This window comes from Diadema antillarum, unplaced genomic scaffold, assembly GCF_040938485.1.
Source record: "Diadema antillarum isolate AM-2024a unplaced genomic scaffold, OU_Dant_1.0 scf00000190, whole genome shotgun sequence".
Lineage (NCBI taxonomy): Eukaryota > Metazoa > Echinodermata > Echinoidea > Diadematoida > Diadematidae > Diadema > Diadema antillarum.
Genome location: NW_027271079.1, coordinates 8481 through 72865, shown reverse-complemented (window position 1 = coordinate 72865; position 64385 = coordinate 8481). Strand labels below are relative to the sequence as shown.

The 64385-nt window shown below is 39.7% G+C and overlaps 1 protein-coding gene across 1 annotated transcript; it reads right to left on the bottom strand.

The window, feature by feature from the left end:
• Positions 1 to 28795: 28795 nt before the first annotated feature.
• On the bottom strand, positions 28796 to 61980 carry LOC139723427 (sister chromatid cohesion protein PDS5 homolog A-like). Its single transcript, XM_071634672.1, is given in 30 exon segments — positions 28796 to 29492; positions 30273 to 30351; positions 30805 to 30957; positions 31647 to 32216; positions 32606 to 33043; positions 33465 to 33688; positions 34261 to 34449; positions 35039 to 35131; positions 35133 to 35166; positions 35836 to 35950; positions 36629 to 36833; positions 37370 to 37493; positions 38800 to 38936; positions 39339 to 39563; positions 40312 to 40435; positions 41481 to 41641; positions 42706 to 42921; positions 44088 to 44227; positions 44853 to 44983; positions 45386 to 45499; positions 46899 to 47050; positions 47306 to 47451; positions 48077 to 48174; positions 48705 to 48820; positions 49991 to 50131; positions 51443 to 51650; positions 52714 to 52898; positions 53642 to 53839; positions 54371 to 54568; positions 61941 to 61980. Coding segments are annotated over 29 exon segments (4854 nt in total). The 5' UTR covers positions 54479 to 54568; positions 61941 to 61980; the 3' UTR covers positions 28796 to 29462.
• Positions 61981 to 64385: the final 2405 nt, after the last annotated feature.

Here is a 64385-nt window from a genome sequence, read left to right as displayed (position 1 = left end):
TTTCTTTGGGGTTATCTCAAGAGCAAAGTGTTCATTACCCTCCACCTGACATTGCAACTTTGAGACAAAGACTCGCTGATGAGTTTGAAGCTTTACGCCACCAAGCACCAATGATTCGCAGGCTGTGTGTGAGATGGAGAAAAGAGCTAATCTCTGTGTGGAAAGGAATGGTGGCCATGTTGAGGGGCATGGAATGTAATGTTAAAAAGAAATACTAGTATCCGAAAGAAGACAATGGTAAGTTGTGATCATTAATTTACATCAATTTCATTAATAGCGATCATTGATTTCATTTAAATTAATTTCATTATTCCATTTGTTTAGTTAATTTCTAATAAGGTGGCAGTGCCTAAACTTGGTCCCAAGTCCCAATTTGACCCATTGTACAAAAGAGTGATTACTCAGCCATCCATGACCGCGTAAGAATAAATAAGATATCATTGGAAAGAAGAGATATGTGACTTTAAGATGATGCTACTCACTTTGGTGTTAAGTTAACACAATCTTCACAAATTTGAAATCAAATCTTGTTGCGTTTTTTTTTGATACGCACTGAATAATGAGGTTCGCATAATTCCGAAGGTTCGTTAGTGCGCACCATTTCTATATTTTTCGAATAATTTTCTAAAATCAAGTGTGATCGATCATATTTAGTTAAGTTATTGATTGTTATTAATGGATTGCACGTCAGATTGATTTTTGCACGTATGATACAATCATATCTTCACACTGAATGCGCAGGGAGGAATTATATGAAATCCTTAGAATTGTAGAAGAATGTTGTAAGAAGAAGCTGCCTTGACATTCCTTCCCTCGGCTGACCGTACTTCGGTTCATTTCCTCTTATTTCTATAGCAGCATGATTAGCGACACCCTCCCTCCCCCTCCCCCTATTGAAGCTTTCGAGTTAAGTGAACGGAAGCAGATATCAGCAAATACTTACCCCATTCACTACGGCCATGACGGTGGAAGAAGGTTCGACTCGTTTGCCAAAGAGCTAAGTCTGTGAATGAGCGTCTTCGAGCATTCCTTTCCTGATTATACACTCGGACTTGGCTTCTATAATATACTGTCAGTGTTTCTGGTGAAATCAGTTGTCCTTCCAGAAAAAAAAATCACAACAAATCAAATAAAAGGTTTCATATCACGCTATTCCCTAATTTCCTCTAGACGTATCTGCCTGCCGATCGCAATTTTCTGGATGAAATAATATGAGACAATAGGTTGGCTACATCGCATGAGATTACAATTACGCTGTCTAAGAGCCTGAAGGTTTAATATCTTCTTTTCTACGATATCATTGTGAGGTGCAGCCATGTAATGTGACTGCTTCTAATTTATTTTTATTAATCCGTTTCAGCTCGGGAGTAGAAAAAAAAAACTAAAAAACTAACTTGTTTTGTCTTAAATGACTTTTTGTAAGATGACAGGGTATACTTTGGTCTGAGATTCATTAGTGTGTACAGTGTTATTATCATAATAAAAGATACTAATGATTGATGTTGACTAGGTTCACAAAGTATGCATGAGAATTATAAAGATGATTTTTGTTGTTTGGAAAACACAAAAGTCATGCCAAATTGATTACTTCGCCGGGGAGGATATATAGTGGGGGCCAGTCAGCGAAAGGAAGGGAAGAAAAACAAACAAAATTTTCTCTCACATCCTTTGTAGTTCAGGTTTTTGAGCGGTATGATTAGACCGGTTTTTAGATAAATCTATTTCTATTTTACGTATATAGTTTTCATGACAATATTCATTTACTCAGTAAGGTGCAAAGCAGGCGCTACTACTGCTTCCGAAGTGCACACCATGTATGATATCATTTCATAGGGATCAAGGAGATAGACTGACTTGGTCAGATTTTTGTTTTTGTACATGTATCTCTCATTCTTGTATTCATAGTTTCCACTATACAATCTGGAAACATTTTTTGTAATCATGTGAAAACTGCTCTATCTTATCTTGTAAATATTTTGATTTTGTACGATTGATTTGTTGATTTGATCAATAAAGACTTAAAGAAAAAAACAACATTCGTATAAATCCATTATAAGATTTGTTGTTTGTCTTTTTTTTTTTCAATCAGGCTACCTACCATATACATATGTCTTATCCGGACTTGATAATAATCTACAATACTAAAGTGCAATTCCATTTTTGACGATTAATTTGGACAGGTGTGGAGTGTTACATTGGCCGTAAAGAGACCAATACGTCTTCCCATGTAATCATGAAGTCACCTGATGAGAGTTGAAGCGTGTTTAAAGCCCATATTCAGCTGCACGGTCAGCTGATCTTCCATGGGGTCCAACTGGATGTGAGGCGGGACCACTTCACCGGGTAATGCTCCCTGCTTTTTGCGATGAATGAATGAATGAAGATGGATAATTTACGTGCATGAGTTGTGACTTTCTCACACACTGCACAGAACCGCCATTTCATGTACTATCTGAATGACTGCTATCCAAGGGACTTCTAGAATTATTCTCACCAGTACCAGTTATTTCTCTTACTATGAAACCACTATATACTATTTCGCCTATATAATAACAAATAATATGTAAATATAAAAACTATAAACCACAATGCAGTATACCTGACAACCTGTAAATTTGCATAATCAGTATTGTGACATTAATCACACCCTTCCCCGATTTCAAATTATGAGGTGATACGATCTGATATCATCGTTACTTTTGCAAGTCTGAGGCGAATACGATGGTATAGCCTATATCAGGGCTCGACACTAACGGTGGCCCGGTGGCCCGGGGCCACCAAAAATGAAAGTCGGGCCACCAAATTTAAAAAAAGGGGAAATTAGGTGGCCCGCCTCGGGCCACCAAAATTTTTTGAAAAGTATGGAAATTAGCAGTTAAATTTGTTCAAAGGATGATGAAAAGGACTGAATGAATGCCTGAGAGTGAGTGTTGCAAGTTTGTTGAAGTTTATTTATGAGTAGATATGTCCAACTTCTAATTCTTACTATCATAATCTTAAATATTTGACTCATTAAATAAAGGACTTATAATGTTTTTATTGATTTTTTTCGGGACACCAAAAATTTCTCTCGGGCCACCAAAAATTTGAAATTTAGGATTTTGGTGGTCCCATCGGGCCACCAAACAATAAAGTTAGTGTCGAGCCATGCCTATATATTTACAAATGTCATAATCTGAAAGGCCAATTAGTTTATGCAAATTAGCTGGTTTTAATCTTCAGAATTTCGCTTGTGAACAGGGTTTATGGGAATCTTGAATGCAAGTTACAATGATCAATGTCAAGCAATTCTGCCCTCCGGAATAGAGATTTCATTATTTTCAACTTTACCACACTGTATTTAGTGCGTGTGACTGATAATGCCTGAGTATGCAAATTATTATTTATACAGAAAACCAGCCCAAACCAAGAACAGCTTGAACCATGACAGGAAACAGGGATGCAACTAGAGAGGTAACCATGTACAGCAAACACGGAACTATTGACTAAATGCAACGAAGTATGTCTCGCAGCAGACACACACCAGGGATTTTCAATGCAGCTGTGCTTGTACACCCGTACTGCCACAATTAAAATGTTGTTGGCATTGTTTCCATATTATTAAAGGGGCATTCCAGACGATTTTCATAATTTCACATCGTGTATGAATCGACAGCTCCATGTATATATATAATTATGGAATTTATCGTGGTTATTGAGCAGAGGAACCAATACTCCGAAAAACCTGAAACAAATTACACTGAACAATGCTGATGACATAAAAGCTCACATATTTTAATGTAGCAGTGCAATTCCATGAAAATACCACTTGCCTAACAAGTTCATCCGTGTAGAATCTATGCGTGCCTTCGTCTTCTTTTTTTTTCTGCTTCTCTGAGCCCCAACTCATGCATTCTTATTATGACTCTGCCATGTCATCATCCTTGTTCATTGCAATTTGTATTAAATTTTGAAAACATTCTTATTCCTCGTCACAATCGCTATATATTTTGAAACTCTATTCTGAGTATAACTGATTTATAATGTTAAAATCTGAAAATCATCTGAAAGTCTCCTTAAATCAATATCATTAGCGTATTGATTTTTGCAAACCCCTCGTCTGTCACCCGGATTTCAAATCATAGTAATAGGGTAATCGTTTACATGTCTATTGAGGATATCATTCGAAGAGTTCAACAAATTGATGATCCGGTAGACAGTTCGAATTTTGTGCGTCAAATTTAATGGTCTACTGACTTCCCGCTTTAGATCCGGGTTTGTGTGATTTCAACATACTTGAATTGTATAAGTGAAAGTTTGGTTCCCAGCTTTAATTCTTCTTGCGTTTACATTTTCTAAAATCACACCAGATTATTATGTACAGGTATAGGCCTACATTTGCACATTTTGCAAGCTATTTTTGAAATCACATGAATCGTCTAGCAGCCAACGCAAAAAGACAGGCAATGTTACAACACCTCTGGTTACAATAATCAGTGTAAAATTTAGATATTCTGGCCTCCCGGTTAGGCATTATTTCCCACTTAATGGTGCGAATGCCTGATAATGCCTGACTACTCAAAGCAGTGTAATGTGTTTGGGTTTTTCTGCATCTTGGTGTTTCTTGTTTCTATTTCCTCTTCTTCTCTCGGTACTAAGTACCTGTGTGTTGTGCAGGAAACAGATACCCATCAGAGAGGTTGTTGATCAAACCAAGTGTTAGACCTGAATGAATTGAATGAATGCAACCAAGCACACACACACCCACCCACACGCGCACACACGCACACACACGCACACACACGCACACACACACACACACACACGCACACACACATTATAGACATAGAGACGCGGAACATGCATTTCAGATTGCAAATTTCAAAAAATTGTCGTTGTTAAGGCAGATGCTATAGTTTTGAGAAAAGACACTAACTGCTCATCTTGGACACTAGGAAACAATCAAACAAACAAACAAACAAACAAACAATCTGCGTTTGAATGGCACATAAAGAGTTAAATACATGTATGCATTATATATTGTTTCGGTGAGAAATCCCCGTTGTTGCAATACCATCTGCTTTACCGAACCCAACTATTCCTGTTGGCGATTTACGTGCTATTTCCTCATTTGCTGAGACCATTAACCCCTAAAAAGTTATAATTTGATATGTTATTTCATGTTCGGTGTAGTTAGAGTAATGCATATAGCATCAGCAAAGTATATTTTGTCCCTATACTCACCACAAGTACCTATATATGATAGCCTAAGCCAATGTAGTAGTTGCCCTTAGATAGTACATGACTGTAACACTCCTATACAGTCACGGCTACATATAAGATCTCAGAAAGTTTGGAAAAGTGAAGACATGTTTGGCATTTTATGGAGACTAAAATCCAAATATGGTATGTGAAATAAGAGAATACAACAAGTTTGAAGAAAAAACGGAAAATCCGTTCAAAAAACATCGGCGAAGTTTTAGGAAAATCACACTCCTCAATCCGTTGAAAAGTAGACTTATATGATTTTTTTAAAAGCCATCGTTTGTGGATGAAAAGACTGCAACACTTTGTGACGTCATGTATAAAGTGTACGGAAAATTCAACATAATTATGTTCACTTTTTTAGCATATAATAGAGCACTTGACTTAAAGGCCTAAAAACAAAGCTCTTTCAAAAGTATAAGGTATAGTCATAGATGGGGAATGATACTATACCCATATGCCAGTAACGTAACGTAGGTTGGGTCAGTCAATAGTGAGTGTGTCTACCTTTATTCAAAAAGAGGACGATTTAGTGGTAATTTCTTCACATTATCCTTAGGCTTATATCGTTGCATATATATTTGACGTCACGAACTGAAGTAGTCCTCTAATCCATTAGCAGCGATAGCTGCGAAAAAAAAAAATCATAACCTTTCAACGCATTGTGTGATTTTCCTAAAATTTCGCTGATGTTTTCTACTAAACATTGCTGCATTCACTCAATCGACGTGTATATTTGGGCTTCGTTCCCTTTGAGGCCGCGGGCTTTTTTGCCCCCCCCCCCCACACACACACACACAATCATGTCGGCCGTCGATCGCGCAATCGTAGCCATGAAAATTGGCACATACATCACCTGTGGCGTAATCTACCAAACTATTTAAAAAAAAAAAGGAAATGGAAATATACGTGAACTCATACATTTTCCTTTAAATTAGAAAATAAAGCTCACAGAATCCTAAATTTGGTGATTCTAAATGTAGCATTTTTAACAATACTTGAAAAAAATCTGGTATCAGAATTAATTTCTTTTGTATTGTATATTGGTTTATGAATTTCTTATGTATTTCTTTGTTTTTGTTTGTTTTGTTTCTTTTTTCCGCATAATTTATGACGGAACTTATTTCAAGATTTCAGCCAATGAAAGTGAAAATTATCATAATATATCGTTTTAAATAAGGTGAGAAAATTCCATTTGCAAAGACTTTGTACATAATCACGTTCTTGAGCCATTTTCGGTCTACAAGCATAAACGGTTGTGCAGTGTCGTAACGATATAGGGTCCTACCCGATTTTCGCGAAAATAGTGTCATAAGATGTGCAATACTTGAAAGTGAAAGTCAGAGAGCGGTGTGGTAAAAAAAATCGAAATGATTGTGGAAAATGTCTAGGGGTTGAATCAATTCCCTCCTCCCCAGCCATTTAAGGGTTAAACATCATTTTCGTCTTGCGATGGCACTGCACTCAGTGGCGTAGGAGGGGGGTGGGGGGCAAGGGGGGCACGTGCCCTGGGCGCCACTCCCCGGGGGCGCCAAAAACGAAAGAAAAAAAAAACAAAGAAAAAACGAAGAAGAAAAAAAAAAGAACAAGAAAGAAGAAGAAGAAGAAGAAGAAGAAGAAGAGGAAGAAGAAGAAGAAGAAGAAGAAGAAACTCGCCCGGGGGGGGGGGAGGACAAGAATGACAATGTTTATTGTGTTCACACAAGAATTACACGTTTTGTAAGCTGAAATACAAACATTTTCGGCTCGCTTGCTGCGCTCGCTCGCCAAAATTTATATTAAAAAGAAGATCAGAACAAAACGTGTTGATGACACGGAAAAATGACAATGTCTATTGTGTTCACACATGTCATTTTCTATTTAGCAGGCAAAATGTTACACGGAGCAGCGACTGCAATCAAACAAGATAAAAACAAAACGTAATGATGACGCAGAAATGTACAAATTTCGGCTAAATCGCTCGTCCTAATTTAGAGTACGAAATTTATCAAGTCCACAATTTGTTGGTATAAATTGTTATCTATAAGGCCGTCACTATATCTTGATTTGAAGAAATGACAAGAATTTCATGTTTTGTATAAGGTGAAATACAAAAATTTTCGGCTCGCTCACTGCGCTCGCTCGCCAAAATTTATATCAAAGAAAAAGAAGATTAGAACAAAACGCGATGATGACGCGGACCAAATGACAACGTCTATTGTGTTCACACATGTCATTTTATATTTAGCAGGCAAAATGTTACACAGAGCAGCGACTGCAATTTCTTTCGTTCTGAAGCGATCGCCGAATGGATAAAAAGAGGACGCCAACGGTTTCGAACATAAGGGGGAGGGGGGGGGGGCGCAAAAAAATAACCAGATCCAACAAGATAAGAACAAAACGTTATGATAATATACAAATTTCGGCTCACTTGCTCGTACTAGTTTAGAGTATTTTTTCAAGTCCTCAGTATGTTGGTATAAATCGTTGTCTATAAGGCCGTCATTATGATAATCTTGATTAGAATTGTAAGATTTAATAACCAAAAAAAAAAAAATGACAAAAAAATCCAGTTTTTGCAAGCTGAATTACAAAAAATTTATCAAAATGTATTATATTTAAATCACCCTTAAATGGCTCCTTTTAAGTGCTTGAAAAAGCATATCATGTGGACTTCTAAAAGACCTTACCAGGATTGGGTTGGGGTTGAACACTTTTTCAGAAATTACGGGCGCAATTTTCGCCCTTGCCCCGGGAGCCGTTTTCCCTAGATACGCCACTGCACTCCTCTCCCACCCCACCCCTCGCTCCCTCGCTAGCTCGGGTTCGGTCGCGTTTATGATATTCAGTGTATTCAAATGATACAATTTTACAGGCAAAATTGTTCAATAATAATCTACGTCAAAATGTACTGCTACCTTAAACATGTTGGACTGTTTCAAGTCGATAAAACACGCAAAAAAATGAATCAAATTGCACCGTGTATACAACATCAAAATGCAAAAAATTCTCACCGTGGTAGGGGGAAACTCCACTCCCACGCCCTCCCCTTTCGCTCGCTTCTCTCCCTCGCATCTAAAGCCCCCGTCACACTAGAGCGGATCGAGCCAACGAATGCCCAGCGGATCCGAAAATTTGGAGATACGCTCACATCCGTCGCTCGTCGTTCGTGACCCGCTTGACGTTCGCTGTATCCGCTGGCTGTTCGCAGAGATTCGCAGAGATCCGCCGGAGCCAAATTTTGATTTTGGACATGTCCAAAATCTTGAGCGGATGACGAACGGAATGACTATCCGCTCTGTGTTCGCTTAGCATCCGCTGATCGAAAGTTTTGGTCGCTCTGCGTTCGTTTCTTATTCGTCCGCCGTTCGTCCAAATTCGTCCAGCAAATCTGCACAGTAACACACGTTAATTAAACGTAGTAGGAAATATATATATATATATATATATATATATATATATATATATATATTCATAGCACACATAATAGTAATAAGGATAATAATAACAATGATAATAAGAAAAAGGTCTTATTTACCCAGGGTATAGCCTCTTCAGTGTTGCCACTGGCTGCTCTACCAGAGGGCCCTGCTGTTATCATTACCCTAGCGTTGCCAGGTATACCCATCATTAATACACCTGCATGGGTCGAGAAGGATATCGTGGATAAAAAATCTTGCCCAAGGATGTAAGCACTGGGCGGTATTCGAACCCGGGTCCTCGGTTCGGGAGTCGGGAGTCTTATCCACTATACCACAGCCCCCTACATGACATTTCATTAAACATGTACGTATTCTGGCATGATGTAATAACTGGTAGATAATAACCGCACTTGCAGTGCTTATATCGAGAACATTATTGTAAACCGCTGCTATAAAAGTCAACCTGCAGTAAATGGGAATCTCTGCATGGAAATTTGGAATTGTGAAAGTTCGACTCCAGTTGGAGGCACCAGACGCAATAGAGGATGTTGGACTATACCAACATCATCGTCAACGTAGGGCGGTGAGTTGGCTCAGTCGGTAGCGCGTCTGCCTCACGATCACGCGGCCCGGGTTCGAACCCGAGTCTGGACTGAGCAATGTTGTGTGTAAACATACCGTCCCCTTTAGCAAGAGGCAAAACACTCTGTCCCTCGGATAGGACATAAAATGGAGGTCCCGTGTATGAGAGAGTCACAGCTCATGCACGTAAAAGATCCCGCTTCATTCATTCATCGCAAAGAGCAGGGTGTCTAACCCGGTGAAGTGGTCCCACCCCACATCCAACTGGACCCCATGGAAGACCAGCTTAGTGTAGCTGAATATGGGCTATCCAGCCATCTTCACAGATGGATCATGAACAACAACAACAACGTGATCATCAGAAGGAAGTGCACTTTAATAGGGGAATCTTGAGGACTGTCGAGGGTAGTGACATCAGGAGTACTTGGTGTTGACTTCTGCTTCCTTCTTTTTGGGGCCATTTTCACAGTCACAACATTACTTGATACTGTCACTGCTCAAAATGATTTGGTGAAGTGTGCGTCGGCCGAGATCCGTCATGTGATCGCCACAGTATCGCTCTGCATATGCTGGGCATTCGCTGCTCATTCGCTTTGTCCGCTCAGCATCCGTTGGATGGACTGTACGCATTCGCTTTCATTCGTTACTTTATCCGCTCGTAACATGGTTAGCATATGCTCATCATTCGTTAGGCGAACGTTCGAAAACCACATTTTGCTTGCGAATTCGAGCGAATTTGAGCGTATCTGGACTTTGCCAAATTTTGCCCATCCGCTAGGCATTCGCTGATTTATACGCTGTAGTGTGACGGGGCCTTTAATACATAACCGCTCCCCCAAGATCAAATCCTGGCTACGCCGGTGATACTGTAGGCCCCATTATTTAGTAGGGCTTCTCAGTGATGTCGCACAGGCGGAGCAAGAGCTGAGATACCACGATTTAGTCATTCAATTATCTATGAATCTTTCTCTTTCTTACCTGTTTTTCAATAGGAAAAAAAATCCAAAATTTCATCAAAAGTATGCACCATGCAGGTCGCTGAATTTCAGGTCTGAAAATGCAAAATCTTCCTCGTGTGGCCGGAGAGAAAGTCGAAAGTCGGCTGACAAGCAAAAAAACAAAAACAGAACAAAAACAAAAACAAACAAACAACAAGAAAAAAATCTTCATATTTTTGCTGTCACTTTCCTCCCACTTGATATTTCGTGCAAAAGAGTGGGACATTCGATACCTGTAAAGTGTGTGTGTGTGTGTGTGTGTAGGGGGCACCAAGCTCCTCGCCCCCCCCCCCCCCCCCCCCCCCCCCCCATTAGGGTTAGGGTCAGGGTCGGGGGAAGGTTCAGTAATTGCCCAGTTGGTAATTGCCCCAGACCCAACCGCTGACTACTAGTACTTTGTATGAAATATTTTTTATTGTTGTTTGGTTTTTTTCAGTGTACACTGACATTTTATGGATAACCAGTAGGTTCACTTTCTTCTCCAACTTTTTATAGCGTTTTAATGGTCACACATCCATTGGTCACACACAGAGAACTCACTGACAGCGAGGGAGCTCGGAGTCCTCGTGTCCTGTATTAGGTCGTCTTGTGGCCCATGCACATCATCACACGGTACGGTACCACACACGCTCGCTCCTGGAAGTCGAGTCCTCATAATCATCAACGCGAGCGCGTTGACGCTACTCCCAACGCAGCATGATTTGTATTGCACAACTGCACAGCACAGAGTACTCGCAGGAGGAAACTCCATGTAAGCACTACAAATTTGAGATTTTCTGCTGCTTTTGTCAGTTTTTAAGTAATTTCCATCGTGTTGTTATCTTGTGAAGTTTTATTTTCTATGTTGGTAAAGGTTAAATGCTGAATACCAGTTAACAAAGCGGAAACCTTACGCAGGGCAGGGGCGGTAGATCCGTGCCTCACCACCACGCTGGTCTCTCATTACAGTCCCATGTAACAGTATTTGTGTAAGTTAGATCTATAAACATTGATTGGAGACATTCTGTTAAATTTACTAGTCTAGATCTTAAAAAACCTAAACGTAGGTAGAATCTCGGTAGTATCTCGACAGTGCTCGAGTCGTAGATCGTTTCTATCTAGATTCTAGATCTGGAAAGAAGAAAAAAAAACCCTCTTATGGCTCTAGATCTAGAGTAACTGCGTCAGTAAGCGGCCGTGCAGCCGTTCGCGGCAGGTACAACATACACGGTAATATACAGCTAAACACAGCATTGCACTGTTACATGCACACTACACATATACTAACACACTAGCAATCAACAAAAACCAACCGATAAAATGGGCACGATCTCTGACGAAAGTGAAATTTTCTCACCTAAATGACAACATATCACATCCAAAATGAAATTTTCAGTACTTCTTAACAAAACAGTGGAATAAGAAACAATGGTCCAAGAAACTGGATTTTTTGTCGTTTTCTCGATGTTCATGGATTTTGAAAACATATCCTCACGTAAAATAGAATTTTCGCGAGCCGATGTGGGCCACCATTTTTTTCAGAAAGTGGATGTTACCATCGAAAAAACATGAGAAAAACACGAGAAAGACATCAACAACACCGCCAGAAGTGCGATCTTGTTTGCGGCCAATGCATGTGCGCACGCTATTTTCACGTGCTTTCGCAATGTGAATTGGCACTTACGCAATGTTCGCGAGACATGTGAAGGCGTTCAGCCAAAAATCGCGGAGCACGCGCGTATTGCATAGGGATTGTACATCGTGCCGCAAGCAGAAATACTACGTCGCATATCGCCCTTATCAGCGAAAATTGTGCCGGGTTTTGCCCTGGTAAATCATGAAAACTGCGTTGGTCAATGGTAAATTTCTTTCATGAAAACAATTGCGTTAATGAATAATCTTGTCTATGATATATGAAATGGTTGAAAATAATTTGCCTGATTTGTTTACAAGTTGGAAAAACTCTTAACAATGCTTAAACTGCCGCAAACGGGATATTTTACTCTAGTCTAGATCTAGGTGGGGAGGTCTGAGGTTCTTGTGGTCAGAGCTTTCGATCGCCTAGTCTATTCACTTTCATTCTCTTTTTGGACTTCATTAAATTTAGCGTTAGACTAGAATAGGTAGGACTCCGTTTACAGTGCGGGGCTGGGCCGAGCCGCGGCCGAGCCTGGCCTCAATTGCGGGGCCGAGCCCCACAATTCTGTCCGTTTGCAGTGCCGGGCTCAGCCCACGATTTTAATTCAAACTGATATACAGTTGAACATCTCGTATCCGGACAAGTCGGGACCGGGGCTCATCCGGATAAGGGATTTGGCCGGATACGGGAGACTCAATGCTTTATACATGTACATATACATACACATGTACTGATGTAGCCCATTGTATGTAGTACCACATGTAGTAATGTGTATACTGCAACCTTTTCATTGTTACATTTGGGGATGTTTCGGGATGTTGAAATGTCTGAAGGTAAGCAATTTGGAAGGAAATTTGATGCAATGTATGTTAATCATATTAGAAGTATGTAATTCATGTGTGTTTGGGTAGGAGTTCTCAAGGAGTTGGGAATCCCCCTTTCTTCCCGTAATTATAAAAAAAAAATCACGGCGACATTGCGTCCGGATAATAGAGAGATCCGGATAAAGGGAGGCCGGATAATAGAGGTTCAACTGTAGTTTGGTTTCCAGACCCTTTGCCAACTAGAGTAAAATATCCCGTTTGCGGCAGTTTAAGCATTGTTAAGGGTTTTTCCAACTTGTAAACAAATCAGGCAAATTATTTTCAACCATTTCCTATATCATAGACAAGATTATTCACTGACGCAATTGTTTTCATAAAAGAAATTTACCATTGACCAACGCAGTTTTCGTGATTTACCAGGGCAAAACCCGGCACAATTTTTGCCGGTAAGGGCGATATGCGACGTAGTATTTCTGCTTGCGGCACGATGTACAATCCCTATGCAATACGCGCGTGCTCCGCGATCTTTAGCTGAATGCCTTCACATGTCTCGCGAACATTGCGTAAGCCCCAATTCCCATTGCGAAAACACATGAAAATAGCGGGCGCACATGCATTGGCCGCAAACAAGATCGCAATTCTGGTGGTGTTGTTGATGTCTTTCTCTTGTTTTTCTAAATTTTTTCGATGGTAACATCCACTTTCCAAACAAAAATGGCGGCCCACATAGGCTCGCGAAAGTTCTATTTTATGTGAGGATATGTTTTCAAAATCCATGAGCATCAGGAAAACGACAAAAAATCAAGTTTCTTAGACCATTATTTCTTAATTATGTTAAGAAGTACGGAAAATTTTATTTTGGATGCAATATGTTGTCATTTAGGTGAGAAAATTTCACTTTCATCAGAGATCGTGCCCATTTTATCGGTTGGTTTTTGTTGATTGCTAGTGTGTTAGTATATGTGTAGTGTGCATGTAACAGTGCAATGCTGTGTTTAGCGGTATATTACCGTGTATGTTGTACCTGCCGCGAACGGCTGCACGGCCGCTTACTGCCGCAGTTACTCTAGTCTACATCATTCATGAACTAGACTCCGCGGCCACGAAGTCGCCTTTTTGCCAAAGGCAAAGGCGTCTGCAGGACAAACCCACCTTAAACTATACTAGTTTTTGGCGTTGAGGGCGTTTATATAATAGCAAAATAGTACGGGCAGAGGGTCTGGAAGCCAGACTAAATTTGGTACCGCATTTGGCCCAGTTTGCGTTTACAGTGAGAAAAGGTTGATCTCGGCCGCGGCCGATTTTGGTACCGCATTTGGCCTTTTGCGCGTTTGCAGTGAAATGAAGGCCGAGCTCGGCTGTGGCCGAGCCCAACCTTTTCACTCACTGTAAACGGGGTCCTAGGCCTGTTTTCATTACATGTACATGGCATGATTGGATGGGGCATGCGAACGAGGCGGGGATGATGAGCAATTTGCAAAGCCATGACATGACATGATGGGAATGCTGACAACATGGCAAAGTCAGCTTGGTCAAGGCTCATGACATTGAGCTGCAAAAGACTGCCAAACTAGCCAATGCCTACAGTAGATTTTTAAGCGTTGTCAAATTTGTCTTGTTTTTAGTTTGGTGGGAATTATTTAAAAAAAATAAAAAGAATTTTTCGTAGTGTTTCCACTTCTGTAAAAGTGGATATTTTCATATGGAACATACATGTATGGCAAGCAAAAATACTTGTGTGCTTTTATTTTCATGATGGTCTGTGGTTGTGCAAAATGTGTGAAAATTTCAAAACCCCCCAAATTGACACTTTTACAGTATCCTGGGCAGGTAATTATTTGCTTGATGTGATTTGTTCTGTAAAAATGTAAATTTATAGAAAACTTCATCATAATTAATAGTCACATGCGCATGACCCACTCAAGATATGCATGATGTTAACGAATCTTCATGAAACCCCAAACTGATCCAGACATTTTGTTTGGAGAATGTGTACCGTATGTCTTTATGAAAGCACTGAAGTTTGTCCGATCATTTCTCAACCTGCCCTATAGTATCTAGGCCTAGTTATACTTATAGTAGCTGTACTAGGTTACAAGTAAGTTATGAGTCTGTGAACTGTTTGCATACTTCTGGAGACATTCTCACAAATATTTGGTCAATGCTTGTGGGTACATCTTCACCACACAAGGACTAAACCTGATGTATTATGCACATGAACAGGTTGTGTGAATGGTTTAAGCCTTCATTGTTGGGACACATTCAGTGATAAAAATTAAAAAAAACTTGAACAGCCTGAATGTTGACCTCTGCCATTTTTTTTTTTTTTTTGACATTTGCATACTTTGCAAATAATTGTAATGCAGCATGCAGTCAGTATGACATAAATACATGTAGACCTTGCTCAGGTGATAAATCCAGCAATCTCTCAACTTATCATATGTGACCCGCTACAGCAAAAAGGTCCTAAAGTCGCGCACGGTCGAAGCCGTGAAAATCGAGTTTGAAGTCAGAGCATTAAAATTGGTCAAAACTTACGATTTTCTGATTTTGATATATTATTGGAGTCTAACATGTCTTCTATCATCTGTTGAAATTTTGAAGCAAAATGATCAAAGGAAAGATTAAAAATTTATTTAGATTTTCTGAGCCATGTTTTTTGGCGTTTCAACGAAGCAGAAACTGGTTTGAAAATTTGGATTGAGCACCACAGATAGGCTCCGCCCCTAACAACGACCAGAGTGATCTTATTGGTCAGTTTGCTGCTTGCTGCTAACCGAAGCGTGAAGCTCGCACACTGCCCAGTCAACTGGTGCGTGCGGGCGGGGTGCGCTATGCTCAGCCGCTTCTCACATCCTGGTCACTGATTGGTTGGTGAGGAGACCGCTGATGCTGATGTGCTTGAATGAACTCTTTGGGGGTTGCTAGGGCTTACCTTCTGTTGTCCAGAGTTAAAAACTGGCTTGCGTGTCCCTTGATCGCGATTGCGTCGAAAGGAAGACTTTTAGAGCGCTTTTCTCGAAACATTGATTTTCCAGACGTCTCGACATGCTCTCTTTTAATCATCGATATCTCCGCAGCCGATTATTTTTATAAAATGTGTTATATATCAATTTAAAGCAGAAAGATTAGGGGATTATATCATGCAATTTTCAAATAATCAACCTCGCCCGACTTTAGGATCATTTTGTGGTAGCGGGTCACATATATATTATGCAAAGTTATATTTACGGAATTATACTTACTTTTATTATTATTATTATTTTTTTTTTTGTCATTTTGTGTGCAGATTGTACCATAAGCAAGCATCCTTATCATCATCATGATCATACCAGTGAGATGTTTCACATGTGGCAAGGTTGTTGGCAATAAGTGGGAAGCTTATCTTGGACTACTACAAGCAGAATACTCAGAAGGGTAAGTACGGTATTAGTAGAAATTTGCTCACCTGTCAAAAAGGAGCTGTGTACATCATCATCATAACAATAATAAAACTAAGAAAGCCCTCTGAGAGTGCAGACCTCCACCAAGCTGCTACTTTCCACCAGGGAGGTCTTGCTCTTCCATAGAGATCAGTGATTTCCACCCATTCGTATGCATGCTGAAAACTTGCCTGATTTCCCTATATACAGTAGAAGCCTTTGTTACGTCATAAATGCTCAGCTGTGTGGCACGCCTCGCCCTAGCAGAAAATAGAGCATGCACTTTAGTGTGCGTATGAAAACTCAAAAATGCGCAACTTGAGCTCCCAAGTTCATTGACCCTGCTTGCCAAAATATCAAAAATCCTTCATAAAATCCATAAAAATTTCTTGATCAGTACCAAAATGTAATCGTCTTTCCTTGTGTCATTTTCAACCTTTCTTGCAAGTTTCATCCAAATCCATTCACACAACTTGAGTTATTTTGCACATGGATAAACAAACCAACGGTAATGAAAACATAGAAACCTCCCTTGGCGGAGGCAATGATAGTGGCTGTATAATTTTTAGAGCATGCAGGTCCACCTTTCGGTGTTCATGGCGCTTCAAATAATTAAATGATCATAATGTAATTGGCGGCTTGTCTTAAAAGGTATAATTTACCAATTGCAGATGAACCCAAAACCCTGCATTAGTGCTTTAAAATAGTTCTAAAATGTGAGTTTGGGATAGAAACAACCACTGTAAAATTTGAATCCATGTAATCAATGTTAAGTATTGTTAAATAGACAAAATGTGACTGTAACAAAATAGTTATAATGTAAATGTTGCCAGATTAAACTGTCTACAGTTATGGTTTGATGAGAAAAATACTGATATTGTATCTCCTTATGTTTTAGGCTTTATTGCAAAAATTTTATACAGAGACTCCAACTCTCCTGCTTTTGACGGGAGATCTTCCGCCGAAAGCCCATTTTGCAAAATCTCCCGTTCTCCCACTTGAGTCACAATTTCTCCCGCCCTGGCTCTGTGTCTCCTGCTTGAAATGATTTCTTACTTATTGTCATCGTATGTTGAAAAATAAGCCTTAGATAGCACAAGAGAGCATCTAGAACCCTAGAGCTTCCAGGGCCCGCTTAAGGGCCCCGGTCCCAAGGAACTTCGCGCTTGTGATGTGTGCTTTGTGCACATCAAGTCGGAGTCTCCCGTTTGCTAGGGGTTTCAGGCGGGAGAATCTCCAGGTCAGCAGGTTGGGGTTGGAATCTCTGTTTTATATGGTAGGATCTTTAATGATACAACAGACCTACACATATGCATCAAATGTGATATCTTGAACATTTTTTAAATCACTCTGTTCTGAAAAGTTTGACATGCCTTTTCAAAAGAAATATATTATGAGTGTGTATTAACCCCAGAATGAATGTTTTGGTGTAGTTATGGCAGGATGTATGATAAGCTGTAATTTGCCTAACTTTAACCTTTTTAGTTCAACAAATGAGGGAGTTTGCCCTGTCTAATTTTTATGCCTCCGCCACGAAGTGGTGCCGGAGGCATTATGTTTTCGGGTTGTCCGTCCGTCCGTCCGTCCTTCCGTCCGTCCGTAATGAATTTTGTGGACAAGGTAACTATCAAAACCTGTTGAGGTATCCTAATGAAACTTGGCATGTATGTGTATTAGGGGGTGAAGTTGTGCCTATCAATTATTGGGTGCACATGGTCAAGGTCAAAGGTCAAAAGGTCAAGGTCAAATACATAAAATTTCACCATTTCCACCATATCTATTGAATGCCTGAAGATATTTTCTTGAAACTTAGTGTATACATGTATTACCCAATTAAGATTCTCTGGTGAAAGTTTGGGTCATGAGGTCAAACGTCAAAGGTCAAAAGGTCAGGGTCAAATACATAAAATTTCACTATTTCCACCATATCTCTTGAATGCCTGAAGATATTTTCTTGAAACTTAGTGTATACATGTATTACCCAATTAAGATTCTCTGGTGAAAGTTTGGGTCATGAGGTCAAAGGTCAAAGGTCAAAAGGTCAAGTAAAAATATTAAAACTTCTTTTTTTTTCTCCGTACCTTGGAAAATTGTTCAAGGTATCTTCATGGAACATAGTATATACATGTACTGACTGGAAGTGATTATCTAGAGAATGTAGGGTTCATGGGGTCAAATGTTAGGGGTCAAAGGTCAAGTGCAACACTTCAAAATTTTACTATTTCCCTCATATTTATGCAATGCCAGCAGGGTTATTTTTTTTTTACACTTGGTGTATGCATGTGTAACCTAATACAAATTCTCTGGAAAGTTTTTTTTAACTTCTTTTATTGCCTCAAAGGTCAAAAGGTCAAAGATCAAGTGAAAGTGCTGAACTAACTTTTTCCTTCATATCTCGGAAGTGGCTCAAGTTATCTTGAAACTTAGTACATGTTATGCATGTTCTACCTGAAAGTGATTATCTTATGAATTTTAGGGTCAAGGGCCAGATGAAAATGGTAACAATTTACTATTCAATTCAGAAATTGCACTTTTTCTCCACACATGTACCTTGAAAATTACTCAATGCCTAAATGTATGAATGGGTCAAAGTCAAGTTAAAGTCCTTAAATCCCTAGATACATGCTCTCCTATTCATCCAATTAAACCTAAGTCAAGGAAGGTGAACATTCAACACATTTGTGACAAACTTGTCATTTCAGTATTTTGCCAATTTTGTGAAAATGTAATCACACATTGTCCACATGTACTATCTAGACCTATTGGGCAAATCATGCATTATGGCGGAGGCATACCAGTCGCCAAAGCGACATTTCTAGTTTCATTTATACTTGTATTTCAATTACCGGTAGTTATTTGTATGTAGAAAGTCTAAGTACAACAAGCATAATTAATATTGTTGTGATATGCGGGTTATATGAAAGCTATCCTATTTTCACTCACTTTCCAAGACAAAGAAAGTACAAGAACGCATGCTGTCTGATTTGTGAAATTTGTATTTTTTTAAGGACTTGATTTACTAAACAGGGGTTCTGTGCACACGGTATCACAGCTATGTGTCTTAAGACTGATCATTTGCAGGTTGACTGTCTTAGTGAATGAATAAATCGCCAATCAATGGTCGTAATTGTACCTATATGTTCAATTAAAAGATATTTTCACTCAATCAGTGCTCATGTTACACAAGAAAATGACGAGAGAAAGAAAAGACAGAAACACAGTTATCAATGGATGAAACCTTCCTGCAAATGTCACCTTCTTATCCTCTCCTACTTGTTTGACAAAGGGATGCCCTCGATGCTCTTGGACTAAAAAGATACTGCTGCCGGAGGATGCTGCTTGCTCACGTGGACCTCATCGAGAAACTTCTCAACTATGCGCCCCTGGAGAAGTGATGGCGTCTGTGGAGGATGAGGAGACTGGTATGTGAGAGACAATGGCTCTGTGGCCCGCTTGCGACACATCATTCCAATGTGCCATCACGGAAGACTGAGATCAATGGAGATGGACACCTTTGGAAAGGTTTCAGAGAGGTTAAAGGGAGGACATTCACAAGTGTCCCATCAGTGAGCTGACACAAATTTGTCTCAGCAAGCTTTCTGGATTGTCATGCAAAGTGATGTACTCTCTGCATTTGTAAAATCTGCATTATTTGTCATGGCTTGTAGTCATTTCCAGCTGTCAATGTTTTTGTTGTTGTTTTTTTCTAAATGTTAGTATCATCCAGATAAAATGTACCCCTTCCTGGTCTGTCAAGTGCATAATTTTCTTCACTTGAAACAAAATGAGGTTGCTTCCTGCAGTAAAGTGAGACATCATCCATGCATACAAAGGATTTTGAAAGTGAAGATATGAAAATTGTATAACCCAAGCTTTCAGCATCATCTGTATGGTTGTTAAATCAAGTGTTGTCCTCCATTTTTCTTTTAGCAAGTGTAATGGCAGAGAGAGATAGTGCAGGTTAGATGGCATTGTAAGGTGATGCTTCCAGACAAATGCAAATCTTGTGATAAAACCACCACACCCAAGTTTGTGCCAGCATGATTTTTCCAGGGGTAAGATCTTTTGATTATGCATATCTAGGCACCCCTCCCCCCCCCCCCCCCCCCCCACACACACACACTTAATAAGTAGTGGCAATTTTGTTTCGGAGAGATGATGACATCCCTATACTACAGCAGGATTTGAATGGCAAGACACTCACTATCTACCATACCTATAACACGATATATCTGTTACACAAGATTAAAGGAAAACAATATAGAGAGAAAAGCGAAGTTACAACGTACTTGATTTCTCAATACCAGTTACAAAGATTCAACACAAGGCACCCATTTTGTACACAGTACAAGAAAAAACAACAGTTTGTTTGTATTTGTTTGTACGTGCATGTGAAGGTAATATTTCTGTGCACTTCCTGAACAGACGTTACGTTGATCTGAAAAGTACTGTTATCATTGTCAATATATTCCAATCCCTGTTGATTGTAAAGTTGTTACATAATGTCAAGAATATCCAGCAACAGTGGTGTGAGTAGATTAAATGTAAATACATGTATGCTATTCTCATATTCCTGTGTCTGTTGTTGCGTTTTTGTTTTTTTTTTTGGGGGGGGGGGGGGAGGGTTGGTAACATTATGTACTTGCAAACCTCCCAACCATTCTGAATTTGGAGGAAAGAATCTGAATTTTGACCATTCCCATCTCTTGCTTTAATAGAAGTTTCCTATTTTCTGGATAATTTCACTACACATTCCTATGGGAACTGCTCTGTCTTTCCTACTTCTGAGCCGTATTATCCATATTTTTCATTCAGAAAGGTTGGGGTGTCTGCACTCACATAAGGTGTTCATACATTATCAGAGAGACTTTCGTATCATCATAGCCAACTCCTTGGGAGTTGAATCAACCAGAATACAAATACACAAACTGTATGTATAATTAAATTTGTGGAAATTGAATTTGGCCATGTGTGTGATGAGAAAAAAAAAGCAACTTGTGTGCTTTCATTTAGTGTGTTGTGTGTGTGTGTGTGTGTGTGTGTGTGTATGTGTGCCATAGTATAATGTTTGAGTGCATGTGTGTATGCTAGTAGCTTTCTGTTTAGACCATACATGTACATTCAAGTGGATTGTTTGTGTGTATACTGTAATGAAATGTGTGCTTGTGTACTGTGTAATGTACAGTGCTTGTCTAGAGCGAGTCACGATGGGCACAAATCAACGTGCATGTTGCTTAGCATGAATTTAGGAACCTACAAATAACGTTTTAGGCCATTCAGCATGAAAATATAATCACGCAAAGATATTTACAGTATCACTATGACACTACCACTTTAGATAAGGCAACTTTCATCAGCACTTTGTTACTCTCATAATAGATAGAATTTTGAAAGAATACAAAGTATCAGGTCCCAAAATCATAAATGAAGTCTATTCGGGGAAATTTGCTGATAACGAATGGCTGTAGGGAAATTCCTGTTAAACTGAAGCTATATCCCAGTCAGATAAAGAGACACAAAAATGCTGATCCCTCGGATTTGTTTAGCGTATTCAGTGTAGGAAAATGTTTATACATATGTAGTGAGAGGATGGTCTGTTTTTAAAAGCTTTTATATCGGGTGTATCAAAAAAAAGTTACACTTTTTAAAAAATTGTCTAAATTCCATTTCAAAATATTTGGAAGATTTTTTCATATTGGTGGATGCCCAATAGTCTAATCTATCAAGTGCAATCAACAAAACAAATTTTTGTTCACGCGTGGCTGAACACTGACGCTCTTTGTCCAGAGTGTGAAAAATGACTTGCGCCAAATTGAAAGAAGATGGGAAATTCAGCCAGAAACCCAAATAGGTGTTCTCATTCAAACAAATTGCTCTTTTGCTCACAGTTTTAATTATGTTATGATAGTTTAGGAATTTTCTGGCAATTTCTGTCACGTTTTAAATGATTCCATTGTGTTACGGAAGGTTGATTAACAACATCAAGATCTTTTAAGCACGGTTATCACAAATCATGCACAGGCATATCGAACCCACATGCCAGTCACTCAGTCAAGAAGAAAAGTACAAAATTAATGCATCCTCAGATCATTCAATCAATGCAATCAATTAATTTATCAATCAATAAATCCATCAATCAATCATTCATTTAATCAATCAATCAAACAGTCACAATTGTATGTATGTTTTATAAAAAGTAGCAGATCGACATAGGGAATATCACACCCCCCCCCCCCTAATTATTTCAATGATTGAAAAGTGATTCATTGATTATTAAGTTGATTCACTAATTGAACAACTCAATGACTGACATATATCGGTTGGTGTATTGATGGGTTGATTGACTGATTGATTGGTCAATCAATTGATTGATTAATAGGATGAATGATTTGAATGTTGATGAATTTGGTACCATTACCACATTAATGAATAACTGGCATATGGTATTGATGTGTCCGTGTATTGTGAAAACTGTGCTTTAAAGGGGATGGCTAGTAACTGATCAGTGGGAATCAGTGGGAATGCTGGAGGATGATTGTTCCAATCCTTGTGGGATTCATTTAAGAGTACACTATATATCTATTCTTGTGTGAAAATTATTTGCTTCAGAATGGTCTCGTATTCAAGTAATGTGCAGTTTAATGTTTCCAGGTAAGTGTCCCTGGTCAGTGACGGGGCATTAATCTGCACATTACTTGAATATGAGACCGTTCTGAAGCAAACAATTTTCACACAACAGTAGATATATAATGTACTCTTAAATAAATCCCACAAGGATTGGAACAATCATCCCTCAGCATTCCCACTGATCGGTTACTAGCCATCCCCTTTAAAGATCTTGAAGTAATTACACACTCTAATTCTCACCAATTGATTTAGACATGAAATCATTAACATTATGATAAAACTGACAAAAACATCTCAGACTATCATAACATAATCAAAGCTTTAAGCAAAAAAGCAATTTGTTTGAATAGGTGCACTTATTTGGACCGCTGACTGAATTTTCCATCTTCTTTCAATTTGGCGCGTCATTTCTCACACTCTGGACAAAGAGCGTCAGTGTTCACCCAAGCGTGATTAAAAGTTTGTTTTGTTGATTGCACTTGATAGATGAGACTATTGGGCATCCATATGTGAAAAAATCTTCAAAATATTTTGAAATGTAATTTAGACATTTTTTCAAAAGTGTAACTTTTTTTTGTATACACCCTGTATATGCATGTTTCCACATGCACAGAAACATGACACACATAAACACTTGGAAAAAAACCCTATGATGTTGGCTTGACCAATGCGTCAATGTATCGAGCATTCTCCATCTAATGGTGGACACTGCAAATAATCAACTTGTACCCTTCAGAATGGAGGTAAATGTCATGCATCTATATGTGTTCTGGACTATGGGTACATGTACTTCATTGATTTATTGACGGAGGATATGCTGAAATGGTGTGTCGGTGGAGTTAGCTGGTGTATATTGATGGATTAGTCCACATTTGTAGGCATTTGCATATGCAAACAGCACATTTATACAAACACAAGTACACACTAGGACACTAGTACACTCACCATTGCTCGGTATATCTAGATACAATGTATGTTCTGGAGGGGGGGGGGGGGAAGTATCAAGATAAGCGAAATTACCTATCTAATCTCCATAGCCATTTTCATTTTTGTACTACATGTACTTGTGCAAAAGAGTAAAAATACATTCATGTACACCAAGTGCAAAATATTGCATGGACATGTGCAATTGTAATTAAAAGTAGTTTTAATTAGTTACAAAACGGGGGCTGAAACAGGGTGGTACAGAGGCAACACAGGCAGTTTGGTGAAAGTGTAAGCCACAAAGTCCTACTGCCCAACTCCTGATGAAAAGGTGAACATGTTTATTCTAAAATCTATGAACAATGATGCAATATTTACAAAACTTCTGTCTTTCACTAGGGCGAATACAAATGAAACATGCTGGATGCTAATCCTTTGCAGGGGTACTGTACCACTCCTACATGTATTTCATCAATACATACTGATGGGTATGGAGGTGCATTCCAGGCATAATTCTTCAACATGGGTTCATAATTCATTGCTTTCAAGATCTATTGGCATGAAATGGTGTTGCTCTGGGCAAGTCAAAGCAATATCCCACATTTTTGTACATAAAGCTGTCCGCTGTCTAATCGCAACAAATTCTGGCAGTGGACAAGACACTGTCATAGTGCCGAGGTACCATGTGTCTGCTCAGCTTTACTATTGTATGTGCCGCTACAATTCCATCCCTAGATCTTGCTAAATATATCTGTTGAATCAAGGTATATCACATGCACTGCAGGTATTTGTATCACACTTGCTGATCAAGACGTTTGCTTCATGTATGTACTCTACAACAGATCCATAGTCACTAAAGAGCCACTCTTGGTCTGGACCAAACCATGGTGTACATCTGTCCCATCCCGTGATTTACTATTCATTTCATTTCTGACCTGTCGTCATTTTGATCAATGTAGTTTTGACATAAACAGGGATGAAAACCCACACACCAACTGTTGTGTGGTACTGAAGTCAACTATGTGCACTTGAAATTGACCGGATTGTACAGTGTAAGGTTTCTACTGATCTCTTCTAGAATTAACTACACCCTCGTATGAGAAACCAAAAATATTTATGGGAAAGGTTGGTGGAACAGAGCAGTCAGTCCAAAAACATATGGCTGAAAAATAAAATTGGCCTTATTGGTTGCCAAGAATTGAAATTCACCATTTGGCTTCATCTCGACTAAAAAAAAAATACACATACAAAAAAGTTGATAATACATGTATGTTTATCTACAACCTTCCCACAGATATAAAAACAAATGTCCTATATCGTCTATATACATTCTTATCTACATCCCGAGACAGACTTATCTAATTAGATTTGCACACAAAGAGCTATATCCAGACAAACTATACCACATTGAAAACAAAAGCAAGAGTGATCTACGAGAGGCAGAAATGAATGCCAGAGCACAATGTAAACTAACCGAAAGGGCATTGAAGTCCATTAAAAATTGGATGGATATTCTCTGGCCTATAATGCTGAATCGTGTGCACTTCATTTCAGCAGTTTCTTTCACTTCAATATGTATGGATGGAATTTGAATTGCATACTTTAATATTTGTTGCAATGTTAGGCAAGGCGTGAGTGGACTTTGTGTGCCGCCACTGGGGTTGTCACAGGTATCACTGTAGGTGGGAGTATGCATAGGATTTAAACACACTGGTGTGAAGGGATCCAAAAGCCATGTAACCAACACTGGCAGATTACATTCATGCTGACGCTCAAACAAAGGTGTCATTCACATCAAGAGAAAAACCCACAGTTATGTTGCACATGTTCCATTCCATATTCAGTTAAAAAGGTAGAAGTGACAAAATTAGTTGTCACACGGAGAAATGTTGAATAGCCCACCATATATTTCATATGTGTAACACAGTACGCATTCAAAACAATCGTTTACCATGTACATACACTTTACAGGCTAACCTGTCTTATACAAACCTGTATTTCAAAATGATCTAAAGACAACACAGAAATCTGCCTTTACAATGAGTTCATCCAAGTCTAAGAAAGATATCAGAAGTAATTTGAGACAAATTGCAAAATGTTTTGAAAAACAACAATTATTCATCTTGTATGGAACTTCAGTTAACTTTGCTTAAGTTGATTCTAAAGAGACAAAAGGAAATCCTTCCAACTTGTATGAATTTCAATCTACACAACAGAATTAACATACATTTATATCCATCCAGGAAAGAGTTATTTTCTTCAAATCAACCAATTTTTCGACTTAAGCTATGTCGACTTTAGCGAGGTTGACTGTATAACATCCTGTAAGCTGCTGGGTCTTTGCTTCTTCTGTTCTCCATTCTAATTACATTGTACATGCTTCATTCACAATATCACACATTGTGCAGGAATCACACATGTGTATTTGTCCTGCACATGTTTACCAACATGTCTTTTTTATTTCCATATCAAGCATGCAAATCTTTACCAATGTATGTATACAATATTGTTCTCTTAAACACTTAACGAAAGAGTCATATACATTATTTACACAATGACATTGCATCCTGATGTTTTCAATCTCATAGAGCAAAATACCATATACACATATCTCACACCTTCAAAAATTCTCATTCGAGATTTCAACAAGATGTCTTGGAATGGGACAGACTGGGCACTAAAAAACCTATTCAAAGGTACATGTAAACCACCTTTTTTTCAATCCATGTTTAGTACATGTATTACATATACCTTAAATTCATTTTCACAGGTTATGATATCTTGATATTGAGAGGGTATGAATTCCAAGTGATGAACCAATGTAAAGACCCTAATATGTAACACAGTGATTTTCTCTTCACATCTGGAAAAATGGGGAAGAACCTATTGGATTTCTTTTTTGTATCCTGCTGCAATTTCCTCATGCAATGTACAGACCACACCAGATGGTTCAAATGACTTTCATACCTATTCTCTCCCACATCATTCCACAAATCTTCAACAACTCTTGATGGAAAATTGGTACAGTAACAGATACACATGTACTTCAATCCAAGAAATATTACAACCTTACCTAATGCTAAAGCCAAGACTTGCAGGTTTGAGATCATGATCATTAGAAAGGGCTTAGCTTTGAAATTTTTTCTTTAAGAGCATTCGAGAAAAACGTAGATTTTCAATAATCTCCAGATTTAAGGCCAAATTTTGCTTGGAGCACCTAGTAATGGGCCACACAGAGGACCTTTTCCTTTTGAATACAGTTCAGTACTTGGGATTCAGTTTGTATGCATTCTTCCGGCAAGCTTCATGGTTGTAAGGAACAACGATAGTCATCAATTTGTGACGATGGTATTAGTCTGCATAGATAAAAAGCAAGCATTTTAATAATTAGTAGAGCAAAAGTTTTCTCCCCCTGAGCGCCAGCCAGTGTGGCATGGTCAAAATACAAGAAGGGATGTTTTCCAGATAATCGGCCATAAATCGCACAAGATGGATCAGTGACGAACACAGCACTTTGTGTGACCTGGATCATGCCATGTAATGAAGATATCTGTATCAATGCAAGACTGCAAATCTTAGAGAGATTTCACACATCATGGACACCATACCAACAGGAGAATAACCTTAATGTCAAACCTTCTTTTTCAAATAACAAGGGGCACAAGTCTTTTAGACTTTTTAAAGGTCAGTTTCACTCATTCAAGAAACATTTTCCTTGTGTTTCCCGGTACACTGGATTCCACTAGCTGCTGTAATTACAAAGATACACACACACTCACATTAAACAATCTCATATTTACAGTACATATAATTGTATAGGCGCCATCAATATTCAAGACAGCGTTGTGACCATCTTATACTTCCTTGAGTCAGCTTCAACATAAGTGGAAAATATTGTCCACAAATTGGCACTTAAAATCAATCACAAAAATTTACAGCTTCATACAGCAGAAGAAGATGTGGGTTTGGGGAAATGGGTAGCCCCATTGCAGACTGACTAAATGCATGATAAATTCTCTCTTTTAAATTTGATCCTCTTTTCTGAAAAGTGTACAGGGGTACTGGGAATCTCGGTTGAACTTGTATATTTTTCTGACAAAGATGTACAACACAGTGATGCAAGTAAGTACATATAATATGTACACCATATATTTAGCAAGCATGTTTGTGAATGTGGACTGAAACACAATTTCTAAGAGTGGTTACATTCATGATAGATAACCACAGAAGCTGAATGAAAAAATAAGTGTCATCTCATTTCAAATCACAAAGTTAGCAACATCTCACTGTGAAGATGACATACAATGCATCAGTTGCCTTTTGAAATGTGTAAATATCATAAGACTGCAAAATGAACGGTATATGCCGTACTTGCAACAGGACCAACCAGGACTTATCTCCACCTTTAAATCTACAGGTACATGTGGCAATAAGAAATTTTAAAGGGTGAGAGTACATATGTGCGAACGTACCAAGGAAGCCAGTATTGAACGTGTAAAAACCAATCATACATGTGTTGGGTTAACAGAGTATGCAAACAATGAACTACAATTTTGTTTGTAATGAAGAGGACAGTGCAATGGTGATGCTATGTTTCCAGTAGACATCTCCTGTAAAAGATAAGCACACAGTTTTGTTTCATGACACAATACAGACTGGCATTCATAGACCTATAAATACCTCCTCATTCAGCATCTTCAGTTTACGAACCGAATCGTAAGGAATGTTCACATGGAAACCAGGGGTGGGAGCATACCAAGGAAGAGTTCATTTCAAACTAGAAATGATGACCATGAGTGAAAGCACTGGAAAGAAAGAAGTGGGTCACAGTAAATGTGACTGAAATCCACACCACTAACACAGGCTGCATGACAACATTGAATATGGGTCATTACAAGGGGCATTACAAAGGTATCACAAAGTAGTAGTCTTGGTCATATGGCCATGGAGTAGCCTACATGGTACTAGAAAACACCACTGCTTTCTATAACAGAAAAGTTTCCAGATTTCTGTGCCTGAGACATGTCAGTGACCCTTCCCCATCCCCACCCCCCGGCACACAAAATAAATTTCTTCATACAAAGTATAGACAAGTCACATTTGATCTTTTATTAAGCTAACAACAAGGAGTTCCGTCCTCCACCAGTGACTATAACCTGATGCTTGATGAATGCCATGTTAGAAAATTTAGTTGAATTTACATAGTGATAACTTTCCTATGATTTTCTGTGTATTAATTTGTTTGTGTGTTTGTTTTTTTTTTCATTCCAATTCAGCTCAATTGTCCACTGATCAGCTGCTAATTATGTCACTGACAGCATTCCAATACCACATCATCTTTAAAGTACAGTCCCGCTCTAGTAGTCTTTGCCAAAAGTATTTAGAGAAACAACATGATAAGAGTGTCATTTCCACAAGAAGTGATAAATGCCCACTTTCTCTGATTGTCCAACATTATTCTAAAGCCATAGACTAGTGCCATTCACACCTAATGAGAAATGGAGAGAGAAACAGACAGACAGACAGACAGACAGACAGAAAAATAGAATGGTAAAATATTCTCACAATTTGAAATAAAGAATCCTGAACAAACTGCATTGAAAAATACTAAAATAATACTGCAAAATGCATACACATACATTCAAATATTACTGACGAGACAAACACTTGCAAGGGAATTGATCCAGCTCAATCTATACGTTGTTGATAAAAGAGTTAAAACATTTACAAGTTCCAGAAATTAGAATGACTCATTATGTACAGATGAAGAAGGTCAGATGAGCCCTTTCACAATACTACAGGAATTTCTTGTTATGTTGTTGTTACCGCCGTCTGCCACTCTTTCGGCTGATCTGCAATGAAAGAAAAAGAGAAAATCGTACGATTGCACATGAGACATTAAATATCAAATATGACCCCTGAGAGAGGCCCTTGACATGCACAACCTGCAGTAACAATTATGAAATTATAAATTGGTATATAAACTGCCATCCACAGTGAAAGAGAGACATTTGGAAACAGAAATCATCTGAGAGATTGCGAAGGACCTACCTCTCAGAGTAGTGTACATGTTCACAGTTTGAATATCTTTTACAATGCAGAAATGCCCATTAACACACCAGCATTTTTCACTAATAATAAATGTACACACACCTACAAGGGCAAAGTTGCTGTAACTTTATTTCCTCTATATAACAGAGGAGTTGGAAAAATACCAGTCGATTACAACTTATTCCATTTTTTAATCACATATGGACATGAGCTCACTCTTTGAAGCACAGCTGTCCTTCCTCCTTATCTCTCTATATGTTATGTAACATGTTTCAAATCTAGTTGGTAACAAAACCAACCCTGAATAAGGTCTGTATGTCAACAGAATAGAATCCTCTTTTGGCTCGTGAAGGTTAATGTATCTACTGTGCAGAGGTCACAGATACAACTTTATAAAATATCTGATCTTGATTCATGTACCTTGTCATGGTGGCCTACACTCAAGCTTGAGTACATCACAAACAAATGAGAAATGACAAAGTAGGGATATATAGAAAAACAAACAAACAAATCTCTAGCTGAAGTCTTGCAATCATACAGGCCTCAGCGAGGACTTGCTTCAATCAAAGCATTACACTCACATTCAGTTTTGACTTGACTGGTGATTTCTGGGCCGTCTTGACCAGTTTCTTTGCGGCGGTCTGCCTTACGTTTGTCTTTCTGTGAAGAGAAGAGGAGTTTACCGTATGAAAGTTACAGAAACCTCAAACATCAAACCAAGACATTCCCTCTTTCTAGTCTGCTGGTGGTACATCATAAAGGGCACTGATATCAAACACATTTCTATGAAGCTATGGTTTCCTGGAATTGAACTTCCAAATTTGCACATGTTCTTTTGCTCTGATTACAACAGGATATTTCTTATATTTAGCGAGTCATTCTTTTTTTTTTGTGTGTGTGTGTATCAGGACTTCTTGACAATTTCACAAGTGGTTAAATTTGCGATTGTGGAGTAATGAACAGAGAAATGTACATGTGCACATTGCTTTCATATCAGGACCAGATTTAATACTTTTGCATGTTGTTCACAAACAAAACTTGCGAAATTAAAAACCCCAAGAAATATATGACATATACAGTAATAGAAACCAAACCAAGGAGGCAAATACGAACACATTGGTCTTCAGCTTAGTCTGGATCAACTTCCTGGCGGGTGATTTCTGTGGAGACATTTTTCCATTGACCAGCTTGCGGGGGGACGCAGAGGAGGCCGACAGGTTCCTCTTGACAGAGCTCTTGGTTGGGGACTGGGTCTTCCCTTTTGATCTGGTGTGTGGATGATGGAAGATGGCATCTCGGGGAGATTACTCTGAATTCACGACACTTACTTGACTTGAATGAAATGAGAATGTGTGGCAGCAACTGTTTGCCCCTTAAGATAAGCCCCGTTTGCTGTGACCAACAAAACTTGCACCCTTGTTACTCACTCCAGAGGGTTTAATGGTGAACATAATAATGTGGATTCACATAGATGATATAACTAGGAATGTAGACTATCAGACCATTGGTCAAAAAGATTCTAATGATTTGAGAAAGAAAAAATTATCAGAACAAATTTCATTAAAGACGAATATTTGTACAGAGGCCTTAAATTCAACTTTGATGCAAGTATTTTTATGTTTAACTAATACAAATATTAAGTTGCAATCTCTCATGAAAATCACAGCATGATTACAGTCAATATTGATTTATGAACACAAGTGGAAACTTGTCTTCTGAATCCATGCTTCTCAACTGGTGGGCTGCGAAGCTCTCCCGGGTGGTCCACAATGTTGGCCAAAAGAATAAAATGAAAAGATTTGTATTCGATCTACCTGGGCCTCAAAAATATCTATAGGAGCCAAAGTGGGCCTCAAGGCAAAAAGGTTGAGAAGCATGTTTCTATATGACTTTGTTTTCATTGGCAGAATTCAAGGTTAAAAAGATGATTATTCATAACCAAAGGAAAGACTCACTTTGCAGGAGATATCGCTTTAGATGAGCCCTTGGTAGCAAATTTCCGGATCGGTGACCCTTTAACTGCAAATATCTTCTTGGCGTTTTGCTTTGTCGCTGTTGTCTTCTTCGCTGGTGACCTGGATTTTGAGGACGAGGTTGAAGAAGATGTCGATCTTGCTGGAGAAGCTAGAGGAGGGCGCCCTCTGGGTCTGGCAGGGCCTGAAAGACGTGGTTTGGACTTAGTTGGTGATTGGGCTGCAGTCTTCTTTGGCGACTTTGCCAATTTAGCCGACTTTGCCGGGGACTTTTTGGCTGATGCCGTGCTGGCTCCTGTCTTGGCAGGTTTCTTACTGGCAGCATTTAGTCTGGGTCGGCCAGGCGTGCCTTTCTTTTGGGGGGACCTGGAGGGTGACATCATCTTTGGTGTGGACTTCTGTGGCTGCTTCCCCCTCGCAGCGGGTGTTCCTGACTTGGCTTTCAATCCCCCAGACTTTGGGGAGGGCGTGGCCTTCACAGCAGCTGGTGATGTGAGCCTTGGTCGACCTCGGGGCCTCTTTTGTTCACCTTCCACAGACACTGATGATGATCTGTGTTCCATTGTTGAAACAGCACACATGCACATGTGCACACACACAAAAACAAAACAAATAGTCAAATATATGGGTTAAAAATAACATATACATTTTGACATAAACCGGCATACACACACAAAATCAATCAGAAAACAGTATGTCATGAACTCCTGAAGATGCATTCAGTCAGACATCTAAACAAATCGGCAATCGAGCAACGCATCCCCCCTCCCCACCCGTCACCTTGCCAGCAACAAAAATCATCAGTGTCCATTTTCACCAAAGCAAATGACCAACCACATAATTTTGCCTGATTTACAGAAGTGACATTGCATATATGTCAAATAAAGAACCCTATTACAGCAAAAAAAAAAAAAGGGTTGTATATAAAAAATCAAACAAACCTCTTTCCAGCTGCTTTGTTCTCTGGAGTAGCGACACCTGAAGTTTGTTTTGAGTTCTGAGCGCTGGATGCTCCCCTGCCTCTACCTGCACTGCTGGAAGCCCCATTTTTCTTGGGGCTGACAGCAGCTATTTTCCTGGCCTTCTTCGGAGCTGGCGACTGCGAGTCCTGGTTACTGCTGCTGCTTGATGTACCCGACTCTCCTCTCCTGCCCACGGTGCGCTTCAGCGGACTCTTCGCAGGTGAGCTGGACTGAGATGCGTTATCCGAGGAGGATGACGACTGCTGGCTGGAAGACTGGCTGGAGCGACCACGGGTGACCTTTGACCTGGCTTTAATCTGATTAGACTGTGACCTTGACCCCCTGCCTGTGGTAGGCTTGTTGCCCTCATTCACCTTCTCTGTCAGGGGATGGTCCTTCTTCCCATCAGCAGTCTTGCTGCTCGTAAAAATGAGTTGCATAATGCAGCTATTGAAGCAATGGCTAGTAAAACAATGTCATGGGAGAAATCATTATCATACCACGCCCTCAGTGCTTTACCCATGGAATGTTATTACGGAACAAATGAAAAAGTCTACGGCAAGTCTAAGTCCACGGTCTAATGAAAAGTCTATGTTGGTAAAGTCTGAAAATAAGATATATAAATCTGGAGCCACAATTAACAGACTACAGAATCTCTTTTATGAAGTCATTAAGTAACTGTCATGTTATTACATCTGGTATGAGTTCATGTATGTGGTATTATGCTTCTTTATAAGATTCTGTTGTGCGATTTTCTGTTATTTCAATTCATGGCAACTTAATGTACAGGGAACATTTGCTTTAACGTTACAATAAAAACAAGGACTGTAGTACCCACCTTGCCTTCTTAGCTCTCTTGTTAGGTGATTGCTCCTGCGGTGGTGCATCTGTCTTGGCAGCCATTCGTTTTCTCTTCCCTTTCCCGATCGGGCTGCTGTTCTCGTCTCCATTGTTGGCAGTGGAGTTGGCATCCCCGCCCGCCGTCACGCCAGGTTCTCGCTTGATTACGCCCTTCTTGCCCTTGGGCTTCTGCGGTGACTCGGCCGCTTTCTCCCCATTTTTCTGCAATGTTAAGGAAGTGTGCTAATTACACGCATTCTGACATAGGGGCGTTCAGTCTTCTGATGCACTGTCTGTGCTGTAAATATGCATTTAAACCAGACCCAATGTCAGCAGACACAGTGAGGGACAAGGAAAGTCCGACACTGCTTGACTTGATGAGGACATTGCCAGTAATTTACGTACAACTTCATAACACGCTGATAAACTATCACTGAAAATAAACATAATAATAAAAAAAAAAACAGCTGTTAGTTCTTTCCTTAATGTCCCTGATGTGACATGCATATTTATTCAGGTCTCAAAATTATAGGATACTACATTATGAGAATCAAATGATGTTTGTAAATTTATTTTCAAATTACATATGATTTGTTGATGTCCCATGCCAGGTACTATTCAAATCCACTTTCAAGCATCAACTGACATTCACAAATCTGGTCAAGGGGTTCAAATGCAACTCTGAATCTATGTCTACCACAGCAACTTTGACACAGAATGGGAAATCTAACATACACACGATAAAATTCTGTGGACATTGAGGAGTCCAAACACCACCCACACACCCGCCTCACCTTGTCCTCTTGGCTCAGCTGCTCCTGGAAGCGCTTGGGCAGGTAGTTGTCAGTGTTGTGGATGTTCTTGCGGGGCTTGTAGAAGAGCTTTTTGGGGAGGAGAATGTCTCCCGGGTGCTCCTTGACGATAAGGAAAGGGGCCTTGCTCTGCAGCAGGCTCAGCGTCATGTCGCACAGGGCATACATTTTCTTTTGGACAAAAGGAGACAACAAACATTTGGGGGATACTGTAAGCAGTCCTGATTCCCGATAGCAACCACTGTGCTCCTGAATAAGATCTTCCCTGGGATCTACCATTGTTACACACTACTGATGACTGAGGGATAGCATAGTATGCAATGATTGGCCAATATTATCTCTGCTTGTTCATGTATGATGCTCATTAATCTTTTTGTAGTGCTGGAAAAGTTGCACCATGTGATCTGTAACAACTAATATGACTTGATTAAAAAAAATTTTTGGAAATACACAGCACTTGAGAGATGAGACAGGAAGGCGACGTAGGCCCCGTCATATTTCTCCTACTGTGCGCATAGGCCAACACTACTGTAACCTGACCTTCGTGTTTATATTGAGACAGACTGTTGTACATTCTGGTGAAGTTTCACCTAATTTATGCTTTATAATTTTGGTATTGTATATTCACATTTTTTCTGCACTATTTTCATAAGAAATAAGAAAATAAACTGAAATTGAAATGAAAAATACTTTCTTCCAAATCTTTGAAACAATAGTAACATGGATGACTAAGACTGGGTGAAGGATGGAGAAAACTCACCCTATTTCTGCTTCTGTCTTCTATGCACTGTGCATCTTTCATCTGTTTGATGGTCTCCAGGAGTTTGCGCATGAAGCTACAGTTCTCTGCCTTTGTCAATCAGTGGCTCCAGCATGAACCAAATGCACCTGATGAGGAGAATATTTACAGTGTGAGATTAACCAAATAAATATCTCATATCATCACCTTACAGCAACATTACGTACGCTGTGGAACACTCAATGCAAACATAAGCTTACATGTGTGGGAGTGAGCATACACAGGGACAGAGCAAGCACTTGGTAAAACTGCAATGTATGTTGCAGATATAAATCACTACTTTGACAAAGCAGAAGCTTCTTGAAAAAAAGTTCTAATGTGAATGAGCTGTGATGTCAGATTTGTACCTGACCTGTACCATCGTAACAAAGCCCCCTCTTAATTCAGTCCACCTGATGTTACAACCGAAAAAGGGTCCTCAAGAGATATACATGTAATGATGAATATGGTATGATGAGATCCAATTAATAGCTTCGGTGATCACAACAAAGGCAGCGAATTCTATTACATTTACTAAGCTGAGTTCACACTGGGAATGGAACAGGCTTTTCTCAAAATAAAAGGGCACACAACAAAACTAACAGAATGTGGAACGCAAAACTGGTGTTCTATTGAAGTTGAATGACAATTTGTACGATCACAAACCGTTCGAGAGAATTCAATTAAACTGACGGCAACAGGATCATTAAAAGCAAACTCCTGGTAATCAAGACAGCAACAGAGCGCTTTAGCGACATCGTTTGTTTGCCCAAACTTACTCTTTGATGTCAGACAGAGCTTCGGAGTCCTTGAGCGTCATAAAGTCAGGGTCATGGGTCAAGAGATGGATGGTGAATGGAATGACATACTCGGGCAGGACAGACAGCATTTGGGCTTTAAAGGGAGAAAACATATAAACATATATTTATCTACAGATATATCTATTCATATCTTTTTATCTCATTTCTTCATTTCTCTTTTTCACTCTTTCAAATACCAGCACACCATTCAAAGACATTTCATATTAATCCTCTGAACATTTCTGAAACAATTTGTGATTGTCAATTTTATGGGAACAAACATCAATAGTTATTTATTACAAGGAGAACCCAAAAGGATGTCAATATAGGGAAGGAGAGCTTAGGAACCCATTCAAATGTGACATATTTAGTGCACACAAAGATTGGAGTTATTACTATTTTTTAAATCAATCAATGGAAACATGTCTTGGTTGTATCAGGTGTGTGTGTGTGCATGTGTGTGTTTGGGGGGGGGGAGGATGTGTTGGGGGGGAGGATGTGATCTCTAATTTAATAGACATGTGCATTTGAGGGATTCAGATAGTCCTCTGTTCCAAAATATTGTTCTCTAGTACAAAAAGAAAATACGAAAAGTAAAATCAATTCCATTTGTAGTAATAACAATGAGATAGAAGGTGAACAAAGCTGCAGACTACTACACTCTCTTGAACAATTGCTCAAGGAACAACATCTCAGTGTAAAAACATACAAGAAAATTGATCATGGGACATTGTTCAGAGACTACTATAAAGATATTAAAAGCTTGACCTACTGGAGGTGAGTGTGTGGCTCTTGAGGTACTCCCGTCGTGTTGCTATGTTACGGATGATGTACTGGGAGGCCCTGGTCTTGCTGTCCTGGACGGGGTCTTTGGCACAGAGGGAGAAGATGCTCATGTACATGAGGGGTAGGCGAAGTGAGATCAACCCCCGGTTCAGCTTGATGGCAAACTGCTCACGCACCTGGTAGCACTCATCCTATTGGAATATGAATATGATGGCAAAGAGACAGACATAGTATGGCAATTCCAGATCTACATTAATGCATGCATGCAATTCTCTGCCAGCAATGGGATATCTAGCTAATTGCATATGTTCATTGTTTATTACACTTCATAAATCCATCTTCATTTCCTATGTATGCAATTCTCTTCACTGAAAAATTACTATATGGTCTGAACAACACTAGTAAAACCTAATACTCATGAACTCACAACATTACCTCATTAAGAGATTTTCAAAGCAAACTAGGGAATAGACCATTTTGGTAATCTATTTAAATTCTATGCATGCTTTCTTCACAAAAGTTGCCCTGAACAACCACAAAGCTTGCTGGAGACTCGACCTACCCTACATCAACTAAGTGAATTCCTGCCAAAGGAACATAATGGGAGAGTATAGGTAAATGAAATGCTTCCTCTACTAGGCTGTAGGAAAAGAAAAATCCATGATTTGTTATACATTAAAGACACAGTCTATTTCTTGGAAGCTGCTGCCCATCACATCTGACTTACGTTTATGAGGAGAGCCAGGGTCTGAAACTGTTCCAGTGTGATGAGCTCCACATAAGTGCTGACCTGAGCAAGCTTCAGCAGCGCACAGCCGGCAGCTAGTCTCAAGCGGGACATACTGGCCTTGCTGTAAGAAGAATATTGCACCCTTGAATTATCGTATCAGAGGAAAGTTTACAGTTCTTATACATCTTGTATTGACTGTATGATGTAATTTATGTTTGGCCTCTGTACAATGTTCACCTTTTTTAATGATATATTTTGTAATCCAATTATACTTTAACAAACAACTGCAGAGTGGGTAAGTGAAAAAGTGAGTAGTTTGGTAAGTAGCAAGACTTCCAACAATCATACATAAAGATTTTAGAAAGCTTTCTCTGGGATATTTTAGGGAGATATTTGTGCATTGCATGCCTCTCAAATGAATGTATCTAAATTTCTTTTTTCTATTTCAGAGAGACATGGGAGCTCCCAGGTAGGTACAAAAGTTGGTAGGTAAGAAAGTACATGAGTGATGTACGTGAATGTGTAAGTACAGGGTCAAATGAAAAACTAGATAAGTGAACAAATAAGTCTTCAAAAGTCAACTTAAATTGGATACTGTATCGCTGTCGTTTCTGCTACTGATATTTTTGTGAATGAGGAGATCATGGACATTTTCACAAGATGTTGTTTCTGCGAGTTGACAATGAGGCTATTGTAAGTGTACCATTACCCTAGCACATGGCGACATTTTCACTTGTTAAATTCGTGGTCCATAGTGATTTGCAAAATTCATGAAAATTAGACTATCATAAAAATAACAGCTTATTCAGTATTCCAAACTGAAAAGGCAGAAAACATTGACATCATACAATGACTGTGGATTCCATATTCATTTGCTTTTAAACTGACAATTTCTCCGGAGTGGCTAATGCTGCATTTACACAATGTTTCCTGCAACCACAGCAGGTTGGTTTCAGGACATCGTGGACAAAACGGGATGGACGTGAAACGATGCGGAGAGATGGGATAGGCAAACATGACAGGCGGTGATTGTCGTGGATGTCGTGCCAGAGCTTTAAACTGTCGCAATCACGATGATAATGAGGAATCTTGTATGGCGTGATAAAACGAAGTGAACACAATGAAGCACGACAGCACTAATAGGCTGAACAAAACTTGGAGCAGTCTGCAGTGGGATGCCACAGAAAATAGTGATAGTCTTGCCTGACCAGACACTGTGAGAATAGCGTCTGATAGCTATTTGTTCACCAAGGCGAGGACTGGAACAAACAAGACTAGAATGCAAAGGCGGGAAAACAGGAGAATGTCTCATCTGCCCAAGGCGCACTACGTTCCGCTCAAATGGGGCTGCCATGGCCACTGGAAACATGGTGTAAACGCAGCTTAAGTATTTTCAATGGATGGCAAAACCTGGAGCCATTCTTCACCTGATTTTCTTCCTCTCCATGAGGTCGCCCTCATTCTTGATCATGGTGGTAAGAAGGCGGATGGTCGAGGTGGCCGAGCCGTTCTGGTTGCTCTTCAGACCTTCCAGCCAGTGGACCAGCAGCTTGATACAACGGATCTAGGTCATCAAAAAAACAAAAAAACAAAACAAATGCACCAGCATATTAGGCCACAGTCCATGAATGACAGTTAATTGTGAATATTTGGCCAGGCAAGCGATGAAATCCAGCCCAGCCATTTGGGGGAGGGGAGTGAGACACACACTGTCAACAGCACAGAAAGCTCATCTTGACTGTGTGACAATAACATATTCATATGATCAACTCATTCCTTGTTCTAAATTTCAAGTTGGACAGGAAGGAAATACATTGGGGCAAATTGAAAAATTCACACTCTTGCGGCAATAATCCCTCGTCGCAGCTCTTACTCGGAGCTTATACAGGGAATCACATCATGGACACACACACGTATCAATGAGCACTCAGTCATCATTTTGTAATTGCTGAAAGCTCCAGGCTACCTTAGCTTGTGTCTCCTCTGTCACCATGTTGTCATGGCACCAAATGCCCTTGGTGGGCGTGGTCTCGGTTTGGTCCTGCATCAGTATGCCCTTGACCACAGTGTTAGCCACAATGACCTTCATAGGCTGGGCAAACTGGCTGGGTGCCAGTCGAGCTAGCTGGCCTAGGGTTGTCAGGGCCGTCAGATGGCTTTCGTGCTCCAAGCTGATGTTCTTGCACACGCTCTGCAAAGGAAGGAAAATAAGGATAGAATGAGTACTGGGTCCTCTCAAGAAATTGATGAAATAGGATATCTACTGCACCGATATTACTGAAACAAAATCTTGCATGACATTTATACCACAGAATAGATTTATATATTTTGTGCAATTTTAAAAAACTGAGCGGTTGACGTCTGCCAAGTTTTTCTGGGATTTTATTTTTTGGGATGTCCTGTTTTGTTTGTTTGTTTCTTTGTTTGTTTGTTTGTTTTTTTGGTAATAGGGAAACAGTGTGATATCAACTTGGGTATGCACTATTGGGTGTACACTATTTGGGAGAGATGAGTCCCAAGATGAATATATCCTTCCTCAATGGCATTCTAAATCTTTCAGGTGGAAATTTTCTGGATGTTTTCTACCCTGCCAGTTATAACCTTTATAATTAACAAAAAAAATCTACAGCCCACACTCTGGATAACGATAATGTCCATCCCAAAAGCTTTGTTTGAACTCCATACTTAGGTGGAGAAAGTCACCTTTACAACTGCTCAATAACATAACAGGCTATCTTGACAAGTAAGTGGAATGCTCTTTACTCGCAACAGCTGAAACAATGACAAAATTCAATACAGATATGACACTAAACCAAATGAAGCATTGTTGTAGAAGGTGGACATATCAATTCCGTGAACATATATGACAATATGAGTGACCATAGAGTCTGTTAGACAAAGGTCATTTTGAGCAAAAGCCATTGGATAGCCTGGTATACCTGAAAGAGATCTTGGAATATTGTCTTTTTAATGGTGGCTGCCACTTCCAGGCATCGGATGGCTCGCTTTGCTTGTACTGGTGTCCCATTCTTGGCCAGGTTGACCAGCGTCTTTATTAGGCCCCTGGGGAAAACAAGGATCACTGCCATATACAACATTGAAGGCAACTTCAGCTGAATTGAGCTTACAGCTGATTATAACCAAGATGAATAACTCTTTCACATGCCAATATCTTGATTTGAAGGCTGCATTTACTACCTGATCTGACAAGGGTTTACCTAATCTGCCTTATTCCACTGTAACCTACAAGTAGTATTTCTTTAATTACTCATATGACTGGCTTAAGTGAAATTATTCAAGTTTATTCATTTTTTAATCAAATATTATTATTTCAAGACTTCACAAACAATCATCATAATCTCATGATTACAATAGTATCATATAAGTCACAGAATGTTCTCATGGAGGAAGGCTTTGCCCATTTAAAAGTGATTAGTGAATTTCTTCTTCATAAACTCAAGGTTAATCAGAAGAGAAATATGTTGCTATGTTATTACACTGTACATTTTGCCAATGATAAAGTCATATCTTTTGTAGAATGTTCTAATAAGGATGACAAAGATAACATGAGAAGCCAACTGGCCTTCATGAGTTACTGGCTCTTACACTCTTCTAAACTCACAAGAAAAGCATGCATGACTGATGAATAATGCCATTCTTGAAAGGTCATTAATCTATTCTCTAACGTTCTCTATTTCATTTCAATGTTCAGGTGAGGTTGACATGTTTAAAGAAATGGTACATTGGTAGCATGAAAAACACACACACACCATAGAATCAGATCCATGACCACTTGTACCTTTGTCAGTTAGATTTTATGACAGAAATAAGAGAACTGATCATTGGAGGAAAAGAAGAAAGAATAGGAAGAAGGGACTGTACTAGATGATTGCTTGCATGATATTTTCAACCTCACAGAAATTAACAGAGATACTAGCAAAGAGAAAAGACAAGAAAGATAGAGTAATACACATGTGGGAAATAGAGAACTGAGGAAAAATTTGAATGAGAGTGGTATGAAATGGGATGTGAAGGAATAAAGGAAGGGGCAGTCACAGGAATAGACAGGAAATCTGCAAACAGAGATGGAAGTGGTGTTTGCTCTCACTCTGCAATCTCAGGGAAGTCAGCCTGCAACCCGAGACCGGTCTGGGTGAGAACCTGGAGGGCCACGTCTGCCACGTTGTCCTCCCCGATCTGCAGGAGGTGGCTCAGCTTTTCGTAAGACTCCTTGGTGCTGAACCCCCGTGGGTAGACAAGGGCCAGGATCTGGGGTGGGGTGGGGGGGGGGGGATGGTGAGTGCACACAATTCAGTCAGAGATCACAAGCAAATACATGGAATATTAATGTTACAGCATGACTGCCACATAGGTCATCTGCTGCCATCTGAAAACTAACACATATACAAATCATTAAACCTTATGGCAAATTGGTAATAACAGGATTTGTCAATAATTATTTTATCATGCTTAAAGGAGACCTCCAGATGATTTTCAGACTTTTACATTTGAACAACTAAAAATTAGTTACCCTGAGTACAGAGTTTCAGAATTTATAGTGATTGGGATGAGGAATAAGAATGTTTTCAAAATTTATAGCAAATTGCAATGAACAAGGATGACATGGCAGCCTCACCATAAGAATGCATGAGTTGGGGCTCAAGGAAGCAGAACAAAAGAAGAAGGCATGCATAGATTCTACACAGGTAAACTTCTTAATCAAGCGGTATTGTAATGGAATAACACTGCTACATTTCTGAAACTTGTGAGGCTCCTATGTCATCAACATTGATCAGTGTAATTTGTTTAAGATTTTTCAGAGCATTGGTTTCTCTGCTCAAGGACCAAAATAAATTCCACAAGTTTATACATGTAGCTTATGTACTACATGATGTGAAATTATGAAAATTGCCTGGAATGCCCCCTTAATTGGCTCCACAATGCATTTTCTTTAGATATAGAATATTTTGTGCATTTCTCTCTTTGTATTCATTTCATTTCATGTGCTCTAGATACTGATGCCTGCCACTTTCTTACTTCTGATATTATAAATTCATAGGGATCACATAAGCGAAACAAAGCATTTTACTGTTTTAATATTTCAGCTAATCACTGGATGAGAAATGTGTGAAATTTTATATACTGAAAGATACTTATGAAACTTAGATGGTAATCCAGATTTGCATATCTTAATACTGAGAGATATCATCAGTAACAATCATAACACAAACTCTTGAAAACAGCCAGAATATAAAAGAGGATTGCATTCATTGCATCGATTACAAGGATTGTATGAAATGGTACATCAAAGGAAGAGGCAGAGCTCTTTGTACCTGCAGGAGTTTGAGTCCTCTCTCTTCCAGTCTCCGCTCCGTGAGGCCTTCCACCTCGTCTGCTGTGCCATTGGCCTGGGCCGCCACCAGCTTGACGACCTCCTCGATGGCCGCGGAGTCGATGAGGAGGGGTGCGATGCGCTCCATCAGGGTTTTCATGGTCTCGTACATGGGGCTTGGGTTCTTGGGATTGCCAAATTTCTTCATCACCTCACCCTATGTGTGTGCATGTGTGTGGACACAGGTATAAAAGCAGCATGAAATGAAATCTTTACCTATTTTGGCAGTGCGATAGTAAATTTTTCACTTGCCTCACTGACATGGCCAATCTGTAGACAAGATTTCTCTCAGAAATAATTAAACAGAGATCTCCGATGCACGGGAATTGAATGAAAACAAACAAGGGAACTTAGATGAAATAAAAATTAATAGAATAACTATTTGGTACAACACATACTGGCATACACGATGTAACCTTGGTCTACTTTGGATCTCACCCACCAGTGTGTTCTCATGGTATAATAACAAGACGCTGCTGACCTGTGAAATTTAGCTGATTACATGATTATTCAAAGTCCAATCACTTCACTCACACCCTATGGCATATGGCTGATCACAAAGGCAGATCCACCATTATATTCTTTGTAACCTACATAGAACAAACAAATTCTCGGTATACGACTAGTGGAAAATATACCCAAAGACACAACACAGCTGTATGTCTTCCACTCAAGCAAAACATCCATAGACCTTAGATTTCTGGTTGTAAAGCAATTGTGTGGCAGCACACTGTGACAGCCTCATCAAGCACATACACAAAAAAAAAAAATTGTTGACATTGTCCAGCATTTCTGCACCTTCCACAAAACTACATTGTAAATTCTATGATTTTTCCATGAAAAATTATAGAAATTCAGGACAATTTTCTTGGACAGGAACTTCACAAAAACCTACATGGGTGGTTGTTTTGAATAAATGGGACTTACTACTAGATTAATAGTGTCCATTTTAAGTGTCAGCTTGTATACCACACCGACACTGTTGGTGGTAGACGAGTTGGTGTGATTTTATTTGATGAAATGTTTTCTTTAAAAAGAAAATACTATTGCTATAAAAAGAAGATCACTGACAGGCAAAAAATATACAAATTATCAATTTCCACGACTTTTCTGTGATATATTTATAATTCTGCACTTTCTATGATTTTTCCAGGCTAGGAAAAACATTTCCAAAATTCCATGACTTTTTCACTCCAGGAACCCTGATTATCTCTGCCTAAAAAAGGATCATGTGCTGCTCATTAAAGAGATTTCAGAGGACAAGGACATAGAAAATGAGTTCAACAGCACCAAAGGAGAAACAAACTAAAGTGTGACACATACCACACCCTGTATGGCCCTGCGACAGGAAGCAGTTGGACTGATGACCTGCTGCATGTGACCCCTGATCCTCTTGTCAGCCATGAAGTCGTCAATCATGCGCCTTAGGTGCTCCTGAGCCTTCCCTGGCTCTGGGAGCAGTTCTTCATAAAAAAAAGGGGGGTTACAAATATCACTAATCAGCAGTTTTAGGACACTTTTATGGATAAACATGCATATACACTGATACATCTCAGCTAAAATTAGTGTTTTTTGTCTACATGGCTAGAATGCATGCTTGTAAAGTTTAAAACGACAGGTACAGCATACTCCAGTTCTTATAGAATATTTTGACCATGAAATTTCATGAGACCGAAATTTATCACATCCAGGAGCAATAGAATTCCACCTTCCTATCTTATTGAACACATTCTAATGAAAATTTTATGCAAATTACATACAGTATGTAATTTGCATAAAATTATTATTTTTTCAAATTCATGAAATTCTTTCATCGAAATGCTTTCATTGCAACTGATTTACGACAATGCAGGGCAATTTGTCAATCAGTTGCAATTATTGTTTTGTTGTGATTTAATGCTGCAAGATTCAATGTAGTATTACTATATTGAATCTTGCAAACATTAAATCACAACAAAACAATTACAACAAAAAAATCTTCAGAAGAACAATCAAGTTAAATCCAGACAGATAATAGTTGATATGAATAAATGCCTGATTGTGAATGATTGTGTGCTTGTGCCAAATGGGCCAAACCAGTCTACTCACTTGTAATTGCTGCAACTTTGGGCACGAAGGCCTTCTTGCGCTCTTCCTCATCCTCCATCTCAAAAATCTGCATCAGGTCACGGACATGTTGACGGACATAGTGCTGGCATTTCATCATCTCGATGATGGCCCTTTCATGAAGTAAAAACAGACCAAAAAAAAAAAAAACAATTTACATCACATGAACAATTGTGATAATCAATGCAGGTTGAAGTGAAAAAGGTGAAAAAAAGACTGATGAAAAGGGGGGCCTAATGCAAAGATAGGAGGAAAAAAATATATATAGATAGATAGTCAGAAAGAGATATGATGAGAGACAAACAGACAGACAGACAGACAGACAGACAGACAATCCACAGATGGTGTGTATACATACAAAGATACACAATCCGGAATCATTGGGTGGGGAACACATGTCATTAACTAGGCATGAAGTATTCTCTCAAACACCCGACACGTGAGTGCATCAGGACAGTGCAGAGAGAGTAAAGCAGTGAGCAGCACCACAGGAGAATAAAGAGACGGAAACATACTTGCTGGAGTTCTCGTCCACCGCAGCGAAGAGATGGTAGAGCCGCTGCATCCTGTCCTTCACATCCATGGTGTACGGGACCAGGGTCATGGTGAAGATGCGTTCTACAAGCAGCCTGCAAGGGTTGATGGGAATAATAGTCATCACTCATTGCACTAGAGCCACGTACACTTGCTTTGAAAACTGTGATATTAACGCCCCACCCCCCCCCCCCCCCACACACACACACATACAAACCCACACAAATGCCAAGTCCCAGTCAAATTAAAGTATTCCAAAAACTCCCCGCAAAGCCCACCATAAAGACCTTGCTGTAGCAGTTGAATCTTTCTAAAAAAATTTGCACGAGGAGGTATACAAACTAAAGAAATATTGTGAGCTTTGGTAACATGACTACTGGCACAGCGAGATTGTTAAAATGGGTTATCCTGAAATTACACAATTACTACTGTATAAGCTGTTATTTTCTCGAGGGTTTAATTTTCGCGAATTTCGCGAATCACAGATGGATCACAAATTTAACGACACGCAAAAATGTCGCCATGCACTAAGGTAACAATGGATTTAAGATAGCGTTTGTGTCAATTCGCGAAAACAACATCTCGCGAAAATGTCTGCAACCTCGTAATTCGCGAAAATATCTCTCCGCGAAAATAACAGCTTATACAGTATTCATCGCATAATCGGGCATCTGATAATCGGGAACCTCGCTTAAATGACATATGCTTCCCAGAAACATTTCTAATGCATGTTATTTTCACTGGATAATCGGGCGGGGACCTCTGATAAACGGGACAATTTTTCTTCAAGCGATCTTTGAATTTGTTGATATTTTGCCCAAAAAATCTACCAAAATACCACAACAATGTATTTCGAAGATTCCCTATCAGTTGGCGTTTACATCGAACTTACATAGCAAGCTTCAGACTGGTGTGTTTTGACCTATGTCTATCCAGTACACGTACATACATAGCCACGAAAGAGCCGTGTGTAAGTATCCATGCCATTGCAAAACACATGCTTTCGCGAACATTCTTCTCCCCTAGGCAAAGCCATATGTGCTCGCTTGCAATTCCTACTCACATCCAATGAAAAACATGCTTCGCTCACATAGCTCAGGCTGTGTATGTTGTTTAATCTCAGTCATACACTTTGAGGGCTTAAGTCCAAAGTCCTTGTCTCTGAGTGTTTCAACTTTCAATACGCTGTGATCTGTGTGTACGTCACAATCTTCCTCAGTTGTGAATGAGCTAGAGGGTCGCGCCAAGGGGTAGTGTGGTTGTGTATTCATGTACATGTACAGTACGTCAGTATGCATGTGTGTGTGTGTGTGTGTGTGTGTGCACTACATGTACATGTCATATGCCATTAGTGTATGGTGAGTGCTCATCGCGAAAGCGGGCACCCGCTTAAAGGGGCCGTGTTTGCTACTCCCAACCTGTCCCGATTATGCGATGAATACTGTACAGTAATCAGTGCTTGGTGAGGAGGTGTATACATCAAGGTGCTGTTACCTGTCTTCAATGTTTGGCTGGTAGTACATGTGCAGGATCTTGTCCCGAATCCATACCAGACGCTGTTTCTCCGCTGTGCCGAGATCCTGAGAGTGGTACCATTTCTTGAAGATGTGGCCGAGCCCAAGGACGGCCTCCTTTCGAATCCTCCACTGAAGGATGAGGATGAAAACACAAATTTCAAAGTAAAATAATCAGTTTATCAAAAATGATCAAAGATAGTCAAATAAACAAAAATAATTAGATAATCATAAGGCTCAAATCAACACATTTTACACAACAAAGATAATCAGTTTGATTTAAAAAAAAAGGTGGCAAAGCTCTTCTGTTCAATGCCAATCCCTCTCAACCTAAACAGATAAATATTTGAGGTCTTTTTTTTCAGTGCATCCTCTTTGTTCCCTCACCTTTTTGTCCAGAGTTCTCTCCTTCACAAGTATCAGCATGCTGTCCTTCACATTTGTGATGTCACGTTTGGCAGCTGTCACGATGGCAGTCACTACTTCCTGCCTCACGCCTTCATCCGTGTCGTGAGCCCGTTCTCTCAAGCGGTCTGCACAAGTTTGAAAACAAACAAAAACAAATAAAGCCAGTATTAAAGATAATGGTGTCTGCCTGTGCTTCATTTCTTTTTCTCAGAAAATTGTTGTGAGATTTGAGCTTCTGATTTTTGCCCTTTCATTTCAGACAACAATTAAATAATCTCAACCGACTGAAATTCAACAAGAATAATGTGTAGAATAGATGCAGCAACTATAATAGATCAGAGTCTTGAATGTGCAATGTGAGAATCAAATTTCTGTAAGGCTTGAAACATTTGCCTCAATGCACAACAATTGTTTACCAACTTGGATGAAAAAGTTTCACACAAAAAGTTGGAACGTAAAGCCATGCTTTTTCATGTGCCACTTCAAAACATCTACTGCTAGAAGAAAAACTGTACATCATAATATTGTGTATAACTGATGTGAATTCTACACCCAGTCTATGCAAATACACAGCCATGTCAAGCACATATGAGATCTGCTGCTTTTTGTCAAATGGCACCATCAGCACCTGGTTGACAATGTTTGACTGACTGCATGCTGTATGTGGTGAACCTCAATTCTGCTGCATAGTGTATGAAATAGAGAACAAACATGCAGAAAGGCCACAAGTGGGTACGTGGAATACTGTACCTTCAAGATCCTCTGTGATGAGGTAGGGATGGTGGGAGAAAAACTGGGGCACAAACTTGACGCACTCCATCCGAATGGGTATGCTGATGTCACTGAATCTGGGGATGAGAAAGTAGGCATGTGAAACAGCATACTTTGAAAAATAACCCTATTCAATCATTCAAATATTATGCATAAACTTAGTAACCATCCACTGATTAGCAGCATTACACAAAAGAATTTGAAGAGACGAATGAAACAGCAAGTGTCTATGTACTGACAGGAAAAGTGACTACAATATCCAACTACGCATCCATGGGAATTGTTCTAATGACTCACAATTGATCAGGAACTAAAGCAGGATACTTTACTTCATATAGCAAATTTCAACTATTGCTTGACATATTTCCTTGCCTGTATTCACTCTCATTTTAGGTAATAATAATGGAAGCCCACATAGATATGGTATCGATGGTTAAGAAATAGGAAACACATGAGCACAGATGTAAAGATTGTATTTCTGAACATTCTTGAAATAACCAGTGGGCAATTTTACAGACACATCTGGTATATGCTTTGGTAAATGTACTGCCTCCTACATCTCATTGTTATGAAAAGAGTTACATGGCTAGGCTTGACCGCAAATTACCTTCCCAGAAAGCAACTCCACAGCGGTTTGTTCTGAGTTGCCAGATCAGAGTCTCTGTCAGAAAACATCCTCCCAAGGAGCTTCGTCACTGCCAATCTCTCACGCTCCTCGTTGCTCTGCAATCAAAATATCGATCCATACATTAGAGAAGTTCAGGTACAAATAAAGCCAGAACACTGCTTGGTAACGATTTTATACAATACCCAAAAGAGGACTCACGTGTTGGGGTCTAAATTTGTCTCCTAATTTCATGTCTTTTCATGCTAGTGATACAGTTGTCACATTCTCTCTAAAAGCCCTTCCCTAACTTCATACAGTAGGGATGTCTTTCAGCACACTACAGAACTGACACATCTGAAGAGTACACTGACATATACATTAAAACACACACAAGGCCAAACTTACACAGACCTTCAAATGTGGGTCTATGTTTATTGTTTAAGCTGCTAACTACTTGCATATGGACCTAAAATCTGTTTGTCAAAGAGTGTGCAGAACTTCAGCAAACATACATTCAAATTGTTGCACTCTATATGGCAGAACTTTCTATGTCACTTAACATATGGACCCATATTAGATGCTGCTAGACATAATCTGCAAGTGTTTCATCTCCTTGCCATTTAAACAACCATGGTTAACATGTGTCCATGCAGGGCTGCACACTAACCCATTTTTCTGCTGGTCCGACATACAGGTTGGACCAGTAGGTACCCAGCTTTTCCATTTTTTACTGGTCCACTCCCAAAAAGTTACTGGTCCAACACTGATTTTTACTGGTCAGGGATTAGCGGACCAGCACTAGTGTGCAGTGTTGGTACATGGTTAGCTGGTATGGTTTTCTAGAATGGTCAACACTTGAAGGCACTCAAAAAATTGCACGCACACACTAACACAAACTTTGAATACACACACACATACACGCATGATTGTTTCCTCCAATGTTGAGCAAATTAAGGAGTCAAATGCAGTTAGCGAAACATCTTAGTCAAATCAGTACAGTAGGTCATGGTGATAACAGAGCATAACATTCACTTCAGCCATGCCCCCTGTGATGATACTGTATAAGCTGTTACAGACATTTTTGTGAGATGGTGTTTTCTTGATTTTGACATTGAGGCTATCGTAAGTGCACTAATGCCGGTCGGCTCAAGATATTTTTGTGTGCTGTTAAATTCACAGTTCAATAGCGATTCGCAACATTCACGAAAATTAAATCCTAGCAAAACGTAACAGTGTATACAGTAATAGAGCAAGATAGTGATGTTCGCAGAGTTGTTGATCTTTACCTTGAGCTTGAACTCCAGCTGAGGAAGGACAGCCAGAAGTAGATTGCTTGAGATGGTGTGCAGCTGGTAGATCAGCTCGTAGGTGTGGCTGGCAAGGTCACTGGTTGAACTTCTACCCAGGATCAAGACGTTGTTGAAAAACTGCAAGTGAAAGATGCAGAGTGGGCAACACTGGGCATTACCACAAAATATGTCACTAATACAGGTTGTGAATTATGAATTCACTGGAGACCTTGACATGGCAACACTATGCACTGTCTCTGTGTTATGTGTACTCATGACCGCTTGGGAGATGGCAAGGATTAAGACACATTCCAAAGCAATCAACAGAAGCTTTAGTTTCTCTGGAAATGCTGTGTAGTCTGGGATTGCCAGCGATGAGATTCACAAGGTAATGTCACATCGATTCTACTTTTGTTAAAAGGACCTTGAAGTACATGAAATGTATATTGGTAAATGGAATCCTGTAGTACAAAGCAAGAGCAAAAAAGGTGGGGTATTTGTGTGGATTACTGTGTGGTCCTCAACATGCAATCTTACAGATTGTTGCATGAACGAGCCTACACAGGACATATGACTTTTTCTCCTTCAGTCCTAGCTGAAGGAGACTACTCAAAGGATAATCCTTAAACACTTACTGTAAAAGTGGAAATTTTCGCGGTGTTGAAATTTTCGCGCATTTCGCGCAACCAGAAACTAGCGCGAAAATAAAAGCACGCAAATATTTTTGCTTGCCATATAATCCTGTGCGTGATGTCTTGATTCCGCGGATTTAAAAACACGTGAAACTCTTCTCACCCGGCCTAGCGCGAAAAATTACTCGCGCGAAAATATCCACTTTTACAGTACTAGATTTCTGAATTCACTTTAAAATAGACTGGGATGACTGCTGAGATGGTAGACAAGAAGAGGACAGGAGGAGGGGGAAGAGATAAAGAGGGAAAAAAGAGGGGAGGGATAGAGGAGGAAACGGGAGGAGAGATAGAGAGAAGAATAAGAGGGAGAGGCAGAGAGGACAAAGAGGGGAATATACATAGAGAGAGGAGGAGAGCAGAGGTAAAGAGCAGGAAAGAGGGAGAGAGGAGGAAATGGGATGACAGGTTAAGTGGAAGAGGAGAGGAGAGAGGAGGAGGAACGGAAAAGAGGAGAGGAAAAGAAAAAACGAAGAGAGGAGGAAAAGAGGAAGGGCAGACAGGAAGACAAGGTAAGGGGGATGAATAAAGGAGGAAAAGGAGGAGATGAGGTAAAACAAAGGAAAAAAGAAGGAAAAAGAGAAAAAGAAGAAGAAAAGAGGACGAAAGGAGGAGGAAAGGTACAGAAGAAAAGATGATGAGGGTAAACGAAAGAGACAAAAAAAGAAGAAAATGGAGGAGAAGAGAAGTAGAGATGAGGAAGAGAGGAGGAGGAGGAGAGGAAGAAAGAAGGAAAAGAGAAGGATGGAAAAGGACTCACAGCCTGAATTGAAGGTTCGATGCTGGTGGAGGTGCGCTTGACAAGATCGCGGGCCAGCTCATGTGCCTGGGGATGCTGGAGCTGCTTGGAGTCCAGCAGGTTGGATAGGATCACCTCCAGCAGCTCTGGGGGCACCACATCATTCTCAGAGATGAGGGGGCACATCACATCCAGCATGAAGGTCCGTACTTTGGGGGTGTGGTTCTCGCTGCAAATGGCAAATAACAAATGATGTACATTTGTGTAAGTCTCAGATATGTGTTTTCAGCTGGGACTTTTCTAGACCGATAAATCTACCTCTTCTTCAGTGGACTCTTATTAAGTGTACAGTTGGTAATACGGTCGTTCTCTCATAACAGACAGGTATCTTCCATTCACTCTGCTGTCCGGATTTACTTTCTGCATGACGGCAAGTATGAAACAGGGTAGAATTTCCATTCTTCCACGATAGGAGATCACAAAAAATGGCATTCATACCTTTATATGCTCAAGGAACGAGTCAAACTCACCAATTTTATGATTTATTCCTCTTATACACCATTTTGCCTACTTTTTTGGGTAATACTGCCATCGAACTCTCTGCTCGCCTACAAGACGCAGCAGCCGCTTTAAAGCTGCTAAACTCGCGTGTGTGCAAATAGATAGCACAGTCTACATAGCAGAGAGAATGGAAGATGTCTGTCTGTTGTGAGGGGCTGACCATATTACTGACTGTACAGTTAACAAGAGGCCACCAAACAAAGGCAGATTTATCGGTCTAGGAGTTTTTATAATGTTTTAATCTCGTGCAGTCTATTTCCCGAATATAATACACATAATCGCGAAAAATCTAAAATGTTCGACAGGGTCTCGTAGTCAATGAGATGTTTAGAAATACAGGAAGAAAGGAAGGCAAATTTTGGAAATGAAAGTTACAATTGGATGTACTTTGGCATGCACGTAAAGTGACTCAACTTGCTATGCAGACATAATTTCAGTAAATTTAGATTGACCCATTTCGTTAAAATACTGCACAGATCATATGCATGACATGACATTTTAGCCACTTACAGTGAGCATTGAGCTTTTGCAATTAACTCATTGAGGACATGCTGATTTTGCTATGACACACACTTCTGATACTTGGGAATAGTCTTCAATGGCTTTAATAAGTTACTTCACTTTCACCTCTGGATGAGGACTCCAGAGAATTTTCCTGCAGTACCAATCCACCAATCAGAGGACTTCAGTTTGAAAGTGAGGCATAAAATGCACACACTGTGACTACCTACTTGATGATACTGAAGAGAATAGTGAAGAGCTCCACAAAGACCTCAGCCGAGTCCTCCAGCTCCATACAGATGTTGAAGGACTTGACCATGGCCAGGTTCTCCAGGAGGTAGAAGTATCGCTTCCATGAAGGTCCATCCACATTCTCCAGCCCCCAGATCTGCTTGTTCAGGAACTGGAAGATCAACTAGAGGAGTGGAGGGAAGGAGAAAAGATCTATGATTACCATGCATGCATGTTCTTTGTTGTTTTTTTCTTCTGTCATACTTGGATATTACAGCTGGGAGTACGAGGCGCAACTAAAACACATGTTATGAAACTTGACAAAAGGTTTGATGCAAAAGTAGAGCCTGCAGAACATTTGTTTCAAGGAGATGCAGTTTGCTGGAAGCAAATCTATACAGAAATGGCTTACAAACTGCCCAAAATTAAGGTGTTACTCTGGAACTATGTACCAAAGCAGTATATAATGTGTTGGTCAACCACTTGCATATAATTATAAAAGCTATTTGTATGCAATGGCAAAAAAAAAAAAATCTCCCTATGCATGCAGTATTTTATGTATGGCAACTTATCAGTGGTACAGTGTAGTCACTGTTTGTGTTTTCCTTAAAAGGGCCATTATGAACAGATTTGAGGCTTGACCTGTGCAGCAGTTACACTTTACTGTATACTTGCTGTATGTAGCAGGTCTAATTTTTTGTGAATCGGACCTTCTCAATAATTTTGTGGGTGGTTAAATTTGTGATCGTGAGCACAGCAATGGACAGAGAAAATGCACACATACATGCCGCACTGAAGTCAGGATCAGAGTCAATGCTTTTACATCCGACTCGCGAAATTTGCGAAGATAAAAACCCTTGAACATAAACGGTGTATACAGTATGTGGTTGTAAAACTCTCCTTCTAGTGTCCGGAGACGTCCCATACCTTGAGTTGTTCCGCTGTCCGATATGGTGCTTCAGGAGCAAAGATCCTGAAGACATCAGCAAGGCAACAGGCAACAAGGAGCCGGACATCCTTGCTAGGGTGCTTGAAGAGGAAGGGCTCCAGCAAGTGGAGCGCCAGGGGCTCATAGGCTGTGGTATCCTCCTCTTGCTCCATGTCTTGGAACACCCTGGCCAACATCTACATGGATAAGATCCCATATGATAGCTTGATCACTCACCGGGGTTGACAGCTTTAGCTAAGGCTATTCTTCAGGGTGTAATTGAATGAAATCCAGTACCATTTATGCACTTTTACATTTTCACAAAGATTATGATAAAAATAATATCGAAAAAGGTAAATGAAATCCAGGACTGAAGTACATCCTCTAAAAACTGGTATTCATAGGTAAAGTAAAAACAGTGGAATAACACTTCCTTACAACTTTACACAAGAACTAGCTTGTCATGAACAAGAAGGAGGCAAGAAATGTGATGTAAATGTGTACAGATGCAATATTCTTGCAATAAAGACTCTGTAGGGACAATTTTGTTGACTTTACATGATCAATACAACTTTCAATATCTCTTCAACAAAAACAAAACAGAACCAAAACAAAATACAACAGTAACACTACACAATATCTTGAATTGGGCAGATAATCGCAATTGCCAGTTGACATGACACTACAGGCCTAATATATTTGAAGGGCGTGTCAATAGCTAAACATACCTTTAGCCTTCTGACCATTTCATCCTTGGAAAGGTCAGGGGTCAATTCTTTAGCCCCAGGGGGGTAGGTCACCTGAATGGCACTCTGGGTTGTCTTGGATCGCGTCATCTTGACTGTCTCGAGTTAGGGACTTCTAACGTACCAAACAAGTCTGGAGCAGAAGTTATGTCTACCTCATGAGAGGTATGTGGAACCATCCTGTATATTGTACATCAAAGGAAGTCACAAACAGGGCCCATATGAATACGGTTTGCTTTCCTAAGACAGGGTTCGACACTAACGGTGGCCCGGTGGCCCGGGGCCACCAAAAATGAAAGTCGGGCCACCAAACTTTAAAAAAGGGCAAATTTGGTGGCCCGCCTCGGGCCACCAAAATTTTTTGAAAAGTATGTCAATAAATTCGTAACTTTTTGCGACGGAAATTACCAGTTAAATTTGTTTAAAGGATGGATACAAAGGACTGAATGAATGCCTGAGAGTGAGTGTTGCAAGTTTGTTGAAGTTTATTTATGAGTAGATAATTTGTATGTCCAACTTCTAATTCTTACTATCATAAAACTTAAATATTTGACTCATTAAAAAAAAAAAAAGACTTTTAATGTTTTTTATTGGGGTTTTTTTCGGGACACCATATTTTTCTCTCAGGCCACCAAAAATGTGAAATTTAGGATTTTGGTGGCCCATCTGGCCACCAAACAAAAAAGTTAGTGTCGAGCCATGCCTAAGAGCTACAGTAAAACAGAGCACTTTTTCCCCCCTCCACACTAATGATACACTTTGTAGGAAATAATCAATGAAAGTAATAAATTTATATGTAATAAACAATAATAGGAAACAATGCAGTTCATGATACACTATAAAAGTAATACCAGTTAATACTTATTTAAAAATAAACATGAAGGTCTCAATTCCCAGCATCGAAAAAGTAAAAATTTAATTCTTACCACATATGCAGTTGCGTCATGTGAGAATGTGTGTAAAAAAACAACAAAAAATGACAAAGGCAAGAAAACAAATCAGTTCAGCCGCAATTAAAGGTTATTTTGCCACACTGAAAGTTGTAGCACTAATTCCAAGATTCAAATTCTGAATTTTTAAGTTTCACTTTGCATGTTTAGGATACACCTTCATGAGATAATTTCAGGAGCCAAATTTGAGGATGCAGTTAAAGCAATTAAAGGTAGAACTGCTTATTCAATCCAAAATTCAGGTATAACACATGTTACTGTGGACACCAAAAAATATTCCCTAATTTCAGTTTGAGTACCTAGTTATATTGCTAAATTACCGCTCTTTGGACTACTTTAAGAGTAACACACATTAATATACTCATGGGAATTGGCAATTTAAGCCACTCTTCAGCATTTTCAGTATATAAATATATTTTTTTTTGACATTCATTGCCAGGTACATGTACAAACATATTTGAAGGGAATTATATCTTAAAAGGATATATGTATTTGCTGGAAATAAGTATATGAGCACAAACTGGTGTCTTCCCCTATCCTGTAAGTGCATGTCAAAAGTTTGGTGTCAAAAAATAGGCCATTTGACAGTATGATATTCCATCAGGAAGAAAAGTCATTACAGTTTTGACCCAATTGTCTTTATACTACCTGGTATTTCTTCCACACAAATGAAAGATTTACAGCTGTATTTGAAACAATGGAAATATGACACTTTCAATCTCCTACGGTGCTAATATCTCTCCAGCACTGTAAAAATATGCATATCAGTGTAAATGAATATTTCACAAATCACTGCAGGTCAGACATGTATGCATATCGATATCACTATAGAGGGAATCACGAACAAAGAAAAGCTGGTGGGATATCACCTTTCCATTCTTCAACTCAAATCTTGAAGTATAACAGAGAGAATGCATCGTAGTTTCATGTAGGTGCATATATATCGTAGGGTACTAGCAATCAGATATGAAATTATATATTAAAAAAAAAAATATCATGCCTACATGGAGCTTATACACGTACATGTACACTTGCTCCATTTCTTAATCATGCTCCCATCATCTTCCTTGAACCGTGTTTAATGGGACCATGTCATTCTATGAACTGATGTTACAGGCCATTTAAGCAAAAGTTACTGTTTTTCTCAATGTGTAGTAGGAGGGTTTGGCCATATTTGGCCATCTACACATACATCACATTTCCAAACACATTCTCATGCACTATTTCAACTTTGACTTATTATTTCATCTTAGAGAAAATTTCAAGCTTTACTGTGATGTAAACTTTATGACAAACTACTGTATGGGCTTTGACACTTTAAAGTGAAAACATAGTTCTGGTAAGGGTTTGAGAACCCGTCTTGCACCATTTCATATTTGCTTGCAATATATCAAAAGAGTCTACCAAGAAACTGACGCAATTTGCCGGGACGATGAGTTGTTTTGGAGTATTCTGAGATAAAAAATAAAAGTCAGTATACCGACTTTTATTCCACAAGGATCCAGGTGAACTCGGTCTCAGGGACAACTCGGCCCTAAGTCAGACAATTTATACGCAGTTCATGATCGCCATATTCTACATGTATGCACAGCAGAGACTCCAACCCCAAGCACCTTTTGATCTGGAGATTCTCCCGCCTGAAACCCCTAGCAAACGGGAGACCCAAGTTCATGTGTGCGTAGCGCGAAGTTCCTAGGGTTATAGATGCTCTCTGGTGCTATCTAAGGCTTATTTTTGCAACATACGATAGCAATAAGTAAGAAATCCTTTCCAACGGGAGACATTGAGCCAGGGCGGGAGAAATTAAATCTCAAATGGGAGAACGGGAGATTTTGCAAAAATGGGTTTTCGGCGGGAGATCTCCCGTCGAAAACGGGAGAGTTGGAGTCTCTGGCATAGGCGCACATTAATTTTGTTGGCGTGCCAAAGAGGTTCTTTGACGCGCGCATTGTATCAATTCCGCCCATAACTGCGACAAGCCAAAACGCAAAGCACTCCCATAGTACAACACTGTACAATCCAGAGGGACAACTCAGCCCCGGCATCAGCATGAGGCCGAGTTGTTCCCGAGTCCGAGTTATTCTGACCCCAATCAGGTAAGTTCTGAGATGCAAAAATTTTTGGTAAATATTTTGCATTTTCGTCATTACCCAATGAATATCTTGTTATGACAGCGTTATTCCACACATTTCTTAGGCATACATAGTACATTTTGGAGCGAAATTTCACAATTTTGCAGGCGTACCTTTAAATACAGACAGTCTACTGTGCAGTGGCACATTGCAATTTATTGATTAGTTCGAGTCGAGCACAGTTGTTCACTTACATTGTAAGAGCAAAATGTGTGGAGTTGGTAAAGCTTTCTACCGAGTCGGGCATGCTAATGTGGCACTAAGAATTATTTGCTAAGCTTCAAAAGTAACACATCAGCAGTCACAGCGTACACAGCACTACATGTACGAGTTTATGACTGCCACAAGTGACACTCTGACAAGGTTCTAAGAAGATAGAAGGCTGTTTAAATTATTTCATCATTCAATAATTACAAAAGTTGTGTACATTCCTGACTATGCTATCCTTAACTTCTGTTTGAACATTATTTAACACTGCAACAGGTAACTATACACAGCCCAGTCGCCATCCGGTACAGCGACAGGGCTGTACTGGAGCAGCCCATAACACAGAGCAAGCTCAGCACAAATTTTATGACTGCGTTGGGTTTTGATACTTGACATCACTTTTTGTCACCTCAAACTAATTAAATGTAATCTTCATTAATGACACTACATAGCGACATGTAAACTATCAATATTGACATGTACACATTTCACAATTTACCGAAAATGAAGAATATATGCAGCATGTGATGCATCATGCGTTACCCCGGGGCACAGTAGTACCCCGGGTTACCACGTTGTGTAGCGCCACCTCAAGTCCACTCGAAGACAGCCGCAGAGAGATGCACACACTGTGTGTGCATGTACTGTACATAGTCACTCCCATGCCACTGCACGTTATACAATGTATGCATGGCATGCTGTGCTAGCAATAGCGTGTGTTTCAGTGCACTGCAGTGTAGTGGCTAGCGCTGCTCGGTCCAGTACCAAAATAATTTCCACTTTTTGGCAACCCAGGGTACAACCTTTAAAAAAAAAAAAAATCAATATCAAATGGCTGATTTTCATTTGGTACCCCGGGATACCATTTATGTCATCATGTGCGAACGGTACATCTCATAATCGGGAGTTCACGCGATCTGAATGCACTTTTAAAGGTCACGCTGTCGACTGTGCTGCTACTTAAGAGTGCACACATGCAATAGATCGCTGCACTTCCAGCCACGCACGCGCGTGCATAATTTGCAGAGGCCAACGCGCCATTTTGAAGTCTGGAACGATGAACCCCTACGTTCAGGGATTGCGCTAGAAGGTGTGTCATTTTTTTTTTGTTCCTTGGACTTATCGCGAGGGCTCTCTATGGACTTATGTACCTTCTGTAATATAAGCATGCACTTTACGTGAGTAACGTATAAATTCTTATAAGTACCGTAACATATAGATTTTTCTAAGTTTTGCGGTTTTGTTGTGGTTCCCTGATGTGATGGTGAGGCCCCGTCCATCTGACGCCGTGCTTTGCACGGCATCTGGTCAGGCTATGCAACAGGAAGACTCTAACGTTATAGAATTGGAATTAAGATAAAAAGTGGCCAGTTAATATGGTGCCAAACATCACAGCACAACTGGTGCCTGGCGCGCATGGCACCAGCAGTGGACTCTGTAGATTATTCTCTATTACCTGATTACACTGCACTGCAAAGAAAATGATTTAGAGTAAAATATCCCGTTTGCGGCAGTTTATGCATTGTGAAGGGTTTTTCCACTTGTAAACAAATCAGGCAAATTATTTTCAACCATTTCATATGTCACAGACAAGATTATTCATTAATGCAATTGTTTTCATAAAAGAAATTTACTATAGACCAACGCAGTTTTCATGATTTACCAGGGCAAAACCCGGCACAATTTTCGCCAATAAAGGTGATATGCGACGTAGTATTTCTGCTTGCGGCACGATGTACAATCCCTATGCAATACGCGCGTGCTCCCCGATCTTTAGCTGAACGCCTTCACATGTCTCGCGAACATTGCGTAAGCGCCAATTCCCATTGCGAAAGCACGTGAAAATAGCGGGCACACATGCATTGGCCGCAAACAAGATCGCAATTCTGGCGGTGTTATGTCTTTCTCGTGTTTTTCTCATGTTTTTTCTATGGTAACATCCACTTTCCGAAAAAAATGGTGGCCCACATCGGCTCGCGAAAATTCTATTTTACGTGAGGATATGTTTTCAAAATCCATGAACATCAAGAAAACGACAAAAAATCCAGTTTCTTGGACCATTGTTTCTTAACTGTTATGTTAAGAAGTACCGAAAATTTCATTTTGGATGCGATATGTTCGTCATTTAGGTGAGAAAATTTCACTTTCGTCAGAGATCGTGCCCATTTTATGGGTTGGTTTTTGTTGATTGCTAGTGTGTTAGTGTATGTGTAGTGTGCATATAACAATGCAGTGCTGTGTTTAGCGGTATTATTACCGTGTATGTTGCACCTGCCGCAAATGGCTGCACGGCCGCATACTGCCGCAGTTACTCTAGACCTCTGTAAAAATGACAGTAAAATTTGCTTGGCTTGGTAGACTCTGGCATACAATATGTAAGAATCGTTTACAAATTAGATTACAATCAATCAATGTATTTCCTATGTAGAGTGGTCTAGATTCTACTAATGTTTAAATGTTTAAATGTTTAAATGTTTAAATGGGAATAACTCAATAAAACAGACATTACAGGCCTTTTGTACTTAGCCTTTTATTAGGCTAATCCTTTAGTGATTACAGAAAATTCAAAATGCAAGCTTAAAGTGAAAACTAAGTTTCGGTAAGTGCTTGAGAACCCGTCTAGCACCATATCATTTTTTCTTGCAATATATCGAAAGAGTCCACTAGGAAACTTACCTGGCTGACGCGGTTTGCCGGAATGATGAGTCGGTTTGGAGTATTTTGAGAAAAATAATAATAGTAGGAAAACCGACTTTTATTCCAGAAGGCTCCAGACTAACTCGGTCTCGGGAAAAATTCAACCCTACTTCAGACAATTCACACACAGTTCGTGATCGCCACATTCTACTGGCCACTGCATAATCAATGAGGCCTAACTGAATGGACAGGAAAGTACGTGATAACGTAATCCTGTACAAACAAAACAAAAATGACAGCGCGCGGTCCTCAGTTGCTGAGACACGCGGTCTTTGAAGTTTTTGTCGTTGTTTATCAAGCGCCTTTGATTAGTGAGGTTCACACCTAGGTCCCTTTACCTTAAGGTTTTCTAAACCTCGAGGTTTTGTAAATTACGAGGCACTATTAAAACTCCAAGTTAGCGTAGATGTAGACGCATGTAGTTTAGAAAACCACGACAAAACCTTAAGGCGAAGACACCACGACAACACCACAAGATTTCTTAGGGTGTGAACCTCACTATTGTTTTAGAGGTGCTTGATCGGCGCACACTAATTTTGCATGCGCGCAAAGAGGTTTTTGATGCGCGCGTTGTAACAACTCGGACCATACTGCGAGTAGCCAGAACACGAAGCGCTAGTTTATACAGGCCGCTCCCATAGGACAACACTGTACAATCAGAGGGACAACCATTACAGCTCATCCCGCCGTCAAAGCGAAGCCGAGTTATCCCCGAGTCCGAGTTTACCCTGAACCCGTTCGGGTAAGTTCTGAGTCTGAACCTTTTTGGTTAATATTTCGCATTTTCGTCGTTACCCATCGAATATCTTGTCATAACATCGTTATCCTGCACATTTCCTAAGCATACGTTCACATTTGGGAGCGAAATTTGACAACTTTTGCAGGCGTACCAGAACTTTGTTTGGGCTTTAAAGACATTCAAAATGCAAGCTTAAAGAATCATAAAGATATTTGCATAAATTTTAACAGGCATTAGGCGTAAATATTCATAAATGAATGATACACGCCAAAAAATCAAAATAACAACAACAACAACAGATTAGGCGTAGCATTTCTCAATCCGTGTCCGCGTATTAAACGCCAACGGTTAAAAAATGGTCAGAAACGCTTTCTCTTCCGTGCTCTTGCCACTTGAACCTGATAAGTGATATAGAAAAATATAGGATTGAAAACTGATCAACCACTACCTTGTACTATCTACTTGACATGCATACACTAGCTGGACTCTATAGACGATATTCAGACTCAAGTTCTTCTTTTACTGGTTTGTAGCAGTGCCCAAAGTTCGAGGTTCTGATGGAGTGCGGGGCCGGGGGCCGGGGTTCTATAGAACTAGTTCAACTTGTGACGTTTATGGCCCACGCGCAGCTCAGTATCTGGGACTGTAAAGCTAATTGCCCAACGCTTTTCATTTCTGCTCTACATTACACTATGAAATAAAAGCTTGCATTTTGAATTGTTAATTATAGACCGAGTAAGACGTCAATAACTTTACTTTCCACCTACATGTATACATATACACTGCATCTGCATCAAAATTAGCATAATTTCAGCTTTACAACTTACCGGGCCGGTGCTATCGCCTGGCGCCAAGCGTCTTTCGGCCTATGGTTTTAGTGTGAATTGAGCTATATGAGACTGTAATACGTACAGTGTAAATCTGTGTATCGCTGTACACCATTGGACGCATAACGCCTCAATACGTACAAGGGACGAATCACAATGTACGTAAGGTAACAAAATGCCTAGTGCCGCTTCAACGCTGAGGATCGTACAAGAGATCATTAGAGGGGAAGTGCGTTATCAAGGTCCCTGCATCAAACGATGCCCCCCCCCCCCCCCCCCCGCGCCCCGCTCAAATCGTTCAAAACGGTCCTACTAATTGACGCAAACTAATGCAAACTGATGCAAACTAATGCAAACTCACTGTAAACTCCATGCAAACTCAATGCAAACTACTAATTAATGCAAACTAACGCAAATTACTAATTAATGCAAACTAATACAAACCGCTAGCGGTGAAAATTAGGGTGAATTACAACACCTGGACCTGGCTCTTCCCAGGCCACTCTAGCCCTCTCGAAACAGATATCGATCAAGTAAATCCATCCTATCGAAGAATGACTGACGTCACGTTTACTTCAGTATATCACACATCTCACCTCAACAGTCAACAAAAATACCCGAAATGTCCACCCCAATGTGAAATCTTAAGAATAATGACTCAATTTGATGTGAACTTGTCAATGAAATCACAAAATAAGTTTTCTGGAAAATTGAATGACGTTTAAAACAAATATTCTGTTGATAAAGTTTCTTTTGTAATAATATCAATGTTGTTTCATGCCCATAGTTAAGGGTGATTTACACATATACTTGTTAAAAATCACTGTGAAAGTGTGTAAGCGGCAAGATAACAAAGTTAAGTGATTGATATACATCAAACATATCATTTTCCAAGCACATTGTAATAGATATGCCATTAAAGTTTGAGGGAAAAAAAATCCACCTTTATATATATATATATATATATATATATATATATATATATATAAAGTCGGAATTTTTTATACAGAGAGAGAGAGAGAGAGAAACACGAAATAGTACATGATAAATAATAAATAATTGAACATGCAAGCAAAGTCAAACTGAAAAGAGCAATCGTATAAAAACGTGGCATAAAACCGACTCAATTCGCATGATGTTCCAAACTCCAGTAACCTTCCTTGTTGCTATGTTCCCAGTCTCACCTCCCCCCCCCATGTCAGCCCGCGATAAACTGAAACAACTCAAACCAACTCGCCCTAAAATACGACGCAACAAGCAAATTAACACATACAAAAACAATAACAGTGATCGATTATATCATCATCTACATTTCTTTATACATTCCACCATTTGTATATTGCACATAATCACTTTACAATAATGAGATATACAAGATAACAAATATACTGTAATTATAATCTTATATCACTTTGCCAGAAAAAAAATATGAAGGGAGGAGTAACGGTAGAGAAAAGTAAGAAAAATAAGAATGGAAAAGGAAGCGGAGGTATAACAGCTCATAAATAACATAATCTATATCAAACATCATCAGCTATTACATCATAAATTCCATAACTATAAAATCCCAAGATGGTGATCCCAGGTGATGATGATAATGACCCGTCGGTGGCAATGACTGTGAAAATGACAATGATTATGATGGTGAAGCTGATAATGAAGGTGGCGATAATGTTGTCGTTGAGATGATAATGATGGTGATTAAAAACAAGCAAACGTGGGATCTTCAGTGCAGTTTCACTGTTTTGCAATACCGTCCCAACCCGACAACTTTCCAAACCAAAAATCACCGCAAATTTGTCCCCTATCTATCACAATTCGTCCATTTGAAAGCCCAAGACTCCACTAAAACACCCGCTCATCACAGAAACAATTCCGACAAACTCCTGCTGACCCCTAACCTCCCTCAAATTACTCAATGACAGTAGTATTCCACGTGACAGTGGAAACAAAATTATCAGATAACGGACAGGCAGGCCTCTGGTAGCCCATTACAGGGGGCAACCTCACGGGCGGCCTCGGGTAGTTCAGCTACTAATGAGTTAACGGGTATATAGGTTTTCCCGGTCAATCTTTTGTCATTCAAGTTCCTATTCCGAGCATTCGATTTCACGTACTCCACGCTCGCAGCACTGAATCAGCAATCAAATTCAAAATCCGGTCATTCGAATTCACTATCCGAGCATTCAAATTCACTGTCGGAGCATTCAAATTCACTATCGGGACATTCAAATTCGCTATCGGAACATTCAAATTCACTATCGGAGCATTCAAATTTAAGAGAGGAGCACGCAGTTTCATCAATGAGCATTCAAATTCATGTCAAGCTGGCGACGGAATCTCGTCGGTCATTCAAATTCGTGAATAGGCAACCATGTTCCAAATAACTGCATTCAATTTAAAAGAAGTTCTGAATTTAGTTAGTTTGGGACCGTGTATGCACGT